At 40.0% G+C, this 60,948-nt stretch overlaps 1 protein-coding gene across 1 annotated transcript; it reads left to right on the plus strand.

The window, feature by feature from the left end:
- The first annotated feature begins 44,293 nt into the window (after positions 1-44,293).
- On the plus strand, positions 44,294-48,747 carry LOC107791571 (uncharacterized). Its single transcript, XM_016613659.2, has 4 exons — positions 44,294-44,632; positions 46,772-46,873; positions 46,961-47,891; positions 48,109-48,747. Exons 1-4 carry the CDS (start codon positions 44,387-44,389, stop codon positions 48,324-48,326), a joined length of 1,497 nt encoding a protein of 498 aa, XP_016469145.2. The 5' UTR covers positions 44,294-44,386; the 3' UTR covers positions 48,327-48,747.
- Positions 48,748-60,948: the final 12,201 nt, after the last annotated feature.

The following is a 60,948-nucleotide window of genomic DNA, read 5'->3' on the forward strand; positions in this document are numbered from 1 at the left end:
TAGGGTGGAGGGTTATTGGGCCTGGACCAAGTACTAGTTTCAACCGTAGCAACTTCTTCCTTCTTCTTCTTTCCAAGCACACCACCAGTACCGCTTTGGATGGCCTGGGTGGTTGCTTTCAATGCCGAGTAGCTCAAGATTTTGTTAGACTTCAATCCCTCTTCAATCATGGCTCCCATCTTTACCACTTCATTAAACGACTTTCCGACAGATGTCACTAGATGACCAAAATAGGTAGGCTCCAATGTTTGCAAGAAGTAATCTACCATCTCTCTCCCTCATCGGAGGATCAACCCTTGCTGCTTGTTCCCTTTAGCGGAAACCAAACTCTCTAAAACTTTCTCTGGGCTTCTTTTCCAGCTTCAACAATGACAGACGATCGGGGACTATCTCAAGGTTATACTGAAAATGGCCAATGAATGCTTGTGCCAAATCATCCCATGTATACCATCGGCCAGGGTCCTGTCTCGTGTACCATTCCAGTGCGGACCCACTCAGACTTTGACCAAAATAGGCTATCAGCAATTCATCCTTCTCCCCAGCTCCTCTCATTTTATTGCAGAAACCTCGGAGGTGGGCCACCGGGTCGCCATGTCCCTCGTACAAATCAAACTTGGGCATTTTGAAACCTGCGGGCAACTGGACATCAGGGAAAGGGCACAAATCTTTGTATGCAACGCTGACTTGGTTGCCTAAACCATGCATGTTCTGCAAGCTTTTGACTTTATGAATCACTTCCTCATGTTCTGCATTCTTAACCGGTTTCTCAACTTCTCCCGAGATTTCAAAATGGGGTGTATAGGTATATGGTTCAGGTGCTTTAAAAGTGGGTTTGGGAGGGTAAATTTGGGTGTCGTGAGCTTGGAATAGCGGCTCACTGGACGATCTATGTAATGTGGCTGGGGGAGGTGCCACGAAGACTGGAACCATAGGTGGGGGAGGGTTCTGTTTGGGTGGTGGAGCTGGAGGGGCGTATGAAGTGGTACCATAGCCTGGGTGTGATAGGGGAAGGCTGAAGATGTGTGGGGAGTGATGAGCTCCTGAGCCTGAGCCAGAGGTGGGATGTAAGATGGATTAGCGGGGTATAGTGGTGCTGGATTTCTCTGGGACCATACCCGATGCATTTCGGCCATTTGTGCTTTTAGTTTCCTCATCTCTTCTTTCATAGCACCCACATCTGTTACCTCAACTTCATTTGCAGGGTCCACGAGGCTGATTTCCGAGTCCTGTCCTATCATGTTTACTTTATATTTCGACCGGGTGTTGTACGGGTGAGTTGCCAGAACTGCCAATCAACTAACCACCTGCCTGGACTCACACATTTAGACAACCACTTTGTTAGCGATTAAGTTTTAACAGATTCGATAACCGCACGTTGGTATGAATGCACTTATACAGTTATTCGTTTCTATTATGCATTTGCTCGATCGCATGCGTCATCCCAGCATCTCGTTCCTTGTTTCTTTTTACCTTTCTTTCAAATTTCTCACCTTAACCCTCTCTTGTGCTCTTTTCTTTCTTCTATTTCTTTCTCTTTTGTGTTCCCGCTCATTTCTTGCTTTCTCTTTCTCTTTTTGTTTTTCCGCTCTTTTCTTTCTTTCTCTCTTTCTTTGTTTTTTCTTTTTTTTTTCTTTTCTTACGATTACGGTCGAATCCTATGGAGATTTCCTACGTATCGTGACCCCGTACGAATCAGACCAAGCGTAGTTCGTGAAAATAAATGCAAAAATAAAGGGTGGAAATAAGAATTTTTGAAATTTTCAATTTTCATTACTAAAACAAACTATTACAAACTAAACACTTTTCGGAATGAAACTAACAGACGCAAATTAAAAGCAAACACAGACTCTAAGACTGCAAACATACTTGACCTGAAAAGACAACGGACAGACAAAAGACAGACTCAAAAGGTAGAAAACTACAGACACGGACTATGCATACTCTAGTGCTTCAAACTTAGGTGTCCGCGGGGCGTCGTTCGGCCTCGTCGCGGGCCTAGGATCCAAATCCCTTTCAAACTGCTCTAATTCATTCATGGTTCGCTTTATATAGATCATTACTGCTGAGACAAAAGTAGTATAGGTCATGTTTTCACAAACCCGACATCTCCTGAAAATGGTATGAGCAATGGCTCTAATCCTGTCTTTTGTTTGCTTCTTTTCTATAAGCAAGCGTCTTATCTGATCGTTGCACGTCTTTAATGCTCGAGAGTCCTGCAGGTGTTGATCTTGCAACTGCTGCACTTCTACCTCCATTTGGGCCAACAAGTCATAACAATGTCCACTTTCAATTTTAAAATCTCTAGCCTGCCTAACCGCTTTACCCTCAAGGGCAACCACTTTTCTCTTTAAATTAGCAACAATTTTCTCATGGTCCCTTTTCAACTGATTCAAGTACTGGCGACGCTCCTCTGTTCTTGTAGCCCACTGCGCTTTAAGCTCTGCCATGATATTCTCAGATTTTTCTAATTCATCCCGCCATTCCCTGACTTCATTTTCCAGCCTTTTTATCAATTGCTCATCTGATCGGCTCCTTGGTTGCTTATCGACGGTTATCCTCAATTGCCGGATTTGGGCCCTAAGCGCCTCGTTTTCTCGAGCCAGTCTGTTCTTCTCACCTTGATCCGTGGCAACCTGTACGCTGTTCTCGAATTTCAGACTTTCAACTTGTTGCTTCAGCTTACCAATCTCAGCTCGATAGCCTTCTTCTTTTGCTAACCAATCCCACTGCTCTTGGGATGACTCGGCGAAATCTTCGAGATAGGGTCTCTTAGACAGTCTTCCGCACGCCACATCACCTCTGAACCAATCATGATACCCCGGGGCAACTTCCCCTTTAGCCCTATTTGACACACAAGTGTTTGCCATCAAATGTTGACACTCACTCCAGATTTGGCGAACTTCTTCTTTGGGGAACCGACCGTCAGGACTAATTTCGACCACTTGGGTACTCAGATCTTCATCTCTCGGTACTACTTGATACCTCCCGAGTTGCCTCAGAACCCGATATGGCGCATAGGGCTGGATGCTTTTGAGTCCCATCAACAGAAAATGCGGCCTGGCCGCTGGCATATATATGACTTCTTCGACAGGCAACCATCCGAGCACCCACTATATCTGGCTGGCAGTGAGGGTCCGAAATAATGATGTCCAAGCCGTGACTCCTTCAGATAGACTAGCCCCTTTGATTCTTGTGTAAAATTCTCCTATACAAGTTTTCTCAAACGAACCATAACTCAAGAGCTGAGAGCGGGGGCACAAATGCTCAGTCATCCATATTTGTAACAACAAGTTACATCCCTCAAAAAAGTTGCCCCCAGCTTTGCAAGCAGTGAGAGCCCGGAAGATGTCAGCTACGATCATAGGTGCCATAGTGCTTTTTTCCATGGTTTGCAAGGTACTGACGACCCCAGCTACCTTCAAATCAATATTTCCATCTTTCCTTGGGAATACTATGAGGCCCAAAAAAGCTATCATAAAAGACACCCGTCTGTGCTCCTTCCATTTTTGTCGGTTACTTCTACTGCATAGCTTAAAGTCTGGATTACTGAACCCGCTCACGTGGCCATATCTATCATATATGAAGCGAAGACTGCAGAAACCCTTTGCAAAATCTGGATGATGAACTGTTCGGGGTATTTTCAAGGAATCCAAAAATCGGTGTACGGTGACGGCCTTGGGAGCAATTAAGTATTTGAACCTCAACGGAACTTGGTCACTTCCGATGTACCCCGCTATTTCTTCCAATGTCGGGGTGACCTCAAAGTCCGAGAAATGAAATACATTATGTGTTGAATCCTAATAAGAGACCAATGCCCTGATAATATCCCCCCCGAGACTGAATGTCTAATAAATCTGGGAGATCTTTCAAATACTTTTTCACTTCGTCTTGCCCTTCTTTGCCTAAGTCATTCCACCATAATCGCAACTCAGAAGGGATTTTGGTCATTATTGAAAAGGGCTCATTTAGCATCGTGCTCATCCTGCACATTTATTAAGGCGATTAAGCAAAAGAAAAACTGTTATTCGACTCAAGAAAAAAACTATCTATATTTTCGACTCAAAATAAAGTTACCTATATATTTTCAGATTTTAAAAATGAAGAACTCGATTCTCAAACGCGGCCTTTCAGCACTTCGGGAACAAAGATTTTAAGGCTGCGAAAGTCAACCGGTCAAAAATCAAAAATTGACCAAGATGGTCGTTTTGCAAAGTCAGCCTTCTAGCGTTCCTTTTGGGGACATTCGGCTATTTATGACAAGACGACCCTACTTGACTTATTTACAACTCTTTACTTGTTTTTTTTTCAAATTAAGATAAAAGACCCGGTATTGCAACACGGCCTTTCAACGCCTCGAGGAAGAAAACTTAAGGCTGTGAGGGTCAAAAAATGAAAACATGACCAAAGGTGGCTATTTATGCAAGGTCAGCCTTCCGGCGTTCCGTTTGGGAACATTGGGCTATTTTTGACAAAACGGCATCGCCCAACTTATTTGCGACGAAAAATAAAAAATTTGACATTTTTTGGCTATTTTTGCAAAGGGGAGGTTGGACCCGATGAGGGTTGCCTACGTATCTCACGCCCTGTGAGAATCAAACCTGCGTAGTTCGGGCAAATTAACCGAACTATCTTTGAAAATAAGACTCTTTTCTTTTCATTTTCCATGGCACGACAAACTATTTTTCCTTTTCTATTTTGAAAACAAGACAAAATAACGACTCTCTTTTTTTCTTTTTCATTTTCGACAAACAATAAACGACCTATTTTTCCAAACTAAAAATAAAAGACTCTGTTACTTTTTATTTTCAACAAATAATGAAACAACTTATGTTTTTTTTCAAATTAAAACAAAGACTCTTTTATCCCTTTTCTTTTCAACAACCAACTTTCCAGAAATAAAAGAATCTTTTCCTATTTTTCTTTGCCTTTTTTAGTAAAACAAAACAAAACATTTTCCTTTTTTTTCATTTTCTCAAAATTTCGGCAGAGTTTCGACAGTGTTTGGGCATTGGTTTTTTCTAAAATAATCAATTAACTCCCTAACTGTTATTTCTCTCTTTTTCTCCTCTTCTTTTTTTTTCAATTTTCCAACGTTCCCGAGATTCAAAAAAACTGGTCAACATGAGGGTTCGGAACAAATAAATGCACAGCACAAATAGGATGCATCAGGATGGTCTTTTCATTTCAGGTTGCTAGTCCTAGACGGACTCAACCCCTGTGTTGAGTCCCCTAAGTCAAATGCAACATGATGCAAATAATCGTTCCTACGAGGGATCCGACATGAAGTCATGTTATTCTATGTTCAAATCCTGAGTCGGTGTTCTAGACTGTGTACCCGAGCGGACAACTCAAGTCGAGGAGGGGGCAACTTACCGGGAACCAAAAGGCCATCTGACTTCGTAACTTGTCCGGCCTCTTTCTTATTTCAAGGTATGACACTAACAGAATAGGGAGTCTCAACCAGTAAGCACATCCCCGGAGGTGAAGAGAGAAGGGTGTCGGCACAGTTTATATACAGTTCAGATAATATCAAAGCGGTAACATTTAGCACATTCAGCACAAAACATGCAGGAAAATCAGATACAATCAAATACAACAATTTATCTAAGCTCGAATTCTGAACCCTGAACCAGAGATTCTGGGTTCGGTCCCCAGCTGAGTCGCCAGAGCTGTCACACCTCCTTTTGGCATTACACCCCGGGAAGGGTGTATAAGGAGTTTTTCCAATTAAAGGACAACCGAGACGGGATTTATTTTATTAAGAGATTCAGAGTCGCCACTTGGGAGATTAATGGTGTCCCAAGTCACCAGTTGAATCTCGAACCGAGAAAAATTATGACTCTGTTAACAGTCAGCGAACCATAAATCCGGATAAGGAATTTTGTTAACCCGGAAAAGGTGTTAGGCATTCCCGAGCTCCGTGGTTCTAGCACGGTCGCTTAACTGTTGTATTTGATTTTATCTGATTTCAATACATGCTAACCTATGTGCCTTTTATTAATTTTACACCACTTTATCATTATTTATTTTAAAAGACCTGCGACGTCGTGAAAATGCATTTCGAACCGCGTCGCAATCAATGCACCCGTGGTTATCAACACATTTTGACTTCGTCGAGATTTGGATTTGGGTCACATCAATGCGCACCCGAGTTTAAGAAAGTAATTTAATTAAATCGCGTCTAAAGATTCTAACGTAATATTATTTTGGGGAAGGCCGTGAAATTCGCTAAACGGCCCTCCCAAATTCTAAGTATTTTAATGTACTTATTTAACGAGGGCCCCACAATTTATGTGTTTTGTTTTAGCGAGGCTCATCTCATTTTGTTTTAAAAGGCAAATCTAAGGCACTCTATAATTTTCTACTTAATTGTCTCTATGAATAAAAGTAAAAGTCCTAATTAATTAGCATTGTTTAAGAGTTACTATTTTTAATCCGGGGTTGTCCATGATTCGGATCTTTAGTAATCTTGGGCTTTTGCAATTAGCCCAAGTAACAAGCAGGTAAGGCATGCTTCGCTTTTGGTTCTGTCCAGCCTTGGGCTTCTAGAATTACCTTTTGGCCCAAGTCAAATGATATCCTCCAGGCCTCAAACCGATTAAGTTAAAAGGGAGTAGGCCTGGCTGGCCAATATTGAGCCCAAGCTTTCAAACCAAAATCCAATCAGTACAACAATGAAATGAGATTATAGCAATTGACAATTTACTTTAAACTGGATGTGATAACACTCGGACAAGGACTACCATTAATAGGCTAATTAAAGTGTTTAAGGTAAACTAATGGTGATTAACAAGTTAAACTACCAACAAACCACATGCCAGTCATAAACCAATTCTCAAACAAATTGTGGAATTTGACACAGCTATACCAATTAACGATACTTACGAACCAATTTCAGAGTGATTGGAATATTTTGAAGCAATTACACTTTAACTACTTCTAATTCCTGTTTTTGAATTAACACAGGGCAATACGAACATTTATTCTAAGCTGACCCAAACTACATACTGATTTCCTACTCAATCTCCAGTTATTAACACGAATAGAAGTCATGGATCTCAAATCATTTTTTTTTGTTCTAGTTTCTCCTGATTTCCAAGTTACACTACACCAACTGAAATTACACTATAACATAGCTAAATGACGAATATCAGTCTAATAGTCCACAGTTTTGATTACATACACGAATCTAAATACCCAAGCACCCACTTAATAGTCCAAATGAACAAACTCATGCTCAACAGTTCTTCAATCCAATATATACAATCCAGGATCAGTCTAGTACACAAATGACATGAAATATCGAGTAAGCTAACTGTTTTACACATTAAAATCAAACAAAAACAGGAGGAGTTCAGAGATCAACTTCAAATAGCATATTTACTTCATTTCCATAGACTTGAGAGCTACAAAACATGTACCTGGAAGTGTGAAGGAAGAAGTAAAAGTGAGGTCAACAACAGCAGGTGATAAACAACCCAGAAAGTAGAATCACAGTCCAGAAAAAGTTCGAAACCAAACGAAACTAAGATATCAACCACAAATCACTCGAAGGCACCAAAATAGACTAGAAATTGAACTTAAAATACTTCTGAAACTTCAATGGAGAAAAACTCAACCAAAAACCAACTTAATTAGACCCAAATTCACTCGAAATGAACATTTGAACTTCAGCAACCAAAGCTGGAACTAATGGTGTGAATCAGTACCCAAAGAAATCGAAATCAACTTAGAGTTTTCAATGGAACAGTGTGTTTTTTTTTTAAATTTTTCTTTTTTTGTTTGTTTTTTTGAAGGTTTTGAGATTTGAAATTCAAATTAGGAAGATCAGATCTACAGAATGATTTTGGGGGAAGTTTTTGGCTTCCAAAAAAAAACCCTTATTCACAGCACTATTCATGCCTTTTTATAGGCCAAAGGAGGGGCAACCCTCACATTTCTGTTTTCCCTATTAGTCCCTCCTTATTTTCAGATTAGTCCCTTAGTTACTGACTTGTTGCCTAAGTTATTACTCCTTACTTCTTGAAATATTCACTTACACCCCTATCTAGAAGGATCTAGGATGCTCTTCTACCCCCAAAATACCTATACTACCCTTACCCCTACTTGAAATTACTATTCCTAAAGAAACTACACTTTTTCTATGCCTAAAATGCCCTTCCAATAGTCTGAAAATTACAGACTAAGGTTAACTGATCCCAATCCCCTCACCCTAGCTAAAACTTAACTAAAGTTAATTAACAAACGACTTACTCAGTTATATCCAATACACCTATCTTAAACACTATCTCAATTAATACTAAAATTGAACAAACAGTTAATAATAACTGAAATCAGTCTCAAATGACTTCCAAATCCAACTTCATATAAACAGGACACAGATCAATCTAATTATACCAACGACCCAATATTAAATAAGTATTCAAAATCTAAACAGAAGAAAGAATCGACATTAACCTAAACCTATAGCTAACAGTTAACGGACAGAATTGTATCGACCCAAAACTAATCGATTAAGACGATTCTAAAATTAAAACTGTGATCGATTACTAAACAAAGCGTGAATCAAACCAAATTAGAACTAGAGATGGGAAAAGCTTACTGACTAACATAAATGGAACGAAGAGCCAAAAGAAAGAAAATTAAACTATACTAATACACAAAATAAACACAAGATTAACAAGACACTTACCGAAATCAAAATCAAAAACTGTAACTAAAACTTCACTCATGCAGAAAGGCAAAAAGGAAAAAGAAAAAATGAAAGTAAGAATGAAACAAGAAAACTCACTGAAGCACGAAAAAAAAACTCCGGCCAGCCGCTGACGTCCGAATCTTTCCAGATTTTTGACACATAACATCCCTAACCATGTGTTTTTACAAGTGAACACATGGTTAAGGATATTACGGTCCAAAATCACAAAGATTTTGGGTTAGGATTTTTGGCCGGAAAAATTCAAATCCAAATTCGAACAATTCTGGTGAGATTCGAGGAACACGGCTTAGGTTTTTGGGATGAGAAGGTTAAGGCGAGTCTATGGTGTAAATTTGGTGGTGTTTGGCATACTTTGCGTTTTGGCCGGAAAACTTTGACTGATTATTCGAAATGTTTGGCTATGATTCGAAAGAAACCAAAGGTAGGGTTGGAAAGGGGAGTTCATGGGGAATCTGTGGTGTAAATTTGGGGGTGAACGGCGTATGTGGCGTTTCCCGCCGGCGAAGGATTCCGGCGAGGCTCAGAGAGGGTACGAGGAAGAAGCAACTGGTTTTAGGTTTAATGGGGATTTAGGACATTATTATGTCAAAATAGGGCAGGGTTGCGGACCGTTGGATTAACACGATTAAGGGCTCAGATTTGACGACGCCAAACGGCGTCGTTTGGGTTAGGAGAGGGGTAGGCCAGGTTTCCGTTTGGGGCTGGGATCCGTTTGGGCTGGGGGGGGGGGGGGGTTTAAGAACGGAATTGGCCCAAACTTTGGGTCTTTTTAAGACCACCTCCTTTTTTAATTGTTTTTCCTTTTATTTTTTTCTAATTTTTCCTCTTTCCTTTTTTTTGTTTTTTCATTTGTATTTTATTGATTTTACAAAATTGCAAAAATAAAGTCCTAATATATTTCAAAATTAAAACTAATTAATGCCTAAAATTGTTTTTAAAAAAACTATTTCGTGATGAATTCACAATTAAAACAATAAAAATGCAAAAGTGAACAATTTTTTTTATTTTTCTCATATTTTGTTCTAAAACAACTTAACCTAAAATATGAGATTGGATCCTAAGAAAATACGTATTTTTGTATTTTTCATATGAATTAATGCAAACAATTATCAGAGAATGACACCAAAATTCGCGAACATTGCAAAAATAAAGAGAAATCATTTTGTTTGAATTTCTGGGAATAATTCATATATAGGGCAAAAATCATGCGCTCACATTAGCGGTAAGTGATGTTTTAGTCCGAGAAGACCAAGGTAAATAATCTCTGATCTATTATGTTAGTAAATCTTTGTTAGATGCAGAGACACGGTACCCTCAGTTGGAAAAAGCTTGCACTTGCATTAATCATGGCATATAGAAAATTAAGGCCTTATTTTCAATGTCATCCTATTGCTGTAGTAACTGCTTATCCATTACGCAATATATTACATAAGCATGAATTGTCAGGTAGGTTAGCTAAGTGGGCTATAGAATTAAATGAATATGAAATCACATACCAACCTAGAACTGCTATAAAATCTCAAGTGGTAGCTGATTTCATGGATGATTTTAGCCAAGGGATGCAATTAGAATCAGAAAAAGAATTACAGGTGTTCAATGAAGCTAACCCGGGAACATGGACTTTATTCACTAATGGTTCATCTAACGTAAAAGGTGCAGGTTTAGGGATTGTTTTGGTACCACCTATGGGTGAAACCATTCGACAAGCCATAAAATGTCATTCTATAACTAACAATGAGGCAGAGTATGAAGCTGTGATTGCAGGTTTAGAACTGGCATGAGAACTCGGCATAAATCAGATTACAATCAAAAGCGATTCACAGCTCGTAGTTAATCAAATGATGGGGACTTATATGGCCAGGGAAGCAAGGATGCAGCAATACTTAGCGAAGGTACGAGATTTGATAAAGCGATTTCAAACCTGGAAAGTAACATTAATACCAAGGGATGAAAATGTTGAAGCTGACGCCCTAGCTAATCTTGCATCTGCGGCAGACGTGGAAAGCAATGAAAATGCTTCAGTTATTCATTTGTTTCATTCAGTTCTCGACCTCAATAAGAAAGAGGTAAATTTTAATAATTTAACTTAGGATTGGAGGAACGAGATTGTTGCTTTTTTGCAGTATGGTACCGTCCTTGAAGATAAGAGAAAAGCTTATGCGCTTCGAAAAAGGGCTGCTCGGTATTGCTTAAAGTAAGGCAATCTTTACCGAAAAATGTTCGGTGGTCCCTTAGCAAGATGCCTCGGACCTTCTCAGACGGAATATGTAATGAGAGAAATACATGAGTGGCATTGTGGGAATCACGCAGGAGGAAGATCATTGGTAAGAACCCTAATTAGGGCAGGGTATTATTGGCCTAAAATGGAAGAAGAAGCAGAGAGTTTCGTGGCTAAATGTGATAAATTTCAAAGGTACGGTAACAATATGCATAGACCTGCAGAGTTACTACATCCGGTCATTACACCGTGGCCATTTATGAAATAGGGAATGGATATCGTGGGTCCATTACCGCAAGCAAAAGGACATGTAAAATTTTTGCTCGTACTCACTGATTATTTTACTAAATGGGTAGAGGCAGGAGCATTCAAATAGGTGCGAGAAAAGGAAGTGAAAGATTTCATTTGGCGGAATATCATATGCTGATTCGGTGTACCAAAGGAGATCGTGTGCGATAATGGCCCTCAGTTTATAGGAGCTCAAATCACGGAATTCTTTCAAAGTTGGCAGATTAAAAGGATTACATCTACGCCTTATCATCCGGTAGGTAATGGGCAAGCAGAATCAACAAATAAAGTCATTATCAACAATTTGAAGAGGCGTTTAGACGAATCAAAAGGTAATTGGCCAGAAGTATTACTTGGTGTTTTATGGGCATATCGCACAACCGCAAAAACAATCACAGGAGAAACACCATTTTCGTTGGTTTATGGAGCAGAAGCTTTAATTATCATTGAGATAGGAGAGCCAAGTTTGAGGTTTACGCAGGCAACAGAAGAGTCTAATGATGAAGAAATGCGTGTAAATCTTGATTTACTTGAAAGAAGACGGGAATCTGCATTAATAAGAATGGTAGCACAGAAGCAAGTCATAGAACGGTACTACAACCGAAGAGCATGCCTCAGATTCTTCAAAATTGGGGACTTCGTGCTCAAAAAGGTTTTTCAATCTACGAAGGCAGCTAATGCGGGTAAATTAAGTCCAACATGGGAGGGACCCTATAGAATTCATGATATTGCAGGTAAAAGAGCATATGAATTAGAAACAATGGATGGCAAAATACTACCTTCACATTTGAATGTTGTTCATTTGAAGAGATACTACTTCTAAGGAATACCCACGGTCAGGTATCTATGTTTTAAAATTCTATTTTCGAATTGTTAAAATTTTACTAACGATTCTAGATGATAGGCAAAAAGCTAGCCCGTACTAAATGATGAGCCACGACCTGCAAGGCACGTGGAGTACATTAAACTTCCCGGCCCAGGGTTACAAATATTCTGATAGAAATTCAAAACGGGTTAAGCAGTCTTCATCTATAATCGCACCTCCGAGCCCCGTATGTTTTTCCTTTTTCAGGATAAGGACCAAATGAGAGGAATAATTAAGTGCTCGAGGCTTCATACTTCAACACTCAAACACTTGGGGGACTACATAATATACACAGGCATGTGTATAAAGAAGGCAAAGAAGTCAAAGTGCAGAGTAAAAGTCACGAACTAAGGCCAAAGAAAACCTTACCATAGTTAGGGTAAAGGCTATGTACTGAAGCGGGTTATAAATAAAAACCTCGTGTTTATTGTTTTTACTTTCTTAAATCTATTACAAGAAAAACAGTTACGAGAAAGTTATAGATGTAATTCAAATACATGTAAAGTGTTATTCAAAACTAGACAAGGTTCAAATAAAAACTTGTCAAAGTTATTTCAAAGAAACATGTGTGTTCCTATTTCTTTTATCGTATGTTAAACACCATTATGAAGTTGAGACGTCTTCTTTATTAAGTGTCGAATATAAAAGGTCCCTCTTTTATAGAACTTATGATTAAATTAATTAGTCATAAGTTTGACAGAAGCATTTTTGAAGAATAAAAATGTAAATTATTATGTAAGTCCTTAGAAATAAAGGCAAGAATAAAGTAAACAGAAGTTCAAGACAATAACAAAAAACTTCTTAATATTTAAAAAAAACTTAAGACTAAGTACGTACTTAGTTGTAAAGCTACGAATTGTTTATACAAATTGCCTCATGTAAAGGTCTGGGGACTTGCGTTTCCAAAATAAACCCTTAAATGAAACCAAGGGTTTGATCACAATTTTCCAAATAAATAAAAAAACAAAGATATTCAAACAACTAAAGCTGGTCACTGAGAAGTTGAAGGTACTGAAGCAGGAGCATCAACAGCAACGGGCTCAACTTGGGCAGGAGTATCAATAGTTGCGGGCTCAACTTGACTTGCAGCAACAGGCTCGACTGGACTTGAAATAGTTGGGATACCCGTATCGACTTCAACATTCACGGAAGCTTCGGCCACGGGAGAAGGAAAATCTTGAGTTTGCTGAGCTTTCTCAATAGTTTCATTGATTTTAGCCAACTCAGATTCCAAGTTGAAATTTTCTTGGCCAGCTTCAATTAGGGTATCACGGCGTGAATTCAAAAACGCCCAACTTACTTCAATAGCAGATTTATCTTCAAGGATCTCATAATCCCTTTTCTAGTCAGCAATCTCGTTCTTTAACTTCTCATTTTCAGCCAAGGCAGATATGTAAGAAGTCTAGAGAGAGGCATGGGAGCATTCTAAAGCACGCACCTTATCAGAAGAAGCTCGAAGGTCTTCTTGTGCTTGAGTCAAATTTTGTACAAGCTCCCCAGCGTAAGCTTCTTTTTTACTCAAAAGAGCCTTCAACTCTCTGATTTCTTCATTAGCCTTGGACAGCTGCTCTGAGAAGGAAGTTTCAAGGCGAGTTTTTTCTTTATCTTCTTGACTTGAGGAAGCCTTTTCAACTGCCAACTCCGAAGTCAAAGCTCGTACCTGCTGCTCCAAGGTACTCTTACTCTCTTCTAAATACTCTACATCAATTTGCAAGCTCTCAAACTATTCCCTCCAATTGCACGCCTCTAACTGAGAATCACGCACTAATTGATCTGAGTGGGCAACTATTTTCATCATCTCTGTGCCGATAAGGTTGTCCTAAAAAGAGGAAAAGGAAATAAGAATCCTCAAAGATAGAAAAATTACAAAGTAAAAGAAAAAAGAAAAGGGGAATACCTTCAAAGTGGCGTGCACAATATCGTTCATCAAGGTCAAGGAACTATGGTTCTCTAGCTTATCTTTCTCAATTGGGCCAATTAAAGGCTCTAGCCATACATCGCTTGACCTAATTTCCTTAAGAGACTGCCCTCAGCAGGAACTTCAATGACTACTCGCCTCATAGCAGTACTCCTACTTGAGGAGCCAACCTCAGTGCGATGAATGTTTGGAGGAGGAATTGTTGAAGGAGGAACAGAAGAGGTGGTAAAAATAGTCTGGGGAGTAACATAAACAATCGAGACTAGAAAAGAATTAGTTACAGACACGGGTGTCGAAAACGAAGCCAAGGGTACTTCATCTAAAATAGGGCCTAAGCCTTCACTACCAAACCCGCTAATAAAAAGCTGCTCAGCAGAGTCATGAGCAGCAGGGGGAGCAATGTCATCATCAAGAATCAGTACCGGAGTGTCAGTAGACTCGGTAAGAGGAATAGAACGATGGGGGGATACCTCTGCTTCATCATCAGAAATGATGCGTCTTCGAGCTCGTGGCCTTGTCACCAAAGAGCCCCCATCTTCCTCCTCTTTAGAGTCTTGTTCCTCAAACAGGCAACAACCCTCCATATGATTGGGCCAATTTTACCCAAACAAACATTGAAGAAATGATAGAACTCAAGAATAACAGGGTCAATAGATGGTCTAAACCCTAAGGTGAAAGGGTATGTATAAACAAAAGAAAACCCGGTTATGTAAGAGGTGATTCTTTGATTTGGATTAGGGATAATAATAGGGAAATCACTACTCCAATGACAGTCTCTACGAACTACAGAAATCAAACCTTCTGTAATTTGAGTGGGATAAATATCAGCACGATCTAAACCAGAGACTTGGTTCCTAAGAGATTCTCTGTCATGATAAAAAGATAGTTCCGTAGGAACTATCTCCTCTACTGTAGGCTCACGAAGAGGTTCAGAAGGCTCTTTACCTCTTGAAAAAGATCTTTGTGAAAGTGAACCCCTAGTTCTAGAAGAAGGGCCAGAACTAGGTAAAGGAGTGGAAGAACTGCGAACAGATCCTAAATTACGAAGCCTACCTCCCCTTCTGCTTCTAATGAGGGCATTAGGGAAGGTATCAACTATGGGAACCCTTTTAGGGTTTGAATTTGAATAAGACATGATGAAGAAGGATGATATGATGAAGAAGCAAACAGGGATTTGAGAGATTGAATATTAAGTAAACTTTATGTGGAAAAGACAAAGAAAGAAATAATATTTATACTGATAAGCAACCGCCGAAGGAAAAAGTGTAATGATGGAAGTACCATAATAATGATAACTGATGCTTCGTGAATAGTGGAGCCGTGAAAAAGCCTTAAAAAGGGCTGCAAAACTGCAGAACTAATGAAAAAGTGACACGTGTGAATATCATTAAATGGAAGTGACAATTAAAGCGTCAATTTTGTCATAGCATTAATGGTGACAAAAATTTTCATATTAATGAAATCCACTTCCCAAATATTCAATTGATGAATAAGTGGCAAGTGGTCTCCCCTCCTCCTCCAAACGAGACAAGTGGTCCGCCACTTGATTCTCACTACCCTTCCGATCAACAATTTCTAAATATAACTCTTGAAGAAGTAATACCCATCTGATCAATCTCGCCTTGGAGTCTTTCTTGGTCATCAAATACCTAAGGGCGGCGTGATCGGTGTGTACTATAACTTTGGCCCCCATAAGGTAAGGTCAAAACTTTTCCATAGCAAACACAATAGCCAACAATTCTTTCTCGGTGGCTGTATAATTTCTTTGAGCATCATTCATGGTTTTGCTTGTGTAGTACACCGGATGAAACATCATGTTCACTCTTTGGCCCAGAACAGCCCCAACCGCAACGTCACTAGCATCACACATGAGCTCAAAAGGCAAGCTCCCATTTGGTGCGATAATGATAGGGGTAGAAGTCAACTTGAGCTTGAGAAGTTTGAATGCTTGCATACAACTCTCATCGAACAAGAACTTTACATCTTTCTCTAGCAACTTGCACAATGGATGTACCACTTTAGAAAAATCCTTTATGAACCTTCGGTAGAAACCCGCATGCCCAAGGAAACTCCTCATCCCTTTGAAATAAGTAGGGGGAGGGAGCCTCGAAATAACCTCAATCATGGCCTTATAAACTTCAATTAATCGCTTCGAGATCTTGTGGCCCAACACTATACCTTCTTCTACCATAAAATGGCATTTTTCCCAATTGAGAACAAGGTTGGTGTCTTCACATCGGGCCAACACTCTATCCAAGTTTACCAAGCACTCCTAAAAAGAATCCCCAACCATGCTGAAATCATCCATGAAGACCTCCAAGATATTCTTCACCATATCGGTGAAAATAGCCATCATGCAACGTTGGAAGGTCACCGGAGCATTACACAATCCAAATGGCATTCTAGAGAAAGTGAATGTGCCATAAGGACATGTAAAGGTGGTCTTCTCTTGGTCCTCCGGGGCAATTAGAATTTGATTGTACCCCAAGTAACCATCCAGAAAGTAATAGAAAGCCCGGCCCGCAAGACGATCAAGCATTTGGTCAAGGAATGGCAATGGGAAATGATCTTTTCTAGTCACCTTGTTCAGCTTCCGGTAATCCATACAAACTCTCCACCCGGTGACTGTTCTAATGGGAATGAGCTCATTGTTGTCATTGGTCACCACGGTCATACCACCCTTCTTCGGCACACACTGCACCGGAGAAGTCCACGAACTGTCAGAAATAGAATAAACCACCCCAGCATCTAGCCACTTGATAACCTCTTTCTTCACCACCTCTTGCATCGCCTCATTTAATCTTCTTTGATTCTCCAAGGAAGGCTTTGCATCCTCCTCCAAGATGATTTTGTGCATGCAAAATGCTGGACTTATTCCCCGAATATTAGCTAGAGTCCATCTGATTGCCCTTTTCCGTTTTTGAAGAACCGCCAAGGTGGCCTCAACCTGTATGTTAGTAAGGCAAGAAGAAAGAATTACACGTAAAGTAGAATTTGAATCCAAGAGTTCATACCTGAGGTGTGGAGGAAGTGGCTTCAACTCCAACACCGGTGGCTCCTCAATCGATGGCTTTGTTGGTGGAGTTTTGTGGTTTTCAAGATCTAAAGATAGCCTTCTAGGCTCATAGGAATATGAACCCATACCATGCAATGCATTCACGCACTCCACTCTACTAGCATCATTATTGGCATCCATATTAAGAAGCACGACCTCAAGGGGATCTTCAACATGGATCATGGAACTTGTGTCATCCACTATCACAGCTGTGACAATGTCCACAAATGAACACACCTCTGTGCTATTGGGTTGTCTCATTGATTTGCAAACATGGAATACCACTTTCTCATCCCCCACTCGAAAAGTCAACTCACCCGCTTCAACATCAACCAATGCCTTCTCGTAGCTAGGAAAGGCCTACCAAGAATAATCGGCACTTCAAAGTCCACCTCACAATCCAATATGACAAAGTCGGCCGGCAATATAAACTTATCCACCCGGACAAGCACATCATCAATAATGCCTAACGGTTTCTTCATCGATCGATCCGCCATTTGAAGTCTCATTGAGGTAGGTCAAGGTTGTCCAATTCCCAAAGTCTTGAAGATCGAGTAAGGCATCAAATTTATGCTAGCCCCCAAGTCACAAAGGGCCTTGGCAAAATACGCACTTCCGATAGTACAAGGGATAGTAAAAGCTCTGAGGTCCTCAAGCTTGGGTGCCATTGAATGCACTATGAAACTCACTTGATGAGTCATTTTAATTGTTTCGCACTCCATTGACCTTTTCTTTGTTACCAAATCTTTCATGAACTTAGTGTACCCCGGCATTTGCTCAAGTGCCTCCACCAAGGCCACATTGATTGTGAGGATCTTCATCATGTCAATGAATTTTTTGAATTGATTGTCACTCTTTTGCTTTGCTAACCGTTGAGGATAAGGTGGAGGTGGCCTAGGCAAAGGTGCCTTGGCCTTTTGCACAACCGGCTCGGGCATGTTAATCACGTGTTCCCTAGATGGGTTCATGACATCTTGATTCTCTACCTCGGCTTCATCATCAATATCAATCCGCACATCATTGTTCACATTTTGATTAACCACATCATCAACAATAGAAGGTACATCATCATCCCGCAACTCAACATCTTTATCCATAACTTGCTTTTGCATTGAGGCATTCACATCACCGCCTCTCCCACTTCTTGTTGTAACCGCCATCACATGATTATTATTCCCACCCTTCTGGTTCACCACCGTATCACTTGGTAGAGCACCCTTGGGACGAGTATTTAATGCTTGAGATATTTGGCCTAATTGCACCTCCAAGTTCCGGATAGATGTGTTATGCGAAGCTAATTGGGCATCGAAATCTTGGTTCTTTTTCATCATTTGCTCGAACATGTTTTCAATTCTCCCCATATCACTTCCGGATGAACTCGGACCTTGAGAAGGAAAGGGTGGTGGATTGTTCGGTTGTTGGTACATGGGGGGCCTTTGAAAGCCTTGCCCTCGGTTGCCTTGGTTCCCGCAATTGGTCCACCCTCCTTGATTGTTGTTGTTGCCCCAATTATTGTTATTACCATTCCAATTCCCTTGGTTGCTTTGATTACCCCAATTGTTATTTTGGTTGTTGTTACTCCAATTACCTACGCCTTGTTGATTGTTGTTATTCCAATTACCTCCGCCTTGTTGTTGATTGCCCCAATTTCCTTGAGGACGCCATTGTTGATTCGAGGAGTTGCTTCTATTCCCTTGATAGTTATTGACATATTGGACCTCTTCGCTTTGATCATCATAGCACTCATTTGAATAACCACCACCATCATTGTTGTTGTCATATTGTTCACAATTACCTTGAGGTTGTTGTCCTCTTTGCCTCCTTTTCAACATAGAAACACCTTCCATTGCATTGACTTGGCGCGGGTTTTGGACTTGTTGTACTTGTGCCTTTGCCAATTGGTTCATAATTGTTGTAAGCTCAGCGATGGTTTGGACATGATCGTGCAATTCCTTGTGCAAATGGATGACCGTGGGGTCACCTTGGGGCACATTTGCTCGACTTTGCCATGCCGAAGAGGTGTCAGCCATTTTATTAAGTACATCACATGCCTCTTGGTAAGAAAGTTTCATAAATTTCCCTCTGGCCAATTGGTTCACAATGCATTGATTCGTGGTGTTGATGCCCCGATAAAAGGTTTGTTGAATCATAGCCTCGTCATGTCGTTATTAGGGAACTCTTTCACCATTGTTCTATATATTTCCGATATCTCGTGCAAAGATTCTGTTGGCTCTTTCTTGAAAGCTAGAATTTCATCCCGAAGAGCTGCCATATGACTTGGAGAAAAGAACTTGGCAATAAATTTGTCCGCCAATTCATCCCATGTTGTAATAGAATGATTGGGGAGCCTTTCTAACCAATCCAATGCTTTACCCCGAAGAGAGAACGGGAAAAGCCTCAATCTCAACACATCCTCGGACACGTTTGTCTGCTTGCTGCCCCAGCATGTATCCACGAACCCCTTCAAGTGCTTGTAGGCATTTTGATCGGAGGCACCCATGAAATACCCTCTTTGCTCGAGCAAGGTCAACATAACATTTGTGATTTGAAAGTTCCCAGTACGGATTCGGGGAGGAACAATAGCACTGGCGTATCCTTGATTTGGTAAAACTCTGGGAGCCACTCTCGGCGGTGCCGAAGGAGGGTCTGGAATATTGTTGTTCTCATTTGCATTTACATTGGCATTTCGGCCTCTCCGTGGAACTTGAGGTAAGACCTCATCTTGTTCTAGATCCTCTACCTCCTCCCCCGCTATCACATTGCCGAGAGGGTCATTTGCATTAAGAGCCATTGTACCTGATTGATCGACACAAACAAAATTAGTAAACAAGAAGGAAAAAGAAGCAAAACACAAAACTAAATAAACAGATAGTCAACACCGTAAGCTCACCGGCAACGGCGCCAAAAAGTGGTCGCAACCAACTCGACGCTACACTAAGGTAGGAAAAGCGGGTCGCAATAGCTTTTACCCGATATGAGAGTTGGGATCAATTTTCTCAGGAAGCTAGTAGTGGAGTTGTATTTTCTGTCTATCCTAGAGATGTGTTTGTACTCCTAATGTCACTTCAAAAAATTTTGAGCTTTCGAATTATAACTATTTTTATAAAACTAATGATTAACTCTAAATTATACTACGAGAATAGTGCTTAGTTGTATCTAATGGGAAGAAGGGCACTAGGGTCGTAGCATCACCTAGGTGGCTAATTGACGGGTAGATGTTACTAAGGACAGATTGACATATTTGGGGATTATGCTATAACCGTTGCACAATTGCACCCACTCTCACACCTCTCGGTAGAGAGAGTGATTTTGCCCAATTGACTCTCTCGAGATCAATTGGGTAGGCCAATGAGACCAAGCAACTAGGGTTCAAGTAGGGTGATTACTCTCTCGAGATTTAACCCGTTAATTGGGACTACCATTTCTCATGGGCTCATCCCAATTCCTTGTTGGGTCAATTTTAGGGTCATAGACTCTCTTTCTCAAGAAGAGTTAAACCCACTAAGCGTGAATCAGTGTTTGCAACCACCAATTCTTGAATAAAAACATAAAATCAACCCAAATAGCAAACACCCAATATCAATCTAACCCTAGATGGCAACACCCATCAATTACCCACACTAGGGTTGAGCCACAACCCTAGCTAATGGGTTTAGCTACACATAATTAAAGAAGAAACTGAAGAAATAGATGAAGAACTAAACATATTAATTAATTACTAAGAAGAAACTACAATAATCTATTGTTAATGGGAAGCAAAAGTGCCAAAAATGGCTACAATATCGGTTTCACGAGCTCAACTGCGTTTCTAAATACCAAACTTGACCTAAAAATGGTAAAATGTCCTATTTATACTTAGGCTGGAAAAACTGGACAAAAATACCCCTGTGGGGTCAGTGCGGGCCGCACAAAAGCAACCACGGCCGCACTAACTCTTTTGACTTCAACTTTAAGCTCTTTGAACTGGAGGACACGGACCGCGTAAAAGAGTAGTGCGGCCGCGGAGGGGCTCTGGCGCGAACCGCGCGGTGACGACCGCTGCCCACATGGCATGGTCTTGGCAAAAATGATGGTTCTCTGAATCTCTGGACGCAGACCGCACAAATAAGTAGTGCGGCCGCGTAGCCTTACAGCGGACCGCGAAAATCCTACCGCGGCCGCGTGAACTTCAGCCTGAATAACCATGTCTCTAAACCTCCTAGTGCGGCCGCAGTCACTTTTGAGCAGTCCGCACTAGGCCTTCTCCTCTTGAATTTCTTGGTCTTTGATACTTGAGCAGGTTTCACTCCTTTTTGAGCCGATCTTGGACATTTCTTCACTTTGTCACTCAAACCTGCAATCAAGCACAACCTGTGAGCCTTTTGGGACTATTTTGTAGCAATTTATACTAAAAGTATAAGCAAGTAGGGGCATAAAACACGTTAAAATCCTAACTTATCAGTGGCCTCGTCCCTGTTGGAACTGACCCCTCGAAGGAGCACCACTAAAGCTACCAGATCCCCGAGGCCTCTTGGCTTCCCTCTCCTCTCGCTCCTGGCGGCGAACCGACTCAATCTCACGGGCGATGTCAACAACCTCCTCGAAAGTAGCACCTGTCACCCTCTCCCTAGTCATGAGAATTCGAAGCTGATATGTGAGACCATCAACAAACCTCATAATCCTCTCTCGATCTGTGGGAACTAACCAAACCGCATCACGGGCTAACTCAGAGAACCGCATCTCATACTGTGTCACAGTCATCTCTCCCTAACGCAACTGCTCGAACTGCCTGCGCAACTCCTCTCGGCAAGACAGTGGTACATATTTCTCTAGGAAGAGAATAGAGAACTGCTACCAAGTAAGGGGCGCTGCACCAACAGGCCTACGCCTCTCATACGCCTCCCACCAAATGAAGGTAGCCCCAGAAAACTAAAAGGTGGTAAAAGCTACACCACTGGTCTCTAGAATCCCTGCTATACGAAGCATCCTCTGGCACTTATATAAGAAACCCTGGGCATCCTCGCCCTCTGCACCGCTAAAAGTCAGAGGCTTGAGTCGACCAAACCTCTCTAGTCGATGCTGCTCGTCGTCTAGCATAACTGGTACCACAAATTCCTGAGCTGGTGCAACCGGCTGAGCTGGAGGTGCCCTCGGTGTCTGTAGTCCCTGCACAACCTACTTAGGTGTGCGAACAACGGGAATTTGGGTGCCTCCCCCGGCCTGAGAAGTAGCTGTGGTTGTAGTAATTAAAATCGCTGAGCCAAACCGGTATACACTGATAAGATCTGAGCTAAAGCCTCATGAAGGCCTGGAATCATAATGGGTACGGCTGGTGCCTGAGCTGGTGATGTTGTAGCATCCACAACTAGGGCTTGATCCTGAACTGGGGTAACTTGTGGATCTACAGGTGCTGCCCTAGCTGCTCTACCCCTACCACAGCCTCGATCGCGTCCTCGTTCTCTGGTGGCCCCAACTGGTGGAACTGGTGGTCGTCCACCCTGCCCGGTAGCACGTGTCCTCACCATCTGTGAGAGAAAGGAATAACAGAAGTTTAGTATTCGGATCAACAAGTTTGCACGACAAGAATTTCAAGAATATGAAGATTTTCCTAAAGGTTCTGCAGCCTCTCGAGGATAAATACAGACATCTCTGTACCGATCTGCGAGACTCTACTAAACCGGCTCATGACTCGCGAGACCTATGTAACCTAGGCTCTGATACCAACTTGTCATGACCCCAAATACCCGGTCGTGATGGCGCCTATCACATTACTAGGCAAGCCAACTAAACCATTAACTACAACAAATTCCTTTTATAAAACCATTTTCTAACACAGGTTTAAATACCGAATTTCCGTAATAAGCATTTAAAACACAATTACATATGTGGAAGTCAAATAAACATGAAAACTACACAGCCCCAAATATCTAGTGTCACGAGTCTAGAGCCTCTACTACATAACTGACTGCCTGATACAACGTAAGTCTAGAAAATGAGGAAAAGAACAAGATAAGAAGGAGAAAACAGACGCTGCGGACATTATGCAGCTACCTTGAAATCTCTGGCAACCTCTGGATCAGCTGAGGACACTCACAATGCCACTCGGGCACCTGGATCTGCACACAAGGTGCAGGGAGTAACGTGAGTACGCCAACTCAATAAGTAACTAAAGTAAAAAAGGTCTGAAAGTAGTGACGAGCAGTTACAAATCATATAACTAAATAAACAACAGGATAACAGGTCAACTTCACAGTTTAAAACCAGTTTCATCGTAAAATCATCAATTTCAGTTTAAAACACTTGAAATCATATACTTAGCAATTTTTCCAACAGAGGCTTATTTTAAAAGAAGAGTGAAATCAGTAAAAATATCATAACTGGGCCTCTCGGCCAAGAATCACTCAGAATATGGCCTCTCGGGCAGCCTCTCAGTCACTCGTGACTCGCTCTCGTCACTCAGTACTCACTCTCAGCACTCAGGCTCATTAATATCTCATAATAATAGAAATCATAGTAACCGCTGTAGCATGCAGCCCGATCCGTAATTTATAGTCGACTACGCTCACTGAAGATGTACAGACTCTGGAGGGGCTCCTACAGCCCAAGCGTCATATCATTGCAGCGCGCAACCCGATCCTATATATATATATATATATATATATATATATATATATATATGCGACGTGCAGCCCGATCCAATATATATATCGATGCGGCGTGCAGCCCGATCCATAATATATATATATATATATATATATATATATATATATATATATATATATATATATATATTATATCCTCACCATTAGGTTTTCAACCTCTCTCAGTCATTAACCTCACAGCCTCTCGGGCACAACAATAGAAATCAGGGAACTCAGCCCAAATAGTCCTCACTATTAGAAGTGGAGTGATAAAATCAGTTTTAAACATTTAAATAGGTAAAATATGGCTGAGGATATGCTTTCAACAAGTAAAGTGAGGGAAAACAGTAAAAATGTCTTTAAGGGTCTCAACAGGTCAGCACAAGGCCTCAAACATGGCGTACAACCCATAACACAGTATAAATGACTAAAGTACGAAATAATATAAGATTTCCAAATCAAATACGCGACTTAATAGTTGCTACGGGACTGACCAAGTCATAATCCCTACCGGTGCACGCCCACATGCTCGTCACCTAGCATGTGCGTCATCGCATTTATCAAAACAAGTGAAACACCGGGGTTTGTACCCTCAGTTCTAGATTTACAATGGTTACTTACCTCAAACCGGTGAAATACTACTTCGCGATGTCTTTGCCCCTTGAATTGGCCTCCACTAGCGTCAAATCTATTCAAAAACAAAATCACGGCATCAAAATATGCTAAGGGAACGAAGCTCAAGCGAAAACAATCAAATAATACAAAAAGTCCCAAAATTGGCCAAACCCAAACCTCGGGCCCACATCTCAAAACTCGATAACAATTACATCAACGGAATCCTTATCCTCCCACGAGTCCATACATACCAAGAACACTGAAATCGGAGTCCAAATGACCCCTCAAACTCATTTTAAAGTCTCTTAATCTCAAGCCCTAATTCCTCAATTTTAGGCTTAGATTCTATGATTTATAAGGTAGATTTCACAATAGAATCGAGTTTTAATCCAAAATTCTTACCTCCAAGTGATTCCCCTTGAATGCCTCTTCAATCTCCTTCAAATAGCTCCAAAAATGACCAACAATGGGAGAAATAAACCCCACATTTGCGGACAAGACGACCTTTTAAACCTTCTGCCCAGGCCTGAAAATCCTTCTTTGCGAACGCGGTCAAAGCCTCGCGTTCGCGAAGCACAAAATAATCTTGACCAAAATTCCTCTTACGCGATCGCGACAACCCCATCGCAAACGCGATACTTCACTCAGATAGGCCTTCGCGATCGCGTTACACCTATCGCTAACGCGATGAATTAAATCCACTGAAGCTCAGCCGCTCATTTTCTTCTATGCGAACGTGACACTACCCCACAAACGCGATGCACAAACACTTAGCCCTTCGCGAACGCGTAGCCATCCTCGCGAACGCGAAGGCTTAAGTTCCACCTTCCTCAACTGACTATTCGCGAATGCGAGGGTCCACTCGGGAATGCGAAGAGTAAAGTACCTGCAACAGCTGAATAGAAATCTGCAACAGCTGAATAGAAATCTGCAACTTTTCTTTAACTCAAAATTGTCCGTTCAACCCTCCAAAACACATCCAAGGCCCCCGGGACCTCAACCAAAGGCACCCAAAACCTTATCCAAACTTGTACCAATCTTCAAAACACCTCAAACAACATCAAATCGACCAAAACACATCAGATTCAAGCCTAAGTTTCCAAAAACTTCAAAATTCCGCTTTTCATCAAAAACCCAACCAAACCACGTCAGAATGACCTATGATTTTGCACACACATCCCAAATGACACAACGGAACTACTGCAACTCTTGAAATTCCATTTCGAATCCTATATCAAAATCTCACCTATCAACCGGAAATCGCCAAAACTCCAATTTCGCCAATTCAAGCCTAAATCTATTCTGAACCTCCAAAACTCATTCCGATCACGCTCTTAAGTCCCAAATCACCTCCCGAAGCTAACCAAACCATCGAAACTCACATCCGAGCCCTCTAACACACAAGTCAACATGCGATTGACTTTTCCATCTTAAACTCACTCTAAAGAGACTAAGTGTCTCAAACCTTACCAAATCCTTTCCGAACTCGATCCGACCGACCCGATACCACATAACACAGTTAAACAAAGCATAAAGAAGCAGAAATAAGGGAAACAGAGCGGTAACTCATGAGACGACTGGCCGAGTCGTCACAGGGGATTTAAGTGAAAACCGCAAAAGCGGTAGCGCAGAAGCGGAAAAAGGGACCGCATGTGCGAAATACCTAGGTCAGAAAGTATATAAGGTTTCCTTCGCGAATTTTTGCTAAGTTCTCCATTTTTTAAGACAGGAAGTGAGCTAGGGCAGTGAATTTCAAGGGGAAATCGAAGAATATCAGTTGGGTAAGTTACCTAAGCTTCATTGCTTGAGTTTATGACCATTTTTCCATTGTTTAATCATGGTATTAGTGGAAATTAAGGAAGAAAATTGAGGGATTAGGTTTTAATATTGGAGAGCTTTGAGTGGGGATTTGAGGGACCATTTGAGGTCCGATTTTGATGCTTTTGGTATGAATAGACTCGTGGGAGGATAAGGATTCTATTGATGTAATTTTTATGAAATTTTGAGATGTGAGCCCGGGAGTCGGGTGTGGATCAATTTCGGATTTTTGGTATAATTTGATTATTTTCGCATGGTCTTCGTTCTCTTAGCATATTCTAATATTATGATTCTAATTTTGGGTAGATTCGACGCGAAGTGAGGCCGAGGCGAGAGGCAAAGGCATCGCGGAGTAGTATTTCATCCAGTTTGAGGTAAGTAACAATTGTAAATATGGAACTGAGGATATAAAACCCCGGTATTTTGTATTATTTTGATAAATGAGGTGACGAGCGTGTGAGCATGTACCAGTAAGGATTGTGACTTGGTCCGTCACGTAGCACCTATTAAGCCGCATATTTGATTTGAAATCGTATGATATCACGTATTTTAGAGATTGATACTATATTATGGGTTGTATGCCATGTTTGGGGCCTTGTGCTGACCTGTTGAGACCTTAGGGGCATTTTTTTTACTGTTTCCTCACTCTATCTGTTTGAAAGCATATCCTCAGTCATGTTTTACCTGTTTATTGTTTAGACCTAGTTTTTATCACTCTACTTCTTAAAATGTGAAAACTGTTTGGGTTGAGTTTCCCTAATTTCCATTGTTATGCCCGAGTGGCTGTGAGGTTAATGACTGAGAGAGGTTGAGGACCTAATGGTGAGGATTATATATATATATATATATATATATATATATATATAGCAATATTATATATATTATGGATCGGGCTGCACGCCGCAGCAATACTTATATGGATCGGGCTACATGCCGCAACGATATATATATTGGATTGGATTGTGCGCCGCAGCGAGATATGACGCTTGGGCTGTAGGAGTCCCTCCAGAGTCTGTACACCCCTAGTGAGCGTAGTCGACTATAAACAATAGATCGGGCTACATGCCACAGCGGTTATTATGATTAATACTATTATGAAATATTATTGAGCCTGAGTGTCGAGTGTGAGTACTGTGTGACGAGAGTTGAGTCACGAGTGACCTCTATATTTATGAGTGATACCTTGCCCGAGGGGCCCATTTATGATATTTTTTGTTGATTTCACTCTTCTTTTATAATGAGCCTCTGTTGAAAACTGCTAAGTAAATGATTTCAAAGTATTTCAATTGAAAATGAAGTTTTTACGAAGTAACTAGCTTTTAAATTATTGAGTTTGATTTGATACTCTCTTGCATACTCTTATATATGATTTTTAACTGCTCGTCACTACACTTGGACCTTATTTACTTTAGTTACTTACTGAGTTGGCGTACTCACGTTACTCCCTGCACTTTGTGTGCAGATCCAGGTGTTCGAGCGGCAGAGTGAGGGTCCCCAGCATTATCGGAGCTTATCGGAGACTGCAAGGTAGCTCCACGGCATCCGCAGCCCTAGTTTAATCCTTCCTATCTTTGTTTTCTACATTTTTGGGCTTATTATGTATTAGTCAGTCGGACTGGTCGTATTTAGAGGCTCTAGACTTGTGACACCGGATTGTTGGGCTGTGTTGGTTTGTTATTGTACTGTCTTTCCGCACATTTCAGTGATTTTGATATTTCTTATGAAAATTTGAAACTCAATCAGTGTTAGAAAAAAAGGTTTATTAAAAGGAATTTATTGTGGTTACTTGTTTATGTTGGCTTACCTAGTATTGTGATAGTGTGATGACCCAAAAGGTCATCACTTATTTTTAAAAATGAATTCTGCATTTCGAGGATTTAAAAACCTCTTTCAGCATCACCTTGATTTGTGTGCGCAATCTGGGCGCGTAGCCGGAAAGCTATTATGTGAAAATCTGTGAAAAATGTTGAAATTTTGGCTTAAAATGCATTTAAGTTGACTTCGGGCAACATTTTGGGTAAACGAACCTGGACCAGTAATTTGACGGTCCCGAAGGGTCCGTAAAAAAATATGGGACTAAGGCGTATGCCCGGAATCAAATTCCGAGGTCCCAAGCCCGAGAAATGAATTTTTAAAGAAAATTATTTTCTGAAATTATTTATGAGATTTGGAAATGAATTGTGATTAGAACTTTATGGTATCGAGCCCGTATTTTGGTTCCAGCGCCCGGTATAAGTCTTATATGTGATTTAAGATAAGTCTGTGAAATTTGGTAAGAAACGGACTTCAAATGACATAAATCGGATCATATTTGAGAAAAATGGGAAATTTGAAGTTCTTGAGAAATTTCATGATTTTAATGCTAAATTCATAGTTGTTGATGTTATTTTAGTAATTTGAATATACGAGCGAGTCCATATGATATTTTTAGGTTGGTGTGCATGTTTGGTTTGGAGCCCCGAGGGCTCGGGTGAGTTTTGGATAGGCCACGGGGTAGATTTTGGACTTGGTGAATTGCAGGTTTTTAGCTGGTGTGATCAGGCCTGGCTCGCAAATGCGAAGGCTGAGTCGCAAATGTGAAACAGCCCAGGCCAGCTCTTCCTCGCAAATGCGATAGGCCCCTTTTGGGCCAATTATCGCAAATGTGATCCCTTGTTCGCATTTCCCAACTCGCAAATGCGAGAACCCCTTCGCAAATGCGAACTCAGCAGAGGTCGGGGTTCGAAATTGCGAACCCTAGTCGCAATTCCCATATCTGCAACCTGTTATAAAACAATTTTATAACTTAACCGAAAATCTCCCAGTTTTCACACTCTTTCAAAACCAAAACACTCTTAGGCGATTTTTCAAAGACAATTCTTCTTCCAAATCGATTGTAAGTCAATTTTAACTCATTTTCTTCAATCATTAACATCTTTTCACATAATTTCAACTCAAAATCAATGATTTTCATGGGGGAAATTGGGTGTTATGGGTGCAATTAAAAAATTGGGGATTTGGACCTCGATTTAAGGTCCGATTTCAAAACAAATTATATATTTGGGTTCGTGGGGCAATGGGTAATCGGGTTTTGGTTCGAACCTCGGGTTTTGACCATGTGGACCCGGGGGCAATTTTTGACTTTTGGGTAAAACTTTAAAAAAACTCATTTTCATGCATTAGAATTGATTCATTTAGTGTTTATTGATGTAATTAAGTAACTTGTAGCTAGATACGAGCGAATTGGTGGTGGAATCACGAGGTAAAGCGATAGTAGAGGCTTGAATTATGTTCGTGGCATCAAGGTAAGTGTTTGGAGAACCTTAGCTTGAGGGATTAGGAGTTGTGTCCTATGTGCTACATGTTCTTTGTTGAGTACGACATATAGGCATGGTGACGAGTATCTATACGTTGATGTCAAGCATGACCGTGGGTCTTAAATTTGAAATTGTTGTGTTCTTGATAAATCCTACGAATGCCTAAGCTGTTGATTTTCTGTGTTGAGCAAGGATTATGATTATCCTCTTGGGAAGTACTTATGATTGAGTATTGGTGCTAATTGAGGTAGTTAGATGTTGGAACAAGTTTGGTTATAGCTGATTTCTCTTGCCGGGACGTAGTTGCTTATACTGTCGATTCCCTTGCCGGGATAGTATGGTTTCTATATTGATCCCTTGCCGAGACACTTGTTGTGACTAGTGTTGAACTGTATATTTGGATCGGGCTGCATACCGCAATAATATTATATTTGGATCGGGTTGCACGCCGCAACAATAATATTATTGGATCAAGTTGCATACCGCAACAGTGATAAATGGTATGGATCAGGTTGCACGCCGCAACAGAGTTAGTATGTTTTGGGAACGGGTTGCGCGCCGTAACAGTTGATAACACGAAGTGTTTTTAGATTGGATACGAGTCCTTATTGTTTTGCTGTAAATTCTAAATTTTGTTATGCTTTCCTCTTAATTTAATGTTGGTACCGATATTTTCCCACAACATGTACCCCCTCTCATCTCTACTTGTTTATTCATGTTTTGTTTTCCGCTGCATATTATATAACTGCACATGTTTATTTAGTAGTATGGTCCTAGCCTTGTCACTACTTCGCCGGGGTTAGGCCAGACACTTACCAGCACATGAGATCGGTTGTGCTGATGATACACTCTGCACTATGTGCAGATCCCGGAGCAACTTTTGGATAGTAGCATTTGGGGTGGCTGCCTTCAGTCCAGCTAGAGATCCCGAGGTAGTCCGCAGGCCCGGTGTTCTCTTCTATCCTATTATGTATTCTGTTTTCATTTGTTTCTGAGACAGATTGTACTTTCTTTTCAGACATTTGTTATAGTATTCATAGACAGTCCGTGATATCGTGACACCAGATTCCGGGTAGAGATGTATGTTGACGTAGTCGTATTGGTTATGGTTACTTATATCAGATTAAGTCTTCCACTTGTTTTTACTTAACGTTAATGTTTTACTGTTGATCACATGTTAGTTTAAGTTGTTAAAAAGGACTAATAAATGAGTTCGAAATTCTACAATAAGCGATTTGTCTAGCTTCCACGGGTAGGCGTCATCACGACTTCCGAGGGTAGGAAATTCGGGTCGTGACAGATAGGCGCCATCACGACCGGGTATTTGGGGTCGTGACATATAAACACGAGAATATAATTTTTCTATAACTTTACTATAATTTTGTAAGTATAATGTATGTCATGTCTTCTTCTTCTTCTTCTTCTTCTTCTTCTTCTTCTTCTTCTTCTTCTTCTTCTTCTTCTTCTTCTTCTTCTTTGAAAACCCAAATTCAAATTCAAAGCTTCAAAGTTTTTTAATGGCTGTCAATGGTGGGAATTGCTGCTCTCTTTCCTTTACTCTACATTACTGGAATTAGGGATTGAGAGATAGAGAGAGACGTAGAGAGAGAGAGAGAGAGAGAGAGAGCAGGGGAGAGAGAGACACACACAAAGAGAGAGCGTATGAAGGAGAGAGAATAAGGATGGGAAATAATTGATTCCTACTATAACGAGATACCCATTTAATTCCTAAAGTATATATAATTGATAAATTTGTATATATAATGTAATTAAATTAAAACTTGAATAGGGAGGGTAATAAAATTTTCAATAGTGTATAAGTTTGTAAAAATTCCTTTGAAAAATCATTACAAGAGCTGAAAATTTTAACCCCTTTTTTTTTCTTCAAAATATAATCCATCCATAACTAAAATGGTCTTTAAGAAGGACAAGCATATACATCACAAAAATAATAATTAATGAATGGATCTTTACAAAGATATACAAAATAAAACTTATATTTATAATGACTCGCGGTATTCTAGTTTCAAAAAATAGCAACAAAATTTTTATAAACCCCACGAATTTAGGAATTTTGAAGATCTTCTCTTTTGAGATTTTCACAAAATCTAATTCAAAGAATCAATTTAGGATTAACAATACCAAAAGAGTCCATGGAGGAGAATAGCAATAGGATCAAAATCATTACCCAGGCACCAATCCATACTTTGGTTGGCTCTTCATAAAAGACTGGCTACGGTTGATAAACTGAGGAACAGGTTATATGGGTGTCTAGTGATTGCATACTATGTAGAATAAACATTGAGGAAATACTGAACCATATTTTATTTGAACGCGATTATTCAAGAACTGTATGGGCTACATTGCTACACTAGATGAGAGAACGACACCAAATTGGCACCTAGAATGATGAAATTGAATAGTTATAAAAAAGGAGTAACAACAACAGGCATTGAGCAAGTATACTAGCATTCCTATTCCCAGCAGCAATCTATCACATTTAGAATGAGAGAAACTTGTGCAGGTTTCACGGGTAAGTAACTTCCTGCTCTACAACAACAATATACTCAGTGTAGTTTCACAAGTAGGATTTGAGGAGGGTAGAGTGTACGCAGACCTTACCTCTGCCTTTAGAAAATAGAGAGCTTGTTTCCGGTAAGTAACTTCCTGCACTCAAAAAATCAAAAACATTTATTACAATTACATCTTAGAGATCAAATGGAAGACTATATTGGAAAGTTTAAATAGCTACCCTATCCAAGTCTTGGCTTGGTATGACATATGACATATGTAAATAGAGAAATAGATTTGGAGGGGGTGGGGTTGGGAGTGGGGGTGGGGGAATTAGATTGATAGAATTTTTGTTTCTCTTTGGCCAAGCTCTAGAGTTAAAATGAGCTAGGAATTGTACATTTCTATGCTTGGTTAAATAAAATTTTACCCATTTAACCAAAATAATAATAATATATATATAATGGAAACAGTTAGACTCTTCTTCTTCAAAATGCTCTCGGCGCACATTAGTTAAACATACGCCGATAATGTAGCCATGGCGAAAGGAAGAGGCAGGGGAAGGGGTCGATCACGTAAATATCCATTACCTACTCTGGGAAGTTTGATGATTATAGGAAATTAGCCATTGATGGAAAAGTAGCTCCAGTAGCTACTCCACCAGCTTCATCTCAAAATTCAGATCCAGCTAAGGAAGATGCTGCATGTGAAATTGGTTCCATTTCGAGCCATCCTAACATCTCTAAGAAGCTAGATCTAACATCACCAGTGTTAGTTAGTTCTACTGTAGCTACTATGATAGTTCCAGCCAATGGAACAGTAAACATGCACAAACCAGCTCAAGTTCAAGTAAGTTCATCGGAGAAATTAGTAGAGACAGATATGGTAAAAGGACAACCTATGGTTCAATTAGACAAATCAGAGGTGGAAGCGGAAGAAAACAAATGGAAGTGTGCTTTGATTGCTTATATTCTCGGAGATGGACCAGGGTATAATGCGATGAAGAGGTATATTAATTTGCACTGGTCACATGTACCTGAGCCTGATTTGTTCTATCATGATGAAGGATACTACATAATTAGATTTAAAACCATTGAAGATGCTCATGAAATCCTTTGTGCTTGTCCTTATTCAATAGCCAACAATCCTATAGTCCTAAAACCATGGACCCCTGATTTTGATTTCACTAAAGAATTTCCTACAGTTATTCCACTGTGAGTCAAATTTCCTAAATCACCTATGTCTTGTTGGGGAGTTGATTCACTTAGTAGAATTGCTAGTGTGATTGGAAGGCCTATATTTGTTGATGAGTGTACCACTAAACAGACTCGAGTATCCTTTGCTCGGATGCTTATTGAGGTTAATGTTATTACAGAGCTGCCAAGTGAAGTTATGGTGATGGATCCAACTGGAATGAAGTTCTTGCAAAGTGTCACATATGACTGGAAGTCTGTCTATTGTGAGAAATATTTAGTGGTGGAACACAAGTGTTCTAATCAAGTAAAACCTGTTACACAACAGCCACTTTAGCCTAAGAAAGCAAGGAGAAATAAGGTCATCATACAGGAATGGAGAACTAAGGGTCCTATGCCTATTGTATCTGTGCCAAGGGATATAGTCTCATCTGAGATGCCACAACAAACTAGCACCAATATGGAAACTGAAATCCATGGACAAACACATGAACCTAAGGAGAGCAATACTCAACAAAGTTTGGTATCTATAGATGAGAAGCAGGTTGATAAAGGCAAAACAATACAAAGCCATGAACTGAACCTCATTAACTTCCCTCAGTTGTCACCCATTTCAGTGATAAATAGGTTTGAGACAATGTCTACAAGTAAATATGAAGTCTATATTCCACCTGGTGATAGAGGTGGGATAAAGGTGGGAGCAACAGTCAATATAAATGAATTGGTTGTTCAGGAATATTAGAGGTGTAAATAAAAGGTATAAGCGGAAGGAGGTTAGAGAGTATATTAGAAGCAATAAAAAAATTAGTAGGTCTTGTAGAAACCAAAGTGAAGGAAGAAAAGGCTCAAAGGATATCAAAAGCAATTATTCCTGGATGGAGTATGCTGACAAATTATAAGGATGCTAGGAATGGCAGGATTTGATTGTTATGAGATACTAATCATCTCATTATCACTGGTCTTAAGGATGATCCTCAAATGATTCATTGCCTAGTGAAGAGTAGAAGGGGACACATAGACTGCTTACTTACTGTAGTTTATGGCTATAATGGGATAGAACAAAGAAGAACTTTATGGATAATTTACAACTACTATTAGCAAGTATCATAAGTCCATGGATAATTGCAGGGGATTTCAATCCAGTGTTATATCCTAATGATAGTCTTTCCTATAATCTAGTCAGTTATTCAGAGATTCAAGAATTTGTTCATTGTCTATAACAAGCAGCATTGACAGAATTACCTTGGAGAGGGAAATATTATACATGGACAAACAAACAACCTGGTGCAAATAGGGTTAGTGCAGACTGGACAGAATCTTTGGTAACTATGTGTGGATGATGTTTTTGGGCCATGTAGAAACTGTCTATGATCTGCCTCAAATTTCAGATCATGCTCCTATGTCACTAACTTTTTCATCTTCAACTTGGACTGGTAGATTACGTTTCAGATTTTTCAACATATGGGCATCACATGAAGACTTTTCTTAAATAGTGGAAAATATATGGAATTCTCACAATATTCATGGGACTTTGAAATCAGTGTGCAAAGAGTTGAAAGAATTGAAGTCTCTTCTGAAGGCTTTGAATGCTAGGGAATTCAGAGGCATCACTCAAAGAATTGAAAAGGACAGACTAGAACTGAAGAACACCCAAGAGCATATTACAATTCTTATACTGATGCTTTATTAGATATGGAGAAAGAAACACTACTAACCTTGATAAGTGGTCTTTAATTGAGGAGAATGTACTACAGCAGAAGGCTAGAGCAAGATGGATAAAATTGGGTGATTCCAACTCCAAATACTTTACAGCAGTCATGAAAGATCGAGCTCAAAGAAAGCAGATTACGGAAATTACAATAGTACTAGGAGACAAGTTGACTGACCCTGCAGCTATTAAAAAAGAGATTATAGAGTTTTACAAAAGTGTAATGGGATTAGCTGTCAATTCCCTTCTTTCCATAAATAGAACATACGTGAAAAATGGTCCTATTTTGTCTCATCAACGAAGAAGGGAATTATGTGCAGAGATAATAGATCAAGAAATTATTGAGAGTCTTAAAGCTATTGGGGATGATAAAGCACCAAGTATTGATGGATTTAATGCAGTGTTCTTCAAGAAGGCTTAGGGCATTATCAACACTCAGGTTACAGAATCTATCAAGGAGTTCTTTTTAACTGATAAGATCTATAAACCAATAAATTGTTCCACCATAACTCTAGTTCCTAAAATATCCAAGCCAACCACAATCAAGGAGTACAGACCAATAGCATGTTGTGCAGTCCTATACAAGATGATTTCTAAGGTCATGGCTTCTAGACTATAGAAAGTTATACCAACCATAATTCTTGAAGACCAAGCTGGTTTTATTCTTGGCAGAAAGAGTACAGATAATGTAATTTTGGCTCATGGACTGATTAAATCCTATACTAGAGCTCAAATATCCCCTAGGTATATATGATAAAGATTGATCTCCAAAAAGCATATGATTCAGTGGAGTGGATTTTTTTACAACAAGTGATAGAAGAGATTGGTTTCCCTGACAGATTCATCAAATTGATAATGGAATATATCAAGACAGTAAACTATATTGTCCTTGTGAATAGAGAAACTACTGAACCTTTTAATGCTACTAAGGGTCTTAGAGAAGGAGACTCCATCTCTCCTTTCCTATTTTCCATTGTGATGGAGTATTTGAGCAGATTTCTCAATGAACTTAAGGAGTCTACTTTTCAATACCACCCCAGGTGCAGGAAGTTAGGCATAACTCATATGAGTATTGTTGATGATCTGTTATTGTTTTCCAAGGGTGATCTGTCCTCAATAATGACACTGTACAAATATTTTTCTCAGTTCTTTGAAGCTTCAAGTTTACAAGCCAATTTGAGTAAAAGTTCAGTATATTTTGGTGGAGTGAAACAAAAGGTGAAGAAACAGATCTTGGATCATCTAGGATTTGAACAAGGCTCCTTGTCTTTCAAATACCTAAGTATCCCCCTTTCCACTAAGAAAATAGCTCTCATTCAGTGGCAACCTTTGATTGAGAAGATCACAGCCAAGATCTCCTCATGGACTACTAAAAAGTTATCATATGTTGGTCGTGTGAAACTAGTACAACTTGTCATATTTGGCATCAAAGCTTACTACGCTCAGCTAATCATCTTGCTTGCTAAGGTTCTGAAAATGATTGAGGCTCTTTGTAAAAGTTATATTTGGTCAGGAAGTAATACTATCACTAAGAAGGCATTTGTGGCATGGGAGAAGATGTGTACTCCTAAATCTGTTGGTGGATTAAATCTCATAAATCTTTCTTTGTGGAACAAGGCTGCAATTGCTAAAAGATGCAGGGATTTGGCTCACAAAGAGGATAAGCTATCGATAAGATGGATTAATGCTTACTACATCAAGCAACAATAGTTACAACATATGCCAGTCCCACAACAGGCTAGTTGAATGGGAAGAAGAATAATTAGGTCAAGAAATATCTTGCTACAAGCTTAGAACTCCAATGATCATAATACTAGTAGTATTAGGCAAATATACTTACAGTTAATGGGAGACTTGCCAAAAATGAGCTGGAAATGTCTAGTGTTTTAGAACTCTGCTCGACCAAAGGTAGTATTCAATATGTGGTTGTTGTTACATGGAAGATTACCTACCAAAGACAGACTAGCTAACTGGGGATTAAATGTCACCCATCAATGTGTTATGTACCAAGGCCAAGTTGAAACAAGGAAACACTTATTTGTGCAGTGCTCATATGCAACGAAACTGTGGAGAAAATTCTGAGATGGATTCAAGAAGATCATATGATCATTTCCAGCTGGGATCAACACCTCCAATGGATCATCAAGAAAGGTAAAGGGAAGTCAAACAAGGCCAGTATTTTCAGGATGGTCTATGCTGAAACCTCATATGCACTATGGATTGAAAGGAACACACGTATACTTGAGCAAAGATATCGTAACAGTGATGTATTAGCAAGAGAAATAGCTTACATTTATAATGTTAGAGTAGTGCCTCGAGCTAAGAATCATATGCAACAGTTTTATCTAGAAGAGTAGATTAGTTTCTATGTTCTTAGGCTAGCATCTTGTTTATTGCTTTGAGATAGTCAGCTGAGTTTTTGCTCGACTATGGAATTGTAAAGTCTGATCTCTGGTGATTAATATAAAAGAAAATTAATTACCAAAAAAAAACAGCTAAAATTCATTCTTATTATTTTCTCCTACTAACAAAGGATGGCATTATATTCTCATTAGTCTAATCACAATAGATATAATGAAAACAAAAAAAATTCATTGTTATTACTTTCTCCGCTACAAAAAAAGAAGAAGATATTATTTCCTCATTAATCTATTCAAAATAGAATACTATTTTTTAAAAAAAAAAATTGGTTTCTGGAAATATTTTAGCTTGAATATTTTATTTTACCCTTAATGACAAGTTCTTATAGCCATAAACAATTTATGTCGTATTTAAGACCATAAATTTCAAAAGGTTTATAAATAAATAAAAATTATGATATATTTAATACTACAAAGTTTTTAAAAAACTATGAATATAGAGTACTACCTTATTTTTTGGGATCTTTAAATGTCACGACCCTGGTTCGCCCTCCGTGAACTATCGTGACGGCACCTAGTCTCTACGACTAGGTAAGCCTAAAATGCGGAAGATAAACCAAATTTGCGGAAGAAAACAATTTAAAACAGAAATAGAGTAATCAAACAGCGTTTAAAGGTGCTACTCGGCATACACAATATTAACTTTCAGGACCAATACATTTTTCCAAAACCCGGAAACTCATAAATCACAAACTAAGAGATACATAAGAAGCTCTAACTCCAGAAATGTCTAACCAAAAGGGAAATATTGAAGGGCTATACTACTACAGAAAGATAAAAAGGGACTCCTCGGTCTGCGGACGTGGCAGATATACCTCGAAGTCTCTACAGAAGCGCCTCGCCTCAAGGATGATAAGACAGAGTGAAAGTACCTGGATCTGCACATGAAAAACATGCGCAAAAAGGGCATGAGTATACCACAGCGGTACTTAGTAAGTGTCAAGCCTAACCTTGGTCGGGTAGTGACGAGGAAGGTCAGGGCCCTACTGAGATAAAATAAAGAATATAAGACATGATAATATAAGATAAGCAGTACAATTGTACACTAACGATAAGAATTTAATACAGGAAAACAAGGAATTCAATAACTGAAACAGAGGCAAAACAATCACAAGGAAATAACCGGGGATCTCTCAGTATCCCGAGGATCTCTTAGTACCCTCAATATATGCCAGGGATCTCTTGGTATCCCGAGGATCTCTCGGTATCCTCAATATATGCTAGGGATCTCTTGGTATCCTGAGGATCTCTTGGTATCCTCAATGTATGATAGGGATCTCTTGGTATCCTCAATGTATGATAGGGATCTCTTGGTATCCCGAGGATCTCTTGGTATCCTCAATATATGCATGGGATCTCTTGGTATCCCGAGGATCTCTTGGTATCCTTAATATATGTGACAGGGATCTCTTGATATCCTGCACCTCAGTCCAGATTATAAATACGTATAGGGGATCTCCCGGGATGCCGTCCCGTAGTCCCAAATTAAAAATACACAGCAGCAACACAAGAATACTCGATAAATGCTAAATTTTATAGTAAGTAAACAGATAATTCTAGCCTAACATGCTTCAAGTAATGCAATTAAGGCAGTTTAAGTAAATAGGCAATTAAGTCAACTAAACATGTTAAACTAACAACAGGCTAAATTCGCAAGTAGAATAAAACAGGAGAAAGGAACTCAATTGAAATACTTAAAGAAAAATCGGATTTTCAACAATTAGCTCAAGTACGCACTCGTCACCTCACGTACAAGGCATTTCAATCATCAAATATATCATATCCTAAGGGGAAAGTCCCTCACACAAGGTTAGGCAAGCCACTTACCTCGAACCAACTCAAATCAACCTGAAACCACGCTCTTGCCACGAGTACTCGACTCCAAATGGCCCAAATCTATTCAATTCAATCGCATAATATAAATAACACTTCAAGTAACTGATTCTACAATTAAATTCCAAGCTAATATGCGAAATTAGGTAAAATAACCAAAATGCCCCCCGGGCCCACGTCTTGGAATCGGGTAAAATTTATAGTTCCAGAATCCTTACACTCTCACGAGTCTAACCATACCAAAATTATCCAAATCTGATGTCAAATCCCCAATCAAAACTCAATTTCTTGGTGTAAGAACTTTTTCCCAATTTTCATACAAATTTCAAAATTAAAAGATAGATTTAAGTGTAGATTCATGAAAATTAGTCTAAACCGAGTAGGGATTACTTACCCAAATTACCCAGGTGAAAATCTCTTCAAAAATCGCAATCTCCCGAGCTCCAAAGTCCAAAATATGAATTATGGCTCAAACCCTTGATATTGGGTTTTAAAAATCTGCCCAGGGATTCCCTTAATCGCGAACGCGGTCGAACCTTCGCATTCGCAAAGTACAAATTGACGTTGACCATTTTTCCTTTTTCGCGAATGCGTCCCCTTCTTCGCGAACGAGGAGGCTCAGCTCCCAGCCCATCGCGAACGCGGCCCCCTTCTCGCGAACGCGTAGATCAAGAGCCTAGTCCTTTGAGAACGCGGGACCTCCCTCGCGAATGCGAAGGCCAAACCTTCAGCTCCACGTCCTATCCCTTTGCGAATGCGATGGCCAGTCGCGAACGTGAAGAACAACTGGTCTGCAACACACCAGCAGTTTTTCTGCAATTCAAACATCAAGAAATGGTCCGGCTATCCACCCGAAACTCACTCGAGGCCCCCGGGACCTCAACCAAACATACCAACATATCCTATAACCTCATTAAAACTTGTTCCAACCTTCGAAATGCACAAAACAATATCAAAACACCTATTTCTCATCGGATTCAAGCCTAAAATTCCAAAAACTCTAAAAATACGCTTTCGATCAAAAAGTCTATCAAACCTCATCCGAATGACCTGAAATTTTGCACACACGTCACATTCAACATTACGGAGCTATTCCAACTTCCGTAAATCCATTCCGACCCTCGGATCAAAATCTCGCTATCGAACCGGAAACTTCAAAAATTAACTTTCGGCATTTCAAGCCTAAATTAGCTACGGACCTTCAAAACACAATCCAAACACACCCCTAAGCCCAAATCACCCAACGGAGCTAACGGAACCATCGGATTTTCATTCTGATGCCGTCTTCATACTGTTCCGACTATGGTCAACTCTCCAACACTTAAGCTCTCATTTAGGGACTAAGTATCTCAAAACTCTCCAAAACTCAAAACCGAACATCCCGGAAAATCAAATTAGTAGAAATAAACTTGGGGAAAGTAGTTAATATGGGATCGGGGCATAAATTCTTAAGACGACCGGCGGGTCGTCATATTAAAGTAATAACCAGCCAGATTGTTTACTTTTTTTAACGGGTATACATATGTTATACACGTTATAAATTTACCTATATATAAATCATACATATATATTATATATTTTCATGCTATTTTTAATTTAAGATATTAAATGAGCGGTTAAGGTTAATTTTGTTAAAACAATAAAAGAAGAAGAAGAGTATTGCAGAGAAAAGTATAGAGAGAGAGAGAATTTTATTAATTTGGGATGAATTACAATGGAATAGAACCCTCTATTTATAGGTAGAGAGTAACTTAGCCACCAAGTAATAAACCCTAGAATCTCTCTAAATATAGACATTCACCATAAATAAAATTTTATTTATAACACTCCCCCTTGAATGTCTATTCAACAGATAATGTGCCTCGTTAAAACCTTAATTAGAATAAAACCCATTGGGAAAAAAATTCTAGAAAAGAAAAAAGAGTACACATATCTAACAATATGCCTTTTGGTTGTCTCATTAAAAACCTTGCAAGGAAAACCCAGTGGGACAAGACCTTGTAAGGAAAAAAGAGTACAACACGTATTAACTCCCCCTGATGAGAGCATCAATTCACATCTTTGAGCCTTCGCATCCTAATCTTGTACACTAGCTTCTTGAAGATTGACATCGGTAGAGATTTGGTGAACAAATCAGTCATATTATCACTTGAATAAATATGTTGCACCTTGAAATTACCATTCTTGTATATATGTAATATCTTCATATAATGTCGTAGAATAACCTTTTCAATATCTCCTTAGAGGTAAAAATTCCCGCTATCACATTATCATGCTTATAGTTATAGCAAGATACATATGTGCACAAATTACACTTATCATATGGTAATTCAGGACCAAGAATTGTATATGCTTCAATCGATTTAAATCCTTCAAAGATTGTCATATAAGTTAAGTCATATAAGTCATATAATAGACTTTAATTAGATGCATATCAAGTTTTCATGTCATGCTAGACAAATAAGATATCGAAAACTGATTGCACATACCATTAACTTTATACTTTCAAGTGTTTGAACTACATGTCCAAAACTACATGTCTTTCATATGAAACCAATTCTATTTGAATTGTGTTTCTTCTATTTGGCCAATATTTTTGTATCTGTATTCGACCGACTTGAGATCCTCATCTATACTTAGCGCTATGATAGATGTCGTCGACAAACATTTTATATCGGTTCCAACCTCCTTTTTTTCATATAGACATAACATAGAGATCTCTTCATTCATATATTTAGGTACCTGAATCTCTCATGAGATTTTATGAAGTGTTATGTCATGTGATCTTTAGATCACTTGCCTCCTTATTATGATCATTTTGATCATTTGCTCATCTTCTTTGTCAAGAATTTTATTTGAAATCGATTGGTCTAACACTTAAACGTACTATAGACTTTGTCCTTCTAGGACTTATTCTAATAGGAGCATTTGCAGTGAGAATGTAGTTACTTTTTTTAGGTCATCAAATGCGTCTACATACTTTGCAATATATTGTAAATGAATTATCCTTTTATGAACTTCAAGTTCATACTATCTTATTCAAGGATCTAAATGTACAAATGATAATTCATTCCGTGTAACTTTTTCTCAACTTATTTTCTTCAATTTTGAAAATCCATCTTTGTACGTTATGGTATTAATCAAAATATACAGCGCACATCAATAATAATAAGATGGAATTATTTGGTTCCTGGCCCTGAACCACTTGTGAGGGAAGAAAATAATATACTTTCGTATATAACCTATATCAAACTGATATAGATAATTTTATTCTCATAAGCAATAGTTTAGCTATTAAGTGGAGGCATTCAATAAATTATTTTGCTAAACCAACTTATCAAGATGAACTTCTTGAATAGAAAAATCTGAAAAATTATGCTCGAAATTAAATTACTAAGCAAGTTACCTCGCAAACACCGGCCAGGTTGCGGGTTAATAATAATTGCACATCTAACCATCTCATAGATGCATCTTATGTGGTGTACATGGCAGGTGAATGGGCCCATATTCACCTTTGATATTTCCAGCATTCATGGGATTCAATCCCAATTTTAGTTGGTCTATTAATTAATGAAAACAAGCAATATAAGAGAATTCGTAAAGAACTTTCTAGTTCTTTTATATTTACCCATGTGAATTCTCTATTATTTTTGCACATAATACTTAAATTGATATGGCTAAACCAATTATGCCAACTGAATAAATTATCAATATTGATAAACTTCAGATTTACACCATGAAATGTGCAATTATCAATAAACTCCAAGTTTATTATGATATGAGTTTTTATATCAATAAACTTCTATTTTATTGTGATATTCTTTTGTTTGTGTAGTACAAACTGAAAAATAAATCGGGTAGCTTTTCACATACATATTACCCTGCTATAAGTTGTAGTAATAGAAGATATTAAATCTTTCCTTTATTTATAGTCTCAGTATGACCAACCGCTTTTGCGAATACTTTGATAACTCAATTAAGTTTCTTTGAGACTTACTACAACACAATACCTTATTGGTAATCAATTGTGTTTCTCCATAATAGTATAATTGGCTCTTGTAGAGTTCTCAATTAATTTTGTGGTACCATATATTCATCAACATCCATATGGTGAATATTTCTTTTAAAGAGAAAGTTATACCATTATGGTTATGGTCAAAATTATATGCAAGATTTGTTTCTTGCATTACCGTTGTCTTTTAATAATCACATTACCAAATTATTTTGGCGTACAATAGGTATATGACCAGTGATTCATGCCATAATAGTGGCATTATTTTCTTATTTCATCTCAAGCCTCCCTCTAGAGGTGAGTGTGGTATATACACTACCACTAGCACGTTCATATTCTTCCAAGAATGAATATGTATTCATAAATCAGATGTTGTCACATTCACATCATGAATGGACAATAATCATCAATATGTGCTTTACAAAATCTCATGTCAAATTGATGACAAATATTACTTTCACAAAGTGAAGGATTATTTGGAGAATCCTTATTGTTCTCATTACCACAATGATGACGATTATAATTTCGTCTATTGCCACGTCCATACATTGATACACTCATAGTAATAATTTTGTCTTCTTTCAGACTTATCACATACTGCTATCACATTCTCTTAAGGGAATAAGAATAGAGCAAATTCAATGAGACGGATTTTCAATGCTTTGCCAACAATCATACATGAATTTGATCATGACAAGACAGAGAAATTTTACCACTTCAGGTGGTTATAATTTCTTGCGAACTCTATTGGAGTTATAATCAAAGTTTATTATCTTTGCTTGTATTTAAAATCAAATTATAGAATTTCAAGAATTTAAAAGAGAAAATAAAGTAAAAACACTTACGTTAAATCCAGAATTTAATCATGAAGGAAGTTCATGAAACAATTGACAATCATTATGCTCAATCCCAAAATATCACTCAATTGGTTAGAATCTCGTGCTGATAATGTGTTATAAAACAACAAAAGAAGAAAAAGAGTATTGCAGAGAAAAGTAGAGAGAGTGAATTCTTATTGATTTGGGATGAATTACAATGGAATAGACCCTAGAATCTCTCTAACTATAGACATTCACCATAAATAAAATTCTATTTATAACAATTTTTTCTTTTTTTCCTTTTTTAGTTTGAACTTATAAATTCTAGATTACACGGGCCCACCCATACCCGTTTGGGCATATCACCATATATTAAGCGCTGACGAACCGATCCATACAACTCAATTCCCAGAAGCCCGAATAGAATTCAAATTCAGAGAAGAAGTTACCGTTGGCGAAAACACAAAACGAAGCGCAGAGAAATGCCGACGAACAAGTTGAACCACACCGCCGGCAAATCTATGGCGAGATTTAAATCCACAACAAGAAAACCACTGCGAGACGTTTCAAATGCAACTACGGTAAAGCCATTGGGAACTTACTTCAAAACCAAGAAAATCCTCCAGGGAAGGGAAAACGACGTCGTCGAACAGGTGGTGGGCGAAGTTAATGTCATTGTCGACCGTCTCCTTCTCATTCGCTCCGATTTCTCCTCCGTCATTCATCAGGTACTGTTAATAGTTCAAGAAGCATTCTATTATCTTTTTTTTTATTATTTTTATTTTGGTTACTTATGTAGATAGAATTAGAGAACCTCTAGTTTAGAAGAATATTTTGATTTGTCTTTAAAAATACTAATATTTTTAGCGTTAGAATGAAATGGGTTCAAATAGAGTGGAATAGATAGACAGCTTTATACAGCCAATCCAACTAGTTTGGGATTAAAGTGTAGTTGGATTGATTGACTGAATTCTTTATAATTATTTAGACGCTGATCCAGGATTTGAATGTGGGTTGAGTTCGGGATTCTATCTACGCATTTAATTTAGTGGGTTTGGAATCTATTATTTATTTACTGAATCTTTTAACACATATAAGGTTCGAGCCAAAGCTACTAAGTTCATCCAACCACATAAGCAATGAAATGAGATAACTTATAATTTTAGAGAACTGGTGACTTATTCAACTGAAATTAGTTTGAATAGAGAGGGAGGAATTTACATGATTCATATAGTCAGCCGAACTAGGTTTGCATTGAGGTGTAGTTAATTGATTGATTACTTATTAAACCTGAAATTTTTTGTTGCCCAGCCATAGGATAGGAGGTTTATGTTGCTTATTATAAGTAGTGCAAATGCAATTTCACTTGATTATTTCAACTTCTTCAGGTTGTCCTAATTTCCTAGTGAGTGATATATTTTACCAGTCGGTGTTAAACTGTGTTGTCAAAGGCAGCCTTCAAGCTCAGAAAAGCTCAGGGTAGGGGCGATGTGTCACTTAGGCTGCACTTCAATATAGGCAAGGTACTAAGGCATGCGCGTCATTGCCCATAAATTTTATCTTGAATAGGATGGTACTAAAAATTACTAAATATGATTGGCTATAAAAAATGTTAATTGCTAAAGAAAAAATGATGAATGAAGTTGTTACTTTTTCTTGCATGTTTTTAATTGTGCTTTGGCTTAAAGCTCTAGTGGACCTGGAGCGCATTATAAGGCTTTTCGCTTTTGACAACACTGGTGTAGCATTACGTCTCTATTATCATTTTGGGTACATCTCAGTGCAACTGAAAGGTGTTCTTGATCAGTTTCTGCATTGTCAGGGAACTTTCATTCATACAAAACGGAGAAATATTTTAGCTGATGGCAAATTCTAGTTAAAATGTCGACAAGTAGGCAAATTGCACATGCTATCTAGTCGATAAAATCTCTTGCTTTCTTGATAAAGGTAATTAGATTTTGCTGCATTTTCTTTTCTTTTGGTTTGTCTTGGGGAGGGGGGAGGGGGGAGGGAGGAGGAGGTCATATTGGTTATTAAAGTTGGTGTCTTTGCACTCAGCTGTTGAGTGTCTCTGGCTGCTGTCAGTTATGCTGCATCGATGAGTGCTACTAATTAACGGAAATTGTAGGTTTCAATATTGCTACTATTTGAGGATTCAAATACCCAACCCCAATTTGCTTGGAATTGAGACGTAGTTGTTGTTATTGATGTTCTTTAGGAAATTCATACGGTTACTCCAAAATAATACCGTGACCATCAGTTGTTGGCCCTTTTACTCTGGTAAATGGAGCAAAACCGAAGACCTATGTGAAAAGGTTGGACCTTCCGCTTTCTTTTTGTCGTTTTTCCCTAACCGCCATAAGTTGTTGGGCCTTTCACAACACGAAAGGAAATTGGAATTTTGTCTTCCTTGATCTATAACAGCTACTAATTTTTGAAGTTTGTTTTCCAGTATCAAATTCAATTTTTTCATAAAGAAGTTAATGAAATCTTTCTTTACATGATCAACTGAAGATTGATGAACTTGTTCAAGTTCAGTGATCATCAGCATAGCGCTCAATTTCTTTTTACATTATTTAGGTTTAGGGGTCTTACTTATGGTCATCTTTACCTGACGTGTAAGCATTTTGAATAATGACAAGGCATACAGATATTTATATATTTATCACAGTAACTCTTACATAAGCTCCATCCTGTATTCTCAAGTTGCTTTACACTCAAAAGAGCATATATACATCTCGCTTTACATCTTGCTCGAGCTGTTACAGTCTTACAAATACTTATTTCTTTGAAGTTTTTTCCCTGTATCATAATCGACTTTTTCACAAAGAAGTTAATGACATATTTCTTCACTTGATCAACTGCAGATTGATGAAGTTGTTCAAGTGCTCAAACTAGGAGGCAAGAAGAATGAAAGGGAAATTGAATCTTTTGTGCATGTCTTGTCTGAAATGCAAGCTTCTCTGAAGGTTCTCTTGCTATGTCATATTCTCTTATCCTTCATTAAAGTCTTTTGATACATCGTATTTTACATATATTTCTGTCGAAAAATGCAGTCATGGGTTCCTAAATTCCAGAAAGCCCTTTCCGATCTATCCGCGAGGCCTGAGTATGAACAGTCACGACCTCGTGAGGCAATTCCTCTGGTGGCTGATAATATAAGCAATGCTGTTGATAGTCCTGATGATGTTGAAAGCCCTGAACAATCCAAGTGGGATTCACTGGTCTCCCCATCACCCCTTGTGTCTTGGCGTGCAGGCTGTACGACTGAGGGTGGGAGACAACTTTTTCTGCTCACACCTTTGCCTCATCCCAAAGTACTATCATCCAAATGCCAGGGATCCTCTAAAAAGTTAGAAAAGGATACATCAAATACAAATGCCCAGCAAGACCCTCTTTTTGATATCATGGGAGATATAGAAGATCGTTTGCTTGAGAATACAAAAGCCATTCAAAATATTGCCTCTGCTACGGCTAGTCAGCCACCGTCCCTTTCTGATGTAACTGGGGAGATGGGCATATTGCATGTAAGTGATGAAGTGAAATCAATTCCAACCGAAGTTTCTGATAATGATATGACCATCAACAAGGTCACTCGGAAAAGCGATCTTATTTCCCCTGTGAAACTTCCACAAATTGACAACTCATTGCTAGTAACGACTCCATGTTTGAAAATCTCACCGCCGAAGACCTGTGTCCTGCTTGAACCCTCGTCAGAATACAACTGTAGGGACAGGAATGGGGCTTATAAAATGACACCATTTCCTGTTGCCCGTCACTTTTCTACTCAAGATTCAGAATCCTCCAGCTCCGAAGCTGCTGAGCATTTGACGAAGAAGTATCCGGAGCTATTTGGGATCAGATTAAGTCAAAACTTGACAAACAGAGGGAAGGCGGTAGATGAATCACCAGACTTGCTTTTTTCACCACCCAAAACTTGTGTTCTGATGGAGCTACCTGTGGAAGAACCATTGACAAATGCAGCTGGTGAGTATCACTGCCAACAACTGCATCCCCAGGCCCCAGCTTTTCGGCAAACAATTTTCTTTTAACCTAAGCAAAATGATATTCAAGATCTTCCTTTGCTAAAAAAATTACAACATGCAATTAGGATGTTTCCATTTGGTTGTCATCATTAATATGATCATTCTGATATTTATTGTTCTTTCTTTCTTTTGCGGACTGAAACGGGATGGCAACTTAGATATAGTTGAAAGCACTCCCTTGATGACAGAATCCAAGAGCATTGTTATAACGGGAAAGCATCCTGGTGAGAACACTTTGAAGAAAGAGCTATGGGTAAAATTTGAAGCAGCATCGAGAGATGGCATCCGTTTTAATCCATCTACTACACAGAAAACTACCGAGAAAGGTTTCCTTGAAAGATTGGAAGAGGTTTCAAATGCAGAGGAGGAGGTCTGATGGTGGATATCACCCTCTGATGCCTGAGTATGCAGCATTGAGAGATGGCATCCCTTTTAATCCCTCTACTACACAGAAAACTACCGAGAAAGGTTTCCTTGAAAGATTGGAAGAGGTTTCTAATGCAGAGGAGGAGGTCTGATGGTGGATATCACCCCCTGATGCCTGGGTATGCAGGGAAGAGGGAGGCTATTGTTATGTTCAGAAAATAGGAACTATGGCCTATCTTATGTAAATTTGAAACTTGTATCAACTTCCCCTATTTTGCCCCCTATCCCCGACCCACAACCTTACTCCCTCCTTCTTCACCCCTCTTTTGTGAAGTAAAGATGAACATAGCAAAAGACTTAAAATATCGTCCAAGTGCAAAATTTTGTAATTTTTGAATGAAATGTTTGAAGTTCTTTAATGAAAAATTTTCTGAAACCACTATTGTTTAGTGGCTATTAACTTCCTATAGCTACCATATACATAATTATTTCCTATAGCTATTATTCAGTCGCGTTGATTTATTCATGAATACAGCAGCAAAAAGTGCCTAAAAATCAGGGCAGTCCAGCTGTACGTGCATGTATTCGCGTCATGTATTCATGAATACAGCAGCAAAAAGTGTCTAAAATCAGGGCAGTCCAGTTGTATGCGCATGTATTCACATGTATTCGCGCCATGTATTCATGAATACAGTAACGACAGTTACCTTAAAAATAGGCATGTCTAGCTGTCTAATATACTCCTAATATAACTCAACAAAATCAATTCTAACGTCTCATTATCAACCCAATTAATTAGAATGATTTTTCAGTGGTATATAACTCTTGTATTTAGTGTGTTTCAATATATATTTTTTTACTATTGCATTCATTAGATTCAATGTTTGTATTTACTGTATTCACTATTTTATATTCAGTATATTCAAATGCATTTATATTAACAGTATTTTAATTATTCCTAATACATGTTATTACTACTGTATTCAATACATTTCATTGGTTGTATTCACTGTATTTCTATTTGTATTCAGTGTATTTTACTGCATTTCACTTTATTTTAAAACTAAATGTATTTATTGTTTATATTATGTTCTTCATTGTATTTCAATGTTTGTATCATGTATTCATGTATACTGTATGTACAGTATACATGAATACAAGTGTAACTGTATTAAAAAGATATTGCCCTTCGAAATACATAAACACATGCCAAAAAAATGTATTTATACAAAAGAACAGTGTATTTGAGTGAATTTGTACAGAATACAATGTATTTGTATCATTGTATGTAACTAAATAGCAAAGAAGAAAAGAAAGTTCGTCAGAGATGGCGTTTTCCGGCCAAGAATTCCTTGTATCTCTTCATTACCTCTTCCATTATAATTTACAACGCTTTCAATTCGACCACTTCTTCCTCTGTTCTCTCTTACTTACCGCCTTAAGAATCCTTCTTTCTCTTCAATCTCATCGTCGCCCAAGGTATCTCCACTTCCATTTTTTTTATTATAGGTTTACTTTCATGTTTCTGATTTTGAGATTTTTAGGCTTTCTTTCATGATTTTTTTCTCTTTCGCGTATCTATGATTCAGACTATTTTGCTCGAAGAGAGAGAGAGAGGGAGAAAGAAGAAAAATTCTGAGAGAAAATCATGTTTTAATTGAAAGAAAGAGAGGGGAAAATATAAATACCGTATTTAACCCCTTATATCATGCCTCAATGGTAGTATATACCATAAATATTTATTTTGCTATAAAATATAAAAGGTAGCTATAGAAAATAATATTTTAAAATAATTTTGGTTTATAATAAATAGGGTGTATACCTTTGCTATAAGAGGTAAAATTTCCTTTTTTAATAGGCGTTTGGACAATGTGTTTAGAAGTGCCAACTCTAGGCTTCTAGATCATGCTTCCCACCCAAAACCCCCAAAATTAGTATAGATACATAGGGGAATAAAGGTTAACCCCTGGCCATTTCCCGTTCTACAGTACCCCTGTAACGACCCGGCCGGTCGTTTCATATGTTACCGCTCCATTTTTTCCATTTCTGCTTCTTATTGTCTTGTTCAGCGGTATTATGTGTTATCAGGTTGGTTGGCTCAGGTTCGGAGAGGTTTTGGTAAGGTTTGAGACACTTAGTCTCTTTTGAGTAAGCTAAAGTTGGAAAAATCAACCGGATGTTGACTTATATAAAAAAGGGCTCGGATGTGAATTTCGATGGTTCGGATAGCTTCGGGAGATGATTTGGGACTTAGGAGTGTGATCAGAACGTGTCTTAGAGGTCCGTAGTAGGTTTAGGCTTGAATTGGCGAAATTGGTATTTTGGCCTTTTCCGGTTGATAGGTGAGATTTTGATATAGGGGTCAGAATAGAATTTCGGGAGTTGCAGTAGGTCCGTTGGGTCATTTGGAATGTGTGCAAAATTTCAGGTCATTCGGACGTGGTTTGATAGACTTTTTGATCAAAAGCGGAATTCGGAAGATTTTGGAACCTTAGGCTTGAATTCGATGTGATTTGGTTGATTCGATGTTGTTTGAGGTGTTTTGAAGATTGGTATAAATTCGGATAGTGTTATATGACTTGTATGTGCTTTTGGTTGAGGTCCCAGGGGCCTCGGGGTGATTTCGGTTGGTTGACGGAAGATTTGAGTTGAGTCTTTGCAACTGAAGCTTTAGGACTGCTGTCATAACCGCATATGCGGTTGGGAAGCCACAGGTGCGACCCCCGCAGGTGCGGAAGCAAGCCGTAGAAGAGGCCAAGGGGGGGTATCAGCTGGAACCACAGGAGCAGCTAAGGAATAGCATATGTGATGGCGCAGGTGCGGTCTATGCATCGTAGATGCGGAAATAAGCTCTTAAATGAAAACCGTGGATGCGGTGCTTGGGACCATAGAAGCGGTAGCGCAGAAGTGGAGAAAGAGACCGCAGGTGCAAAAGACCTGGATCAGAAAGTATATAAGGCTTCCTTTGCGAACTTTTGCTAAGTTCTCCATTTTTGAAGACGAGAGAAGTGAGTTAAGGCGGTGAATTTCAAGGGAAAATCGAGGAATATCATTTGGGTAAGTTCCCTAAGCTTCATTACTTGAGTTTATGATCATTTTTCCATTTTGTAATCATGGTAATAGTGGAAATTAAGAGAGAAAAATTGAGGAATTAGGGCTTGAGATTGGATACCTTGACTTGAGGATTTGAGGGGCTGTTTGTTGTCGAATTTTGGTACTTTTGATATGTATGAACTCGTGGGGAGATAAAGAGTTGATTGATATAAATTTTATTGAATTCCGAGACGTGGGCCCGGGGGTCGGGTTTGGTTAATTTCGGGATTTGTGTTGTATTTTGATTTCTTTCGAGTGGGCTTTGTTCCCTTAGCATATTTTGATGGTTATGTACTGATTTTGGTTAGATTTGGAGCATCCGGAGGCCGATTCGAGAGGCAAAGGCATCGCGGGCTAGAGTTTGGACCGGATAGAGGTGAGTAATGATTGTAAATGTTGTCCTGAGGGTATGAAACCCCGGATTTCACATCGTTGTGCTATTTTGAGGTGACGCACATGCTAGATGACGAGCATGGGGTCGTGCACCGTTGGGGATTGTGACTTAATCCATCCCGAATGACTGTTTTACTGTGTATTTGATTGAAAATTGTTTGCTATCATCATGTTTTGGGTTGAATGCCATATTTGGGCCTCATGCCAACTGTTTTGGACTCTTAGGGGATTTTTACTACTATTCTTCACTATTTTGACTTTATAATTGTATTCAGTCGTGTTATATTCTAATGTTTTCATAACTCATCCATGTTTACTCTGTTTTGACATCTTAAATGATATTTTGACCTGAGCATCATATTTTACTATGCTCGAGTGGCTTTTAGAGATTTTTGACTGAGTAGGGCCGAGGGCTTGTGTTATGAGGTTATTATGGGATCGGGCTGCATGCCGCAGCGGTATTGAGCTGATTCATGATTATGAGGCCGAGGGCCTGAGTTGTACGCCACAAGGTGGCTTGATATGAGGCCGAGAGCCTATTGATTATGCCACGAGATGACTTGATATTGCGCTTGGGCCGTAAGGAGCCCCTCCCGAAATCTGTACACCCCTAGTGAGCGCGGGTACCCAATTTGTGACGTGATATAGCCGAGGGGCTGATGTTGTTTCATGATATTACACGAGGAGCTGATACGAGTGATTGTGAGATAGCCCGAGGGGCTGATTCTGTTGGCCTTTTGCCCGAGGGGCTAATTTTATGTGGCTATCTTTCCTCATTGCTTTTCTTTTCCTTGTCTAACTGCTAAAAGAGGTTTTAAAAGAGGTTCTTAATGAACTAAGGCGTTTTGTACAAGTTTTTACTGTTTTATTGCAATGTATTGTTTTTATACTGCCTCTTTATAGCATCTTGCTGTGTTTTACGTGTTTTCTTACCGCTCAGCTTCCTTTACTTTTATTACTCATTGAGTTGGCGTACTCACATTACTCCCTGCACTATGTGTGAAGATTCAGGAGTTTCGGGTCTCGCTAGCAAGTGCTGATTGCTTCCAGCAGGCGGTTCGGAGATCACTAGGTAGTTGCTCGGCGTTCGCAGCCCAATGTTTCTCCCTTTTTTCTTATTTTCCCTTGTATTAGTTTTCCGTAGTAGACTGTGTAGTCTCTCTCATACTCTTAGACTTACATTAGATGCTCATGACTGGTGACACACCGATGTCGGGCTGTGTTGGTTTCCTCAATTTGTACTATTTCAATTTTATTTTGGGATTATTAGCATGTTAATGACTTAAATTGTGTTATTATAATTGTTTTAAAATGAATTGGGAGTTATGTCGGTTGGCCTTGTTTCACGATAGGCGTCGTCACGACCGAGTCCGAATTTAGGGTCGTGACAAGTTGGTATCAGAGCCTAAGTGACATAGGTCTCACGAGTTATGAGCAGGTTTAGTAGAGTCTCGCGGATCGGTACAGAAATGTCTGTATTTATCCTCGAGAGGCTACAGAACATTTAGGAAAACTTCATATTCTTGAAATTCTTGTCGTGCGAATCTGTTGATCTGAGTACTAAACTTTTGTTATTCTATTCTCTCACAGATGGTGAGGACACGCGTTACCGGTCAGGATGGACGACCACCAGTACCATCAACTGTGGCCACTAGGGGCCGAGGACGCGGTCGAGGTCGCGGTAGGGGCAGGGGTGTAGCCCGCACAACAGCTAGGGTAGCACCTGCAGATCCACTAGCAGTCCCAGTTCAGGATCAGGTCCCAGTTGTGGACGCTCAGTAGCACCAGCTCAGGCACTAACTGTGCCCATTGTGATTCCGAGTCTTCAGGAGGCCCTGGCTCAGATTCTATCAATATGCATTGGCCTAGCTCAGGCGGCCTCAATTACTACAGCCGCAGCCATTTCTCAGGCCGGGGGAGGCACTTAGACTCCCCCTGCTCTCACACCTGAACAGGTCGTGTAGGGACTTCAGACACTAGGGGCACATCCAGCCCAACCGATTACAACTGCTCAGAACTATGTAGCTCCTGCCATGCTAGAGGACGAGCAGCGCAGGTTGGAGAGGTTTGGTAGACTTCAGCCTCCGACTTTCAGTGGTGCAGAAGGCGAGGATGCCCAGGGTTTCTTGGACAAGTATTAGAGGATTCTTCATACGGCGAGTATTCTGGAGACCAGCGGGGTCACTTTCACTACTTTTCAGTTTTCTGGAGCTGCCTTCACTTGGTGGAAGGCTTATGAGAGGTGTAGGCCTGTTGGTGCAGCACCCCTTACCTGGCAGCAGTTCTCCGTTCTCTTTTTGGAGAAGTATGTGCCCCAATCTCGTAGATAGGAACTGCGCAGGCAGTTCGAGTGGTTACATTAGGGAGAGATGATTGTGACGTAGTATAAGATGAGGGTTTTTGGAGTTAGCTCGTCCTGCTGTTTGGTTGGTTCCTAAGGAGAAAGAGGATTAAGAGGTTCGTTGATGGCCTCACGTAGCAGCTTCGTATTCTCATGACCAGGGAGAGGGTGTCTGGTGCTACTTTTGAGGAGGTAGTTGACATTGCCCATGAGATTGAGTCAGTTCGTCACTAGGAGCGAGACAAGAGGGAGGCCAAGAGGCCTTGGGGATCTGGTAGTTATGGTGGTGCTCCTTCGAGAGGTCAGTTTCAGCACGGTAGAGGCCGTCCATTCAAGCATGCTCAGCCAGCTCGCCTAGGTTATCGTGGGGCGTCATCGGATCATGGTTCTCATAGCTCTCATTAGGGCCAGTCATCACTCAATGCCCTTCCAGCCCAAAGTTCGTCTCGTGCTCCGTCAGTTCAGGGCTCTTCTATGCCAGGTACATCTGCTAGTCATTCCGGTGCTAGGGGTTCCTTTCAGTCCCCGTCTCCAGCACCGGGAGTTGCTATGAGTGTGCAGAGATGGGTCATATGTGGAGGCAGTGTCCTCGTCATCTTGGGGGTTCATCTCAGTAGAGGAGTCAGCCATCGGCTTCAGCGCCAGTTACTTCACCACCACCACCCACCCAGCTAGGGGTAGAGGTTAGTCAGCTAGGGGTCGCCCTATAGGGGAAGGTCGATTAGATGGCGGTCAGGCTCATTTCTATGCACTCCCAACTAGACCCGATGCTATTGCTTCAAATGTCATGATCACAGGTATCGTCTCAGTCTGTCGCAGAGATGCCTCTATATTATTTGATCCCGATTCTACTTATTCTTATGTGTCATCATACTTTGCTCGTTATTTAGATACGCCCCATGAGTCTCTTATTTCATCTGTTCGTGTATCTACTCCAGTCGGGCGATACTATTGTTGTAGACCATGTGTACCGGTCATATGTGGTGACTATTGGGGGTCTGGAGACCTGAGTGGATCTGTTATTATTACGTATGGTAGACTTTGATGTTATATTGGGCATGGATTGGCTATCTCCGTGTCATGCTATTTTGGACTGTCATGCTAAGACAGTGACATTGGCTATGTCGGGTGTTCCACGAATTGAGTACGAGGTTCGACTGATTATGTTCCCAATAGGGTAATTTCATTCTTGAAGGCCCAGCGTATGGTTGGGAAGGGTTGTCTTTTATATCTAGCCTTTGTGAGGGATGTCGGTGCAGAGACTCCTAGTATTGATTATGTTCCTGTTGTGAGGGAGTTTCCCGATGTGTTTCCTACAGACCTACCGGGCATGCCACCGGACGATATTGATTTTGGTATTGATCTGGTGTCGGGCACTCAGCCCATTTCTATTCCACTGTATCGTATGGCACCAATGGAGTTGAAGGAGTTAAAGGAGCAGCTTCAGGAACTCCTTGATAAGGGGTTCATTCGGTCTAGTGTGTCGTCTTGGGGTGCGCCTGTCCTATTTGTGAAGAATAAGGATGGCACGATGAGAATGTGCATTGATTACAGGCAGTTGAACAAAGTAACAATCAAGAACAAGTATCCTTTACCTCGTATCGATGATTTGTTTGACCAGCTTCAGGGAGCGAGAGTGTTCTCCAAGATTGATCTCCGTTTAGGTTATCACCAGTTGATGATCAGAGACTCGGATATTCTTAAGACGACTTTTAGGACCCGATATGGTCATTATGAGTTCTTGGTGATGTCTTTTGGGCTGACCAATGCCCCAGCAGCGTTTATGTATTTGATGAACAACGTGTTTTGGCCCTATCTCGACTCGTTTGTCATAGTTTTCATTGATGATATTCTAGTATACTCGCGTTGTCAAGAGGAGCATGTGGAGCATTTAAGAGTTGTGCTGCAGAGATTGCGGGAGGAGAAGCTTTATGCAAAGTTCTCCAAGTGTGAGTTTTGGCTCAGTTCAGTGGCCTTCTTGGGGCACGTGGTGTCCAGCGAGAGTATTCAAGTTGATCCGAAGAAGATACACACGGTTCAGAGTTAGCCCAGACCGTCCTCAGCCATCGCCCTTGTTCGTGCTGTAGAGATTACTGCCTGTTTGTTCAGGGGTTCTCATCTATCGCATCGCCCTTGACTAAGTTGACTCAAAAGGGTGCTCTATTCGGGTGGTCGGATGAGTGTGAGGAGAGCTTTCAGAATCTCAAGACTGCCTTGACTACAACTCCAGTGTTGGTTTTGCCATCAGCTTTAGGTTTATATACCGTGTATTGTGATGCTTCGAGAGTGGGTATTGGGTGTGTATTGATGCAGGAGGGTAGAGTTATTACTTATGTTTCTCGTCAGTTGAAGCCCCATGAGAAGAACTACCCTGTTCATGATTTGGAGTTGGCTGCCATTGTTCACGTGTTGAAGATTTGGAGGTATTATTTGTATGGTGTGTCTTGTGAGGTGTTTACCGATCATCGTAGTCTCCAGCACTTGTTCAAATAGAAGGATCTCAATTTGAGGTAGCGGAGATGGTTGGAGTTGCTAAAGGATTATGATATTACTATTTTGTATCATCCGGGGAAGGCCAATGTGGTGGCCGATGCTTTGAGCCGGAAGGCAGTGAGTATGGGGAGTTTGGCATATATTCCAGTTAGAGAGAGACCTTTTGCAGTTGATGTTCAGGCCTTGGCCAATCGGTTTGTGAGGTTGGATATTTTGGAGCCTAGTCGGGCATTGGCTTGTGTGATTTCTCGGTCTTCCTTATTTGATCACATCAGAGAGCGCCAATATGATGATCCTCATTTGCTTGTCCTTAAGGACAGAGTTTAGCACGATGATGCCAGAGATGTGACTATTGGTGATGATGGGGTGTTGAGGATGCAGGGCCGAATATGTGTGCCCAATGTAGATGGGCTTTGAGAGTTGATTCTGGAGGAGGCCCATAGCTCACGGTATTCTATTCATCCAGGTGCCGCAAAGATGTATCAGGATCTGAGATAGCATTATTGGTGGAGGAGAATGAAGAAGGACATTGTCGGATTTGTAGCTCGGTGTCTCAATTGTCAGCAGGTGAAGTATGAGCATCAAAGATTGGGTGGCTTGTTTTAGTAGATGGATATTCCAGAGTGAAAGTGGGAGTGGATCACCATGGACTTTGTAGTTGGGCTCCCGTAGACTTTGAAGAAGTTCGATGCTATTTGGGTGATTATGGATCGGCTGACCAAGTCTGCACACTTCATTCATGTGTGTACTACCTATTCTTCAGAGCGGTTGGCAGAGATCTATATCCGAGAGATTGTTTGTTTGCATGGTGCCCTAGTTTCCATCATTTCAGATAGGGGCACTCAGTTTACTTCGCAGTTTTGGAGGTCTGTGCAGCGAGAGTTGGGTACTCAGGTTGAGTTGAGCACAACTTTTCACCCTCAGATGGACGGGCAGTCCGAGCGCACTATTCAGATATTGGAGGACATGTTGTGTGCTTGTGTCATTGATTTGGAGGGTCATAGGATCAGTTTCTACCGCTCACAGAGTTTGCTTATAATAACAACTACCAGTCGAGTATTCAGATGGCTCCATATGAGGCTTTGTATGGGAGGCGGTGTAGATCTCCAGTTGGTTAGTTTGAGTTGGGTGAGGCTAGGCGGTACAGACTTAGTGCAGGATGCTTTAGACAAGGTGAAGGTGATTCAGGAGAGGCTTCGTACAGCGCGGTCGAGACAAAAGAGTTATGCTGACAAAAAGGTTCGAGATGTGTCCTACATGGTTGGTGAGAAGGTCTTGTTGAAGGTTTCGCTCATGAAGGGTGTTATGAAATTTGGGAAGAAGGGTAAATTGAGTCCTCGGTTCATTAGGCCTTTTGAGGTGCTTCGGAGGATTGGGGAGGTAGCTTATGAGCTTGCTTTTCCACCCAGCTTATCGAGTGTGCATCCAGTATTTCATGTTTCTATGCTCCGGAAGTATATTAGTGATCTGTCTCATGTTTTAGATTTCAGCATGGTTCAGTTAGATGATGATTTGACTTATGATGTGGAGCCAGTAGCTATTTTGGAGCGTCAGGTTCGAAAGTTGAGATCAAAGAATATAAGTTCAGTGAAAGTGCAGTGGAGAGGTCGGCCCGTGGAGGACACTACCTGGGAGACCGAGCGGGAGATAAGGAGAAGATATCCTCACCTGTTTGAGGCTTCAGATATGTTTCTTGACTCGTTCGAGGACGAATGTTTGTTTAAGAGGGGGATGATGTAAAGATCTGGCCGGTCATTTCATGTGTTACCGCTCCATTTTACCCATTTCTGCTTCTTATTGTCTCGTTCAGCGGTATTATGTGTTATCTGGTTAGTTGGCTCAGGTTCGGAGAGGTTTTGGTAAGGTTTGAGACACTTAGTCTCTTTTGAGTAAGCTTAAGTTGGAAAAGTCAAGCGGATGTTGACTTGTGTGAAAAAGGGCTCGGATGTGAATTTCGATGATTCGTATAGCTTCGGGAGATTATTTGGGACTTAGGATGTGATCGAAACGTGCCTTGGAGGTCCGTAGTAGGTTTACGCTTGAATTGGCGAAATTGATATTTTGGCGTTTTCCGGTTGATAGGTGAGATTTTGATATAGGGGTCGGAATAGAATTTCGGGAGTTGAAGTAGGTCCGTTGGGTCATTTGGGATGTGTGTGCAAAAGTTTAGGTCATTCGGACGTGGTTTGATAGACTTTTTGATCAAAAGTGGAATTCGGAAGATTTTGGAACCTTAGGCTTGAATTCGATGTGATTTGGTTGATTCGATGTTGTTTGAGGTGTTTTGACTTGTAAGTGCTTTTGGTTGAGGTCCCGGGTGCCTCGGGGTAATTTCGGATGGTTGACGGAAGATTTGAGTTGAGTCTTTGCAACTGAAGCTTTAGGACTGCTGTCATAACCGCATATGCGGTTGGGAAGCCACAGGTGCGACCCCCGCAGGTGCGGAAGCAAGCCGCAGAAGAGGCCAAGGGGGATCAGCTGGAACCACAGGAGCAGCTAAGGAAGAGCACATGCGATGTCACAGGTGCGGGATAGGCATCGCAGATGCGGAAATGAGCTCTTAAGTGAAAACCGCAGATGTAGTGCTTGGGACCGCAGAAGCGGAGAAAGAGACTGCATGTGCAAAACACCTAGATCAGAAAGTATATAAGGCTTCCTTCGCGAATTTTTGCTAAGTTCTCCATTTTTGAAGACGGGAAGTGAGCTAAGGCAGTGAATTTCAAGGGGAAATCGAGGAATATCAGTTGGGTAAGTTCCCTAAGCTTCATTACTTGAGTTTATGATCATTTTTCCATTTTGTAATCATGGTATTAGTGGAAATTAAGGGAGAAAACTTGAGGAATTAGGGCTTGAGATTGGAGACCTTGAATTGAGGATTTGATGGGTCGTTTGTTGTTGGATTTTGGTACTTTTGATATGTATGAACTCGTGGGGAGATACGGAGTTGATTGATATAAATTTTATAGAATTCCGAGACGTGGGCTCGGGGTCTAGTTTGGTTAATTTTTGGATTTGCGTTGTATTTTGATTTCTTTCGAGTGGGCTTTGTTTCCTTAGCATATTTGATGGTTATGTACTGATTTTGGTTAGATTTAGAGCATTTGGAGGTCGATTCGAGAGGCAAAGGCATCGCAGGCTAGAATTTGGACCAGATAGAGGTGAGTAATGATTGTAAATGTTGTTCTAAGGGTACGAAACCCTGAATTTCACATCGTTGTGCTATTTTGAGGTGACACACACACTAGATGACGAGCGTGGGGTCGTGCACTATTGGGGATTGTGACTTAATCCATCCCGAATGATTATTTTACTGCGTATTTGATTGAAAACTCTTTGCTATCATCATGTTTTGGGTTGAATGTCATATTTGGGCCTCGTGCCAACTGTTTTGGACCCTTAGGGGATTTTTACTACTATTCTTCACTATTTTGACTTTATAATTTTACTCAGTCGTGTTATATTCTACTATTTTTATAACTCAGCCATGTTTACTCTGTTTTGACATCTTAAATGATATTTTGAGCTGAGCATCATATTTTACTATGCCCGAGTGGCTTTTAGAGATTTTTGACTGAGTAGGGCCGAGGGCTTGTGTTGTGAGGTTATTATGGGATCGGGTTGCGCGCCGCAGTGGTATTGAGCTGATTCATGATTATGAGGCCGAGAGCCTGAGTTGTATACCACAAGGTGGCTTGATATGAGGTCGAGAGCCTATTGATTATGCCACGAGATGACTTGATATTGCGCTTGGGCCGTAAGGGGCCCCTTCTGGAGTCTGTACACCCCTAGTGAGCGCGGGTACCCAGTTTGTGACGTGATATAGCCCGAGGGGCTGATGTTGTTTCATGATATTGTCCGAGGGGCTGATACAAGTGATTGTGAGATAGGCTGAGGGGGTGATTCTGTTGGTCTTTTGCCCGAGGGGCTAATTTTATATGTCTATCTTTCCTCATTGCTTTTCTTTTCCTTGTCTAATTGCTAAAAGAGGTTCTTACTGAACTAAGGCATTTTGTACAAGTTTTCACTGTTTTATTGCAATGTATTGTTTTTATATTGCTTCTTGTAGCATCTTGCTGTATTTTACGTATTTTCTTACCTCTCAGCTTCCTTTACTTTTATTACTCACTGAGTTGGCGTACTCACATTACTCCCTGCACCATGTGTAGATTCAGGAGTTTCAAGTCCCGCTAGCGAGTGCTGATTGCTTCCAGTAGGCGGTTCGGAGATCACTAGGTAGTTGCTCGGCGTTCACAGCCCAGTGCTTCTCCCTCTTATCTTATTTTCCCTTGTATTAGTTTCTATAATAGACTGT

This window comes from Nicotiana tabacum, chromosome 20 (genome assembly GCF_000715075.1).
Source record: "Nicotiana tabacum cultivar K326 chromosome 20, ASM71507v2, whole genome shotgun sequence".
NCBI classification, from domain to species: Eukaryota; Viridiplantae; Streptophyta; class Magnoliopsida; order Solanales; family Solanaceae; genus Nicotiana; species Nicotiana tabacum.

Bases quoted from the DNA above. Each gene is read 5' to 3' on its own strand.
- LOC107791571 (XM_016613659.2), top strand. From the start codon at position 44,387: ATGCCGACGAACAAGTTGAACCACACCGCCGGCAAATCTATGGCGAGA. The intron at 46,874-46,960 runs GTTCTCTTGCTA...CGAAAAATGCAG, and splicing joins AAATGCAAGCTTCTCTGAAG to TCATGGGTTCCTAAATTCCA. The intron at 47,892-48,108 runs GTGAGTATCACT...ATGGCAACTTAG, and splicing joins ACCATTGACAAATGCAGCTG to ATATAGTTGAAAGCACTCCC.